The sequence below is a fragment of the Puntigrus tetrazona genome, chromosome 8, assembly GCF_018831695.1.
Source record: "Puntigrus tetrazona isolate hp1 chromosome 8, ASM1883169v1, whole genome shotgun sequence".
NCBI lineage: Eukaryota > Metazoa > Chordata > Actinopteri > Cypriniformes > Cyprinidae > Puntigrus > Puntigrus tetrazona.
The window spans coordinates 3,478,334-3,550,422 of NC_056706.1; the positions used below are offsets into that span (position 1 = coordinate 3,478,334).

The 72,089-nt window shown below is 36.8% G+C and overlaps 1 protein-coding gene across 2 annotated transcripts; it reads left to right on the forward strand.

Moving 5' to 3' along the window:
• Nucleotides 1-19,090: 19,090 nt before the first annotated feature.
• lrrtm4l2 (leucine rich repeat transmembrane neuronal 4 like 2) lies at nt 19,091-47,611 on the forward strand. 2 transcript variants are annotated; one of them, XM_043247953.1, is made up of 3 exons: nt 19,091-19,528; nt 25,440-27,101; nt 41,756-47,611. In XM_043247953.1, exons 1-2 carry the CDS (start codon nt 19,525-19,527, stop codon nt 27,056-27,058), a joined length of 1,623 nt encoding a protein of 540 aa, XP_043103888.1. In that variant the 5' UTR covers nt 19,091-19,524; the 3' UTR covers nt 27,059-27,101; nt 41,756-47,611. The 2 variants fall into 2 exon arrangements, with proteins under 2 accessions (XP_043103888.1, XP_043103887.1); XM_043247952.1 differs by having other exon boundaries at nt 25,440-27,052.
• Nucleotides 47,612-72,089: the final 24,478 nt, after the last annotated feature.

Here is a 72,089-nt window from a genome sequence, read left to right on the forward strand (position 1 = left end):
GGACGCCGTTTCTGAAGCTTGGTGCTGACTCGACTGTTAAGTGGTAACAGCTAATCACGTTAATTTCTGGTGTTGCGTGAACGTAACTGGCTAGGTCATTTTACATAAGACGATCTGATTGGCCAGTGCCTGCATTGGCGCTTCTGCTGCAAGCAACGGACCCAGTGAATTAAGGACTTTAGAATGTTGCTGTGCAGTTGTTAGAGCATTGTGGTGGGTTGCTAGGGTGTTGCTATGCAGTTTTTAGAAATAAAGATTTTAGAATGTTATTATGGAGCTTTAGGGTGTTGATGTTGATTGCTAGGATGTTGCTTTGTGTTTGTTTGCAAAGGTATTTTAGAATGAAGGACTTTAGAATGTTGCTATACAGTTGTTAGGTTATTGTGGGTGATTGCCAAGGTGTTGCTATGCAGTTTTTAGAAATAAAGATTTTAGAATGTTATTATGGAGCTTTAGGGTGTTGATGTTGATTGCTAGGATGTTGCTTTGTGTTTGTTTGCAAAGGTATTTTAGAATGAAGGACTTTAGAATGTTGCTATACAGTTGTTAGGTCATTGTGGGTGATTGCCAAGGTGTTGCTATGCAGTTTTTAGAATGAAAGATTTTAGAATGTTATTATGGAGCTTTAGGGTGTTGTTGTTGGTTGCTAGTAATGTTGCTTTGTGTTCGTTTCCTAAGGTATTTTACAATGAAATACTTTAGTATGTTGCTATGCAGTTATTAGGTCATTGTGGGCGATTGCCAGGGTGTTGCTATGCAGTTTTATATGTGGTTGCTGAAGTATTTTAGAAGGAAGGACTTTAGAATCTTGCTGTGCAGTTGTTAGGTCATTGTGGGTGGTTGCCAAGGCATTGTTATGCTTTTTAGAATTAAGAATTTTAGAATGTTGATATGCAGTTGTTATGGTTTTGGGTGGTTTTTAGAGTGTTACTATAAAGTGTAAGTGTAAAATATAATAAATAAATAAATAACTTTTGTCTCCAGATATTTTATACATTTCAGATAAATGGAATGAAGGCCATACTGTATGTGTAAAGCAAAAAAAAATAAAATAAAGAGAGAAAACGAGCTGACAATATTTTTTTAATCACATGACCAATGCTATTTTCATCTTCTGATTCATCTTCTTCTAAAGACTTTAAGCTCAGCTAATCAGTGAATCACTCTATATCAATTCATAATTTCTCATTAAACACCCCAGTGTGTTGGATGGCATCATCCTTCAGTGAAATTCATTTAGAATATGATCTACAGCTTACAACACAAGGGAACGAGGCTTTTCTTGGAAATGAAATAAGTACTTGCATGAGTAATCAAGAACGGACATGCCAGTATTAAAACCCCACAGATTTAGATTGAAGGAGGGACCTGAGCTATATATATGGAGAACAGAATATCACATAGACCTGAGAATGGACTTTGACTTCAGCTAATGAGCAACCTCCAGACCACCCTAGCAACTGCATAGCAACACACTAAAAAGCTCTCAGAAGCAGGTATGTAAGCATTGCTGCAGCAGCCACCCACAGTACACAAGCACAGGTAAGCACAGCTATTCTGCGCAAAAAAATGCAAAGTTGGACTTATGGCAGTTTACTACAACTCTAACATCTTCCACAGCTAAAAAATAGTTGAAAGCATTTAGCAGTGCATAAAAAAATTGCATTGTGTCAACCATCTGCTTGAACATAAACTAATTTCTGCTGAAATCATAGGAAATGTTCATCTGATTCTGATCTAAGCCATCCAAAATATGACATATATTTTTTGCAATTTCAACCTTTACAATTTTTTAATTACACCATAAGTTTTGAGGTCAATAAGATGATGACTTTATTCAGCATTCAGCTAATCAAAAGTAACAATAACGGCATATATAATGTTGTAAGGTCATTTTGAACTGTCTGTTCCTTAAAAGGATCCTAAAAACATGTCTCATTGTTTCCCCTTAAACATGAAGTGGATTTCATTTTAAGCACAATTGTTTTAAAAACATTTAGGTTCCAATGTACTGCATGTTTTTCACATTGTATCATTTCCACAGATGTTTAAAATTACCAGTACCTTTTAATGTTTCTCTGTGTTCCTCTTTTTTCTTCTAGTGTGGATTTACATCTGCTGCTAGAATAAGTACAGTATAAGTGGCTTTAAGGATTTTAGAATGTTGCTGAGCAGTTGCCAGGGTGTTGCTATGTGCTTACTAAGGCTATGCAATTTTAGGGTTTTGTGGGTGATTGTCGTGGGATTTCTATGTTGTTGCTGTGGTTCTTTAGAATGCTTTTAAGGTGTTGTGGGTGGTTGCTAGGGTGTTGCTATGGGGGTATATAAGATTTTAGAATTAAGGATTTTAGAATGTTGTTATGCAGTTCTTATGATATTGTGGGTGATTGCCAGGGTTTTGCTATATGTTTTAGAATTAAGGTTTTTAGAATGTTGCAGTTGCTAGGGTGTTGCTGGGGTGATTGCTTAGGGTTAAAATGGGGATGGAAAAGGTTTTAGAATTAAGGTTTGTAAATAGAATTAAGGGTGATGCAAGTCAAACAAGTCATCATTGTCTACGATTTTCTGTTTTTCAGTTGTTCTGTATAAGTGACTTAATGATGTTGGGGACCAGAACAGCAGAAATCTAGTCCAGTAAGTAACCACCTAGCATCACCCTAGCAACTACAGCAACGTGATAAAAACAAAAACACTTGCACTGCATCATGCTGGCACCTTCTGTACAGACAGACATCACTTGCTCTTAGATTATCTGGATTATTCTTTAACATTTACGGCGTCTTGTGTAATGCATCGGCGCAACATTACTGATTTTGCACATTTGAGAAAATAAAAGAACCATCAACGGTATACCTGTTTACTTCAGTTCGTTTAAACTTTAAAAGGTTTCTCTGATCAGAAAGTAAATCATTCTGCAGCTTCTATAATGGGTTTTACAGCCATGCACTGAATGTGAAAATACACCGCCTGTGAGAGACTCTGGGTACGAGGAGAAACACTGAGCTTGTTCACATTGGCTAACAAACGCATCTATTCATTACATCAGCATGCAGAAGGGCTCCGATACGGCCCAGATTCTGCTCAGATACTCACACACAAGAACTGCACACGCAAAGATGGTGCGTTTTACTGTCTACATTTACTGGAGACTGTTAATGAGGTCACATCATGTAGAACCAGATTTTCTCTCGTTTTTTGAGATAAAAGTTTTTGGTTTTATGAACATAACGCATCAAAACTTTCACCCCGGTCCATAAAGAGCATTTATTAAAAAGCATTAAGCTGCAAAAACAGCTTTTGGCATCTTGTCCCCTCTCTGTCTTTTTGAGCACATTTTGTTAATAGTGATCCAATTTGGACTCTAATGTACTCTGGATTGCATCCAGTTGCTATTTCCACCCTTATGGTTTTGGAATTACACTATTGTTCAAAAGACTGTGTCAGTGAGTTGTTTTTTTTTTCTTCAGCAAGGAGTTGGTTCTTGACCACATCCTAATTTACTTTGGAGAAAAGGCCAAGACCAAAGCTGTTTTTAACACTGATCATGATAAGGTTTCTTGATCAGCATATCAGTACATTAGAATTATTTCTGGAGGATCACTGAAGACTGGGGTAATGATGCTGACCATTCAGCCTTCCATCACTGGAATAAATTACATTTTAATATATATTCAAAGAGTTCTCTGAAATTGCTAAAATATTTTACAATATTTTACTGTATTTTTGGATGATGATCAAATAAATGCAGCCTTGGTAAGCATAGTAAAACTTTTTTAAAATTAAAATACCTAAGGAATACGACTGGGAGTGGTAAGACCTTAGTAAGTTACTGTGGTAAGTTAGGTAGTTGAATGCATGTTTGTTTGTATATCAGGTGTGATGTTTTTTTTTTTTTGTGTTAAGATACATGCATTCAATGTATCGTGTGACACCAAGCCAAATTCAAAGTTTTGGGGTTTTTTTTTGGCTTTTATTTATTCTTTTATTATTGAGACAGGACAGTGGAGAGATGGGAACTGAATTCGGGATGCCATGAGTGCAATTGTTATGACATTGCAATTGAGTGCAACTGTATATGACTAACCATGAGAATATCTGTACTGACCAATAAAAGTTATTAATGCATGTCAAAATATATATGTACCAACATCATTTACACCTTTAAGAATATACACAGCACTAATTAAGTGAAATTAGAACATATTTCAGTGCTGACTGTTGTCAAGCATTTCATTTTACATGCAAAGAAAACATTTTTGCAGGCCTTTTTTGTTTTTGGCACATAAAAAAACAACCTGAAAACAACCTTGAAAACAGCAAAAGTGAAGAAATGCATGACATGACCCTTTAAAAGACAACGCCACTTCATTAATCTCCCTGACTCTGGCATGATTGGGAATTTCTGGCACGTTGTGCCACCCATAGAAGGCTTAAGCGATGCCACAGGGCACAGCTCCTATTGAGACTCAAAATTAAAACACCGGCCTCCCTCCGCCTGTGGATTTACGAGGAAAATTTCAAAGCTCAGTAACTGTGTGCAAATGGCCAAACTCTCAAACTATTCTGCTTTATAGCATCATTTTAGCAGTGCTTGTGCAGTGTGACCGTACAACCAGTCCTGCTCCTTCAGCTCAGCTTTATCATTAATTCATTACCTGACCTTTCAGAGGTGTAGTTAGCTGCTTCGGGACCCTTCTAGATGGCTACACGCTACTTTCTTGAATTTAGGCCAGTGTTTTCATAAAGTAAAGTACACTACAGTATGTCACGATGATGCAGAGGTAGGATGTGGTGGCTCAATCTAAAAGATAACTGGAGCTCAAGCTGTGTACACAATCCTTATTAGTATTAAGAAATAAAATTGATAACAAATTCATAAATTATTTTATTTTTAACTGAAAGTTGTTGTTGTTAATTATCCAACAATTACCTCTTTAAATATGCAATATTACAAATATAAAAGTTGTTATGTACAAATAAATAAAAAGTTTTATTCACATGCATTATCGTAATTATTTAATAAAAGACAAAACATTACTATTTAAAAAAAATTAAATATTCTAAATATTTTAACAACCAGACACTTTACTTTAAGGCTCTACAATCTCATGAATAATTTTAACCACAGTTAATAAATTATACACTATGGATTTTAAATCTATTACAACATTAAATGTGACTGTATTACAACTCACATTTTGTATTATTCATCATGCATAAAGGCTTTAATAAAGTGTTACGTAACGTGTGTTTGTTTTTATGTTTGTTAGTTTTGTTGTTTTATTTCTTTCTTTCTTTCTTTCTTTTTGCAACACAGCACTATAGGCCATTCATTAGTGACGTCTTAGCCCCAGTCTGAAAATCTTTTGTGGGTTATCGCCTCACCAAGGCTTACATTAACACTGTAGATATCCACTGATACACAACAGTGAAAATCACATTGCAATCTGCGGGATAATGCCACGATCCAGTGCGCTGTCGTCTTATGTATAACTCCATGAAAAAAAGCTGTTCATAAATCCACGAGAAACACATAACACATGTCCGAGAGACCGCGACGCATGATGATGTGGTATTACTTACAAAGACGCAGAGCACCACGTGCATTAACCTTCTCTTAAAGGTCAAAACGACAGAGTCAAGATGAAACCGCTAGACGAACATCTAACCTGGAAAATAATAACCAAAGTAAGTCCACAAAGGCATTACAGGTTTGAGTTCAATTCCCATACCTCCAATTTCTGAACTTCTTGAGCCGTTATTTGCTTTCAGTGGAGATTTTGAGGGAGCGGGAGAAAGCGAACGTCTCATATGTGGGCGAGTGGGCGGCAGCAAGCCGTCGAAGAGCCGCAAATACAACAGAACTGTGAAAAGCCTTGAGATCTACACATGCACTTTCTAAAGAAGTCTGACATGTTGCTCCCGATGGTAACATCAAAACAGGAAAAACAAGAGAACTGCACTGGATTCAATCCATCAATGTGATGAACTCTATTGCTGAAGGTGAAGAGTGCAATTTCTGTGCCACAGGCGGCATCAAACGAAATCTAACAACCCTGAAGAGACTTGAGTGGTGTTTGCCCATGTAAAACTGACAACGAAGATGCCAATGCGTTGCTAGGGTGTTCTGGGTGGTTGCTAGGTGAAACGCATGCTGTCTGGTCTCTAGATGTGGCTGCGGAAGTCAGAGTGTTTACACTCTTAAACAATACATGGGGAAAAAATTGAAAATGTGACACACATCACCTTTAAACATGCTTATTTTCAGAGAGCTGGCTTTCACATTTTATTGACCGTTAGCGTTAGCTGGCGGCGGATACGTGTCCTTGAGCATAGCTTCTTCAATGTGAGGAGAGCTCTGCTTCAATTCATCAAACTAAATAAAAGACGGCAAATAGATGAAGAGGATTCGAAAGTCACTGTCAAACAGTCATTTCAGGGCAGTTCAGAAATCAGAAAAAAGCATTTTAGTTGCACTTGGCATGCCGTCGATGGGATGTGCTATTGTTTTGTAGTCATATTTCAAATTATGAACACAATAGCAAGAGCCGCACGCTAGAACAGAACATACTCATTGGTACGAGCCACACAAACAAATACGCCGGAGTATTATTGTACCTTTCATCTCAACACTCATAAAGGACACATCATTGATCAAGTGAGGCTGTCATCCACTCATTTCACAATATCTGCATGATGTTTTCAAAAGGTTCACCTCTACCTGAAAGCGACAAGTGGTACCACAACACAAGGGCATGTTTCAGAAATGCTAGAATCGCTGTGAACGCAATAATGAACCTGTGGTTCATTTTATGCATATTGACAGAGACGTTCGCAGCAATGTTAGCAAATCCCACGTCCTTCTGATTACGTTTTGCCATTTTCAACCTCAACTAAGTATAGACCCACGCAAGCTGTAAAAAGATAATTTATCCCAGTGAAGTGTAAGGAGGTGAATCAAAACCTGTATATGCATTAAGACTGATCTGAGAAGGGATATCCAAAGGAACAAAAGGACTTCAAAAAGAGAGTAAACACCCCACCCCCTCTGTTGTGTTTATGACACCCTCTTCACCTCTGCTCTTCCTGCTTCCCCTCCTTCTGCCCAAAAGACTTGGTTTAAAGTTCCTTAGGAATAAGGCATTATATGTCATGTGTCTTGTGAACCTACTGTTCTTCATGTTTGGTCTCATTTGAAAGGTCTCAGTGCGATTGGTAAATTGGTCTCAATTTCACAGTAATCACTTATATTATGGAAACGATTAAGAACTTGGTAGAACTGTGTTCTGCTGAGAAGGAGGTGTGTCCTCCTTTTGGGTCTCTGAACGTGTTCCACCAGGTGTGACTCTGGAGCACGGGAACCTAAACACCAAAAGGTTTTTATAACTACATTTGGTATGTCTTTGTCTGGTCTGAGTATATAAGGAAAGTGACAAAACACAACAGGGCGCGATTCTGTAGCCGGATCGGCCCATAGTGTGGTGTATGTCCTCATCACTACACTATGTACTTTTTAAAGACCAGGTATACTGACCTTTTAAGTTTGTTTTATTTTGTTTTGTGTTATTTCTGTACTGCTGATCAGTTGTGCAAATGTCTATAAATTATACCAATTTGGAACCTATTCTTGCCTGGCAAAATAAACGTTAATCTTGGTTAACTTATAATATCATTATTCTAGTAGGTTAGTGACTTCTGAGGTTTTCCACATTGTTGGCGTGCTAGGGTGAGTCAGATCAACGATCGATGGATGGAGCCGTCTTGAGATCTTGACTTCTGGCCACCAAACTGGCTTAGCATGCTATTACTTAGGGAACGCATAAAAAATGACTCTTTTTGAGTCTATCGAGGAGATGGCTGCATTAAGGTGAGCGATCTGCGGGGTACCCTCTGACTAAGACCTGGACTAGCCCAGATGTGTCGTGAGTCTGTTCTGGCCAAACAAGGTCTCTAAGCGACCCAGACTCCTAACGAACGATAAGTCGAAACTAGGAAGTATTACAGTTAACTAATGATTCAAATTTAATCACTAGAGGGATCAGCATTTACCTTTTAATAAATATAAATAAAATCACGAAAGATTGGAGTCAGATAAAATTGTGTATAAGGTCAGTACTATAATTGGAAACCCAATAAACCAAATAAATATTAGTGATTTTTGAGGAGACGCAAAGAAAAGACCGAACACACATTGATCTTCGACCAGGGCCTCTGGATTCCATACTACAGGAAAAGGGGGACCCTTACAGAAGTTACAGGTTTACTTCCAGATTTGTGGCAAAAAGGTACAAGTGCTGACACATGAGCGGTATCCTTTCAAAAATGTTCTTATTTACCCCTAAAGTGTGCATATTAGTACTTTTACTACCAAAATTATGCGTCTATGTACCTCTAAGTACCTTTTAAGAAGACAATCTATGACATCAGTGACTCAACTTCAATTTTGCAATTTTATAAAGATACTTTTTGTGTGCGGAAAGAAAACAAAGTACCCAAGAAGACGATCAAGGTAATCAGTGTTGTGTGTGTTCTGAGAGAGAAAGCCCGCACATGAACGTAGTCATGTTTACATTTACGGTAATGCATTGTGCGTTAATTGTTTTCTTTGCACACAAAAAGAAATTCTTGTAGCTTTGCAAAATTGAAGTTCAGCCACTGATTACAGTAGTAAGGGCATATAGAGATGTTTCTGGACCTGGGAGCATTACAGTTGCGTTGAGGGTCAGAGAGCTGTCAGATTCCATCAGAAATATCCTCATTTGTGTTCTAAAAATGAATGAAGGTCTTACAGGTTTGGAATTGCATTTTAGTGATAAAATTTTAATTTTGGGGTGAACTAAACCTTTAATAGCTACAAAATAAAATCTTTATTTTTTTGGTTTGGTTCCAGGTTTAAATATACTCTAAGATTCTTCATTAAACTATTAGATGCCAGTATTGTGTTTTACATAATATAATTTTTTTTTCAAATAAATCCCATGAATTAAGTGAAAATTAACATTCTTGATTTTTTTTATTGCTACTGTTGCTCAACTGAAAACCTCAGCGCTTTGAAAGTTTGTGGTTTTTCCCAGTAAACCAATGTTATGAATGTATTTAAGCTGTTTATGGTTTAGGGTTTATGTGTTCTGGCTTATTGTATCCATATTTTTCTTTTTCTTGCCAATACATGAATAAAAAGGCCAAACAATGTAATTGATATATTGGTTTACAATAAAAGTTTGATCTAAACCACTAACCTTCAGCATTAAATCTCCAGCTCATCCTACATCATTTGTGCCACAGAAATAAAATATGTCTCATGCAGCTTATAATAAAGATGCATGTTATTATTTTCTCGGCAATCAGATATGCACCTTCACCTGATGGATAATAAAACAGCATGCATTTACAGGAGAAACACTAGTCATATCTAGAGATTTGAATATAATGCACACTTGAGATGACCTAGCAACCAACAAGAACACCCTAGCAACCAAGCAGCAATGTGCTGAATCGAGTCTAGGCAACTTACCAACTTTAAAACGACACCTAGCATGGTGGATGCAAGTGTTTGAACTAACATAACCTTTCACTCTTCAAAACTAGACCACAGAAGACATCATTTAAGTCATAAAAACACTTTGTTAAAATGGAACGTCTCAATGTAATATTAAAGTTATATTAGGTACGGGGATGAGTCAAGAGAGGTATATGATGAGATGTGGAGTGGTCGATGAGTCAGTACTGAGAGTTCGAGGTATGAGATGGTGAAAGAAAGACTTTGAATAAGGTGCATTTCAAGGTTGAAGTGGGACTGACAGACTTCCATTTGAGATTAAGAGAAAAACCTGAGGGGGAAAGAACAATGTCACAGTACTGATGGACTTAGACGACATTCTCCTCTACATTTGAGAAACCTGTTTGATGTGTGTTTTTTACAGATGAGTTACAAAACTTTAAACTTGTGCAAAATAGTTGAATGCCTCGAGACAAACTGGGTTTTATGATGGGATTACATTCTAAAATGCAATAGTAATGTTGCAATGCTACAATAATACAACCAAGCAAACTAACTCAAAGCTATTCTTTAAATCAAATCACAAAAAATACTTCAAGTGTGACTTTTAATAAACTGTAGATGTTCAGTTAAAGTGTTGAGTAGAATTAGGGATGTTGAATATGTGCTTTAAATAAACAACCAAAGAGACAAGGACTTTTCAAAATTCTAGTTTTTTCCAGTATATAACAGAAATGAAACATTTGGACTCTATATAATAAGTTATTTTGAAAAAATAATAATAATTATATAATTATATATATATAATTATATATGTATATATGTGTGTGTATAGAATATATATATATATATATATATATATATATATATATATATATATATATATATATATATATATATATATATATATATATGTATATATGTGTGTGTGTGTGTGTGTAAATATGTTTAACTATGATCAAATTTGTCAGTATACCAAAGTCTGCAATCAAAAATCAGAGATCTCTATTTTTCCGAGGCCAAATGATGTATGAAATGAGCTACAATATCCACATTAATTCTACAGCACCACACTCTGTACGTGAATCAAAAAGAGTCTACTTTTATTTTTCTTAAAGACTCTTGGGAAATGGCATTTTACAAAACAGAGAACTCAATTACATCTCCTGAGTTATGCAAGAGCAACCCCCAAGCAATAAAATTTTCCTTTTGGGTGAATGGTTTGAATGTCTTCCACTTTGAGCAGTTTTTTCTTTTTCTTAGTCTTTTTTCAAGAGGACAGCGGAACAAATTATTTATTTTCTGTGACAGCACAATATGCTTAAGGTGTCACAATAAACTAAGCAATATGTCTTTCCTTTGGGACTGAGCCCAGAGCGCTGTCTGAAGTGAGAAATACGACGTTTTCTTCTCATTTACATAGTTCGGCATTTCAGAGTTTATTCAGTTGAATTGAAATTGTTATTTATATACATTTACATGGATTTATTCCACATCAGTGCCGTATAACATGGCGGTGTGGTCATAATTGGAAGAAAACGTCACGAATGTTGGCATGAAGGTCTCCAGTCTCACACGGACTAAATAAATCAACCGAGGAACATTTAAAGCACGTTTATCACGCCATTAGAAACGTATTGTATTGTAATTCCAAATAACTTAAAATTGCAGTACAAACAATTTGACTTCAATAGAGGTTGATTAGAGTTCATAGGTTTGCCATGACTTTCTGCCACTTTGGGACAAAAGCTAGTTCATTTCAAAAAAAGCTCGGCCCATTACACAGTCAGAGGGCTGTCTGGCTGATAAATTGCATATTGTCATTTTCTGACCAGTGTTTCCCATTCACTGCCACGCAAGAGACTATCGATTAGGTAAATGTTTTAAGGGTTTCATGATGCGAACTGCAAACGAGAACAAAAGCAAATTCGGAACAGGGCGTCTCTGATTCTTGTCCTTTCAAAGCAAACCACGGGAGAAAAACTTGCAAAACGCTCACAAGTGCCACATGAGGTCCTCCATCGATCCAAAAGACTCATTCCTGAGGTTCTATTCTCTCTCTCTCGCCTCATGCCTGCCAGGAACTAAAAGCTTTCTCATCTCACGCTCGTTCCAGACTCGTGGCCCTCTTCTTCCCTCTTTTCCTGCAGCGGCGGCCCGGCGGCTCTCCTGCCTTCTGAACCATTTCTTAATTACTTTCAGATGAGACCTGACAGAGAGCGCTCGCTCTGATTAACTGGACGCAGCGAAAGCTAATTCCTCCAGCAGCATTCATAAAGTCCAAGAGGGGTGTTTTGAAGCATTGCAATGATATCATTCTCCATTTCTGCATTTCTTTCCGCCATCTTGCAAGCTCGCTATGTGCTCTCAGTGGGTCATTTTATGGCAAATCAGAGAAGTTTAAGCGCTCACAGTCGGTGAAATAAAAATATGCCTGCGGTCTATGCTGGAAGAGACTTTCTAAACATGCTTTAGCACTAGGGAAACAACCTCATGAGCACGCTCACGCAGTGATTTAAGTCTGTTCATAAAGTCTAGCCGAGAAACAAACTATTCAAACAATTGACCCTTCGCAAAAACCCATCCCCCTCAGTTACTGTTGCTATGTCAGACAAGCCATGGTGCTTTTACGACACACTTGTTCTCACACAGTGAAAAATACATTGCAGAACGATGAGGAAATAGAATGAGACATTTAGTGTGTTTTGACTGCAAAAATATGTCATTACACAAAATGTTTCAATTTTGACTCCACCGACATTATTCTCCTATCTGTTTTTTTTTTTTTGTTTTGTTTTTTTTTACTGACAAACTGGCTAATTCTGACTTCATTATGATTCGTCAGATCACCTGTCAATCACACTCTTGTAGTTGTAGTGAGCTACTGTGGCACAAGTTGCCTAAAAATGCCACACAAAATGAAAATTCTTTGTGAATTGTTTGGATTTTTTTTTCCACAGATGCACAGAAAGTCATAGAAAATTTTTGGGCGACCCAATATTTGCACAGCATTTATTCATCTAGTTTCTATTCAGGTACTAATGCATTTAACATTAAGTTGATGAAAAAATGTAAAGAAAATATACTGCACATAGGTCTTTTCACAGCTAAGTTGTCAAGAAGGAAAACTAAAATACAGTAATGTACATTGCTTTCATAATTATTTCACATTAGCACTTTGTACAAGTCCTTATGCCTTCATGTCTGCTAATTTTTTCCCCATAACTTCATAAGCTGTTCAGTTCGATAAAAGGCAAAAGGCATGCATGCAATGAAGACAGCAGAGAGCGCAGACAGAGCTTTCAGTGAGTGAAAAGCATGGCTTTCTTAAAAATTGTAAAAATTTGAAGGGTCCTTAAAATGTTTTAGTTGCATTAAGGACATAAAAAGTCTTAAATGGTACAAGAAAGACTTATTTTGGTTTCAGGAGGTCATAAATTTGAGGACAAGAATTGAGTAAGAAAAGAATTGCAATATAATCATACTAATATAATTTATTGTGTGCTGCTGTTACTGAGGAATCTCTTGTTGACAGAGAATGAATTTGCTACTTAATAAACCCGTCTGCTGCTTTTGTTCAGACCAATGTGAAAATTAACCAATGATTTTTTTATGCATGATAAAAAATGTAAACAATTAAAACAATAACATATTTATATGATATTTAACTAATATAATTGATAATGATTGTTTAAATTAATATAATAATCCATATTTTTCTGAAATATGAAAAGCAATTTTATAAGCAATTTTAGTTGAATATCCCTGCTTTAAACAATGATAAACTCCTGTACGGTTTCTGCTAGTGTGTATTGCTTTGATTCGAAGTACCTCGTGAGCATTTTGAAACCATAAGGAACCGATGTCAAACACTGATCGTTCTATACGCAAACAAAGCCAAAAACTAGATATTTAGGCAATATAGAAATCCTGGCCAGGATGCATCCTGGGAAAATGGCTCTTATGGTCACCATATGCTGGCGACAGATTCAGCATCTGTCATTCACGTTAACTTTAACCAACAACATAAAGATCAAATCAAGGCATAGAAAGCACTGATAGGAAGACTTCTGTCAGGGCAGCACCGTATTCAGTTTTTGACAGGATTGAAAATGGGGCTGTTACGGATAGAAGTACAGTGTGTTCAATGGACTGTACTGTAGTTTAACAACTTAACGACTGTTCATCTGAAGAAACAGCAATCTGCAATGAAAAAAAAAGTTCAGCTGACAAAAACAGTTTTGAAAGTTGTAAAAATCTGTAAGTCAATCCCAAAAAAAAAAGCACCATTACCGAGTGAAATGATCACATGATACCTTTCATGCATTCTGTCAGCATTCACAATATTGTTTTTGACGGTAAAAGGTCAATACACACACACATCCCTGCCCTATACGCAGATGTGCATAAAACACACACAAAACCTTAGACTATGACATGAAGACGCTTGATAAAGCAGAATAAAGTATGTATAAATGCCATGCCTTTCTCCGAGGATACCTCATTCCTGAATCCAAGAGCTTTTTAAGGCACAACAGATTATTAATTTATGTTCACTCTATAGAGACACGCTGAACAATGTTTAAGTGGTTTATCGAACAGGGGGAAAACAGTTGGACGTGTTAACACTCCAGTAAATACCAAGGGTGCATGAATAAAGTCTGTCGCCACAGGTAATAAGAACTAAATGCTTCTAGAATCAATTCTCAGTGTCAGTCATTGTCAAAAAAAAAAAGTATAACCATAAAACCCTAAGAAACCGTGCACTGACAGCAGTAATTATGCAAGCGAACAGATTTTTAGTGGTTAACTGGCACTAAGCTCATTTAAGTAATTACCCAGAGGTCAGAGCAGACAGTCTTGCATAAGCCAGGACAAGTAGTTTGAAATTCAGTCTTGTATTTTCCAGTGCTAATGTGATCAGAAGCACCAGGATAAAAGTTAAAGCTTATAGTCTGAGTGCTCTCTTTTAGATTACAATATCAGCTTAACATGTTATAGGTGGAGCTCTTTTCTGCCTTTTCTTTGGACACCAAAAGAGCCATAAAGACTAAAAACTGCATGAAAGCAGCTTAGCTGTTTAAACGGTGCTGGACAAAACTTCACCGAGAAGAAACTGATATCAAAAAGACTGCTTCTAAATGCCATGCTTCATGATAAACGACCGGATAAATTCTTAAAAACCCTTTAAGTGCGGTGGCACATTTTCAGTGACTCAATAATAATAAAACGAGCTATCTTTAGGCACTTCTGGCTTTATAACCTTTAAGCCGCATTCCAAATATTGATGCTGTTTTCATTTTGAAACTCAGGAAGCGCCGTTGTGCTAAAAAAACTTTGACTTTTCCTTCCTAAAGAATCCTCTGGGAGCCCACGGAGCTGCACACAGACCTCTGTGTGCTCGAGCTGTTGATATGAGATGTATTTTTCACACACCTTGACATTTAAAAATTGCATTCTTCGGGAATTCAGCAGCAAGGCATTGTGTACTGTTAATTTTGTGATACATGTGCATTTAATGCGAGGTTAGGACGAAAAAACTAAACGCTCGAACACTGCATATTATTCAGTATTTATTTCATGCATATATTTACAGTATGTGCGTAATTATTGAAATTCTGGTTATTTATTTTTCCTCAAACATATTTTTACCAAACTGCCTCAATATTAATAATTACCGTTAATTTATAAGTGACACATAAATGTTAACAAGGACTGTACTCAAGTGTGCATAATTATTAAGCAGGTTTTCTTTTACAGGTAAAATATGCAAAAAATAGAGAGAGAGAGAGAGAAATTAACTCACACAGAAAATAATTAAATATCCATTTAGATAAAAAATCTCGCTTTCACAGACAAGGCTTAAGACTAGTCCTAGACTAAAATGTTAATTTGAGCCATTTCAACTGAAAAAAACTTGCACTGACTGCTTTTAAAACATGTGAGTGCCTTTATTTTGTCTTAAGATGCACACCAGTAATGCTTTTTTTCTGAGGTATTTTTATAAAAATTACTTCAATTGAACTATGGCCTAATCCTGGCTTAGGCTAAGCCCCGGGCCATAAAATATCAAATAATTAATGAAGAATTATGTGTGAAACCACCAGGAGCCCTTTAGTTTCCATTTTCCAGAACTACAACCTACCTGGATTCTCTAGAAGACAAGATGTCAGGTTCTCTGGGACTTTGCTGAGATAAAGTATCCTGAAACATGAATATTTCATGGGCGTTTTTTTTTTTTTTTCCTAGTGTGATTTAAATATCTTTTTTGGCACGATTACCCGTAAACCTGCTTAATTATGCACACCTGAGCATAACGACCTTTTCATTTCCAGCCCTTGTTAACAATTATAAATCAATTATAAATTATTACCAGAATATTAATTATTTATGCACTATATATATATTACAGAATAGTCTTTAAATCCAAAGGCATTTGCCTTTAAACCAACCCCTCGGCAAAAGTACGAGCTTCACACAAGATATGCAGTAATTTATTCCTCAAATCGCAGTTTTGCTATTATTTTTTTAAACAACTTGATGAAAAAGGACATAAAAAAAAGAGCAATTACGTTTAAGGAGGCCCCGAGTCATACTTAGAATATATGTCAATATTGTAACAGCATACAATTTATTTATATTTTGTATCTTTGTAAATACATTCATTACAAATTTGTCAACTAATTCTCAGAGTTACACACTGTTAGTAGAATCGCTAAAGTTGGCGAAATAATATATTGCCCAATAACATAACAAAATGTTCAATTGGAAGACCGGGAAAGAGAAAATATTAAAGGATCGGTTCACTCAAAGCTTTTGAGGAAGCCATTCCAGGCTTTTATTCCATTTACTGGACTTTAACGGGGACCAGCAGGGTTGAAGGTCCAAAGTGACGTTTCAGTCCAGCTTCAAAGGACCATACATGATCCCAACAGAGGAATAAGGGTCTTATCTAGCAAAAGCGATTTTGCTAAATTAAATAAAGAACATTTTATATGCTTTTTAAACCACTAATGCTCGTCTTGCGCTAGCTCTGTGCGGTGGGGACCATTTAAAATTTGCTAAATGTTGATTAATACATATTTATACGCCTTTATATACGTGGTTTATTGTTAAAAGGAATAGTCCACCAAAAAAACAGACAAACGCACAAACTCGAGAGAAAACGAACAAACAGCGCACTAATGATGATGATTATGTAATTTTCCCCAACGCTCTTCCTGAACTTTAAAGAACCCCTCTCACGGTCGATTAGAAAGCAAGCAATCCTTCAAATCTAACAGCTGAGGACATAATACTGTAAATTCACAGGTTATGCAACCGACATTTAATCATAAACATCATTATCTCAGAGACTGCACAGAGGTAATTCAATGTTTAATGAAGAAACACGAGGGGCTGAGAATGAGTGTTCTGGATTAAATATACAACGCCCCTGTTCAGCCGGGACAAAGACATCACCGTAATCACGTGAGTCATGCTAATATGCCCTTTAAACGTCACTTTAAGCACATATAGCTGTGTATCAGAGCTGATGCCGGTCCAAAATGATGGCGCTGTTAATCTGTGATTAGCTGGTGAGTCAACAGCAACTCCTGACTTTGGCTGATGATGAGAGAATTACAACATAATTACATTTGACATCAATTAAAGATCACGAGAGCATCGCCTACTGTCTGCCAACAACTTTAATTTATTCAAAGGGTGATTTCAATGAAGCATTAAATAGTCAAAACAGTCCTCAGGGCACATCAAATCGTTACAAAGCGATTTCACTTTAGCGTCGATGAATGATGGTTTCCTTCCTAAAGTTCTGCAGGGCAAATCATACTGTCGCATAAAACTTTCTGATATTTATAGTGCCCTCCATGGAATCAATGAGAAATGGGTGTTTATTCTGCGCAGACTGATTTCGCTGAAGGTAAGATCTGTCATCATTTACACCTCCTCGTTCCGAACCCAAACTTTCAAAAGCAGAAGACTCTTTTCCATACTCAAAAAAAAAAAAAAAAAAAAAAAAAAAAGCGGCAGGGGCGAACTCTCAAGCTTTAAAAGTGACAAATGCGCCATGAAAGTATCGTAAAGTGGTCCACGCAACTATTGCAAGTTTTCAGTAAAATATCATAAAGACCTAAAGGTCTGATACAAATAGCTCAAGAGCCAAGATCTCATTCTGCCAATATCATCTCTTTACATAAAACCTTAATAATGGCCTTCTGTCGGCTTTACAGACGGCAGCAGAAGAGATGTAAGGAACTGTAAGATCAAATCATTAGACCTCATTTACATGTCAATCAGTGTGTCCTCTTTGATATTTGATGTATCACTGCCTGATTCGGCGATTGAGGGATCAGACATTTAACTACCCGTTGAAAATGGTTTAGCAAACAATTTCTTTTTTCTTGCAGTGATATCTTTTTTTATTGAAACAAGTAGTCGGGAAACGAAGCAGTGCATCTAAGAGCTTGTTCTTGTTTCAAATAATCAATTTGTCACGGTCTGGCCAAACTGCATTCGCTGGTTGGTTTCAGGTGGACGTTGCAGAGTGCGTATCCTTATCAGAACTTATAAGATCAATGATCATATTCAGAAAATAAGACTGAGCGTAAAAAAATGAGTAGCAGTTTTGTAATGCTAATACAACTACTCTCTCCGTAATATTGCTTTCTAGGGAGAATCAGGAGTGTTATTATGAATTACGGACTGAAAATGCTTATACATAGTACGCCAGACAAAAACTTGCGGCACCCATTGATACGCAGAAATGGTCTTTGGCTTATATATAGCTTGTACGTGCATTTGATATGAAGTTTTCACGTAAACATGATACCCATCTACCCCACAACTCGAATCCTACACATTGCGCAGCATATACATGCCAACATAAATTTTTACCACAAGGGGACCAATACATATATATGGTCACGAGATCGAGCAAACACACAGCTTTTCGCTTCACAAAGCATTAGCTGGTGCACTAAGTGGTGTTGAATTATTCGTGCATCGTTGTGATGTTTTTAACAGCTGTTTGGATTCTCATTCTGACGGCACCCATTCACTGCAGAGGATCCAGCGGAGAGCAAGTGATGCAATGCTAAGTTTCCCCAAACGTGTTTTCATCTATAAACTCATCTACATTTTGGCTTGCCTGAGGGTAAATACATTTTACCCAACAGATTCTTATTGACTAAAACTGTATCTTCTGCTATGAAATAATTACAAAAAAACGTGTTAATATATACCTATAGCATTTTTCATAATAAATTGCCATTTTTTTCCTTTAAGAAGACAGAACAAAATCGCAACGACAACTTTTAAATCAAAGTTGTGAATACAAATTAAATTAGCCTCCATTTTGTGATTAGTAGGCCTATTGTGATACACGTGAAAATGTATGATTGATATTTTGCCCAATATAAAAGAGCGAGATGTGAAAACATAGGTTACATCTTTAGTCACTTTAAACTGTCTGCAGGTAAACAACAGAAATATTTGATGAATCAACACTTGTTTGGAGTTGAATTGAGAACCTGCAGCCTATCAGCTGCCAGCGCAGATCTTCAGTCATTAAAGCACAGCCACCCCCAGACGCGTGACGCGTGATCGCTGCCGTCCACCCGCGACGCTCCTGAATCGCTCGCAGCGCAAGGCTGTAGCCGGCGGATGCAACACGTCCCTCAGACTGACCGGTGCTGAAGCTGCGCGCGTCCCGAGGATCCCAGCATCCCCGCGTCCTTTCACAGCTACAGTATGGATCGTGATGCCTTTTACCGTCTGATCAAACTTCGCTCCGTTTTGTTTTGTCGCTTTAACCGTCACGCTCGCGTCCTCTCGCGATTTAATATCGGTGGGAATCGGTAACCTGACACGACAACTCGTTTTTGCGGTAGTTATGCTTGTCGGTCTGACTCTCGAGCAACTGCGCGACGCTTTTATTTAGTTGCACTTCGGCATCGCCAAAAAGCGCAGAGGGATTTCTGGAGCGAACCGCCTTCTGGACACTCAGCTGGAGCAGAACCAGTGCCATGGGTAAGAATATGAAGCGAAGAAACATTTCTGTCTGTTTGTTGAATCGACGTATTAATCGCGTTCGAGTGCGTAATGGCACGACATTCGGAGCGCACGCAAACCATTCGACTCGAATCATCTGTTGCGAATGCGTTAATTGTGTGGTTTTTACGCGCTTGTTTATTATGAATGTGTGCGTGCGCGTTTGTTCTGCGTGTATTTCGATGGGCAATCGGTTTCTACATTCCTGATTTCAGTGGTGTTCTTTTCCACCTTCCTGGGCATTCATCACAAGACGCACGAATTTACTCAAACGCCTTGTAATTTAGAGAAACGCAGAGCTGAAACGGAAAAGCGTTAATGCTTCTGGACTTTTGAATATTAGCCTTTTTGTACAAACAGAGCTTTATCGTGTGGTTTTAAAGATGTTAATATATGAATCAACAAACGTATTGGCAAAAGCGTCTGTTTTTCTCGTGTTCGTCCTCAAAACCGACAGTTCTGTAGTTTTCTCGTTATTATGGACACAGATAAATAATCTTTTTCCTAGTGAAAAAATGATGCGCTGTTGCCCACAGTAACGCGTGCGGCAGTAGATGTGCGTTTCCTTCTGGATCCATAAGGCTTGCTGCATTTATTTTATCACCATTTTAGGAAAATGTCAACCTTTTTGCTTTTACCGATTAATTTTAAGAACCCGTCACACACTGAAGTAAAAATTAGACTATATATTGTGAGCAAAAACGCTAGTCTCAAATCTGCATGCATAATAATAACTGAAACAATGACAACAATCTTACTTCAGATTTTTCTGCATGGCACACCTCAAGATATTAACTTCCCAAAAGTATTCCCTGTCCACAACCCCATTAAATGCTATTAAGCTCTTTACGAATCGTATGGAAAGAGTTTTTTTTTTACAATGTTGTAATTGGTCTCTCACTGGCAATTCAGTGGAAAATGACAGACCTTGTGTGCCTTTGCATACGAAGCTGCACTCAGCAGTTGCTTGGGTTCACAATGTAACATTTCCTTGTGCTTCCCTCTGAAATCCACAAGCACCTCAATCATCATTTGACTCGGTGGCCACGTTATAATCAATTAAGGCTGTGTAGAGAGCCTCCGTCTGTGCATACTGCTGATTCTTTGTGCTGCTTCTGAACAAGGTACAAATAGACATCAGTCCTGCGGTTTCGTACGCTCTATAGACCACTGACTACTGTATTGTGCGCAGAACTAAAGTTGAAGCAGTGATGCCAAAATTAACTTCTAACATTAGTTCTACAAATGATTCCAAGTATGGGGTTTGAGCTTAGCACGACAGCTATACTTCAGATTATCAATAAAATCCTGCTTAAAAGCAAGTTGTATGGCCAAGGTATGATGAGAGGGAGCCAAACCTGCCAAATGTTGGAAGATTTCCAAGCGCCTATAAAAGGAGCATGTGAGGTCCTCCTACAGAAACTGCACCTGAAAACCAGAGAATTCCCATACTTGGCATAATGCATGGAGCTGCAGCTCATCCTATGATAAAAATCTTTAACAAATACTCCATTTTGAGTCTCGGAGCTAAGCAGTGTTAAATGAAGTATGTTGACATGAATAATTTATTTACAAACCACAGATATGGTAATGCGAGCGAACACTTAATGTATGCCAAAGTAACTACGAGAAAACACCAGCTGATAACTGTACGCTCTATCAAGATTAATCTAATTTAATATTATTATCAAAATGCATTAACTTGAGGACTCCAGGGCAAAGGAGGGCTTTGCCCATATGGCACCAATCCAACCGCATTAGGAATATTTTGATATTTAAGTCATGCACATCAAAGTAGCTGTAATATAGTTAGCCATGACTGGTTGTTTTACCAAGACTATAAGTAGCCAAAGCAGTCTATTCATTTGAAAAACATTTAAAATTTAAAATGCTTTATTTTCCTGCTTTTATTATTAATATAACTACTACTACTACTACTACTAGAGATTAATTTATGAATGATTCTAAATACTTGAATCAAAAATAAAGTAGTCGACAATAAGTAAATAAACTCTTTTACTTTCCTTTTGACTTTCCTTTCCATCAGACTTTATTGCAAACATTTGTTTTAAGTTACTGTTCACTCTCAGACAAAAACGGGTACACAAGCTGTCACTGGGACTGTACCTTTTCAAAAGGTAAGTCTTATTTACCCCTAAAGGGTGCAGAATATGTACCTTTTTTTTTTGCATTTGTACTTTTTGAAAGCTACTGCTCCAGTGACAGCTTTTGTAAATTTTATTTTTCTGAATATATAACACAGCCCAGGTAATTATAAAATACCCAATGACAGCAAGTAATGGTGGATTTTAAATCGTTTTTTGTTTTGTTTTTTTCAACTGGGATAAGTATGCTTTGGAGTGAAGCTGACCTCCATGCCTCCGTGTCCCAGTCTTCAAAAGCCTCCTCAAAAGTGAGAGTTTTAGGAGGGGAGTAGTCCTTCAAACCCACTGCAAACTTGAATTTAAAACGCCCACTTTAAACCCTAAAATCAAGTTCCATCCTTTTGTGGCATTGGCTATGCTGTTTCGCTAAACGAATCACACTACACAAACTGTAGCGTTGCTGAAAAAGAGCAAGTTCGAATTGCAATCGAGATATATTTTCCATAAGCATGTGTACTCTCTGGGATTTGAACCAATGACCTTGGCGTCGACTGCAACATTTGAGCTATAGTAATTGCACAGAGAACAGATGGGGTTGAATGCTTGTTAATTTCAGCTTTACCACTGACAAAAATAATGAAATTCTCAGAACCACAATGTGTTTTCACCCTTTCCTCAGGCAAGGTTTAGTTTGCTCTCCCCTATGGCTCTTGACAAGGCTTGTATTTCAATCAGATCCATTTTCCTTATGATCGAAGGACACACAATAGACTCGAATTAGGATTAGCTAAGCCCTTAAACATTAAACTCTGAGGACACTGTGAAAAAGGCATTACAAAAGCGCAGCTAACTCCTTGCGAGGAGAGTCCATTGGGAAAGGAGGTCCCCGTGGACAGTCAGCCTGAAAAAAGGAGACTTTAATAGACCTCATTGGAAAGTGTTGGGAACTCATTCTGTGGACTGGGAATTGATGCTCGAGTGAAAGTTAATCTACCACAAAGCATGACATCACACAACATCCTTCAAAGTTTAAACTAGGGCTGTCATTCGACGTGAATTAATTGCATGGTATGCCGTTTAATTAATCATTTGCAAATTTATTTATCAATATTAGCTAAGAAAAATCTCCCAAATGAAGATAATGCATTCATTAAAAGTTATTTTTATGTAATGAAGTGCACTAAATGAATTTGGCAGCTCTAATTTGAACACAAATGCTTACTTTAGAGAAACTCTTGACCTTTCTCCATCTGGTGCACTTCTAGCAACGTTGGTTAGTTGTTCTTTGAATAAAAAGACAGGCCCTTCTGCTAGCAACAAAGATCTAAATACTCTTGTGTACCTGAAGAACTGGATAAATGCGGTCTGTCTGCCACATTTTGCTTTATTTGGTTTGTTACTCTGCTACATTATTTCTCAAACCCTCATCGCATTCATCTTGTTTCTTAATCATCTCCTGCTGAGTCTGGCCTGGGTATTACTCTCCATGTCAGGGTAATGGAACACTGCAGCATTCATTTGAAATATCAACTTGTCTTTTTGCCAAGGGAGATGGCAGCCCTCGTTCTCTCAGCCTCTGTCCTCGTCCTGATGTCGAAGGGCCTGTTAATGGCCTTCTGAACCACAGAAACATGGACATGAGTGTCTCAAATGTCAATTAGTTTTCTTTGGGCTCCACAAAAAAGTGGTGGTGACACAGTTGAAACGTTCACAGTTTTACAGTAAATTATACATGCCATCTTGTGCGTCCATCAGATCACAACTATGGCATCTTTAGTGAGACATTGCGATAAAAGACAGGGAAAAGTAAAAAATAAAGCAATGTTTGCAACCCGTTTTTACTTCTATAATGTTATACATTTCAGAACCAATGATACTTTTTTCAGGATTTCAATTTTATTTATTATTTTTATTTTTATTATTCGAAAAGATTTTTATCTTGGATAAATGTAGTTCTTTTCACATTTTTTATTCATCAAGAACCCTGAAAAAAGTTTTAAAAAACATCCAACATTGATGTACAAATCATCATAATAAATATTTGATTTCTAATGGATCACTGAATAGTGATTAAAAAAAAATTGAAATTATAATGATATTTTACAAAATTATAGTTTTTTTAAATAAATGCTTCCTTCATCATCAGGAGAGATTTCTTAAAAAAAAAAATTAAACATCTTACTGATCCCAGACTTCGGAACAGCAGTGTATACACCTGAGGTGAGACCAGGATTGTCTTCATTTAAAAAGATCCTTTTTCATTTCATTTGGAGTTCAAGTAACTTAACTCAAGAAAATCAAAAATCAACATATACTGTAGCATGCAGATAGTCAGGAAAGCACAACAAAGCTTCAAAAAAAAAAAAACCCTCACCCACCACTACGAACACATCAGGCAGCTATGCTTTTAAAAACATCCTTATCTGCTCTTGATTTTAAACAGTTAAGTGAGAGGAAAACATTAAGCGAATAAGCTCTGCAAATCTTTAGCCTCTAATGACTCTCAAAGGTTTAATTTGCTCATTGATTTCTGTAACAGCCAGACGTGGAGATTGATTGCTAAGGTTCACATGCAGCCTTTCTTTTTTATTTTTGGGTGAAGTTTTTTCCTGTTGTACCAGTTTAATAACAAGCAGTAGAAAAGTAGAGTAGCCCACTGTTCTCGAAACACCCTCGAGGAAAACCCATCCAAATCTCAGTGGGAACGCTGCGCTTATCGAATTTTTTGTCCCCAATTAAAAGAATGTGCAGTATTAATGGGTCATATAATTACTTATAAAATGTTGTCTTATTTCTATATAAAAGCTGGTAGGGAATGCAGCCAGCTCGCTTGCTTGCGAAGTCTCATGTGGGAAGAATTACCACATTCTTAAGGGTCTTTATCCATTAAGACCACGTTGCTAATGATCTCTGCTGCTAAGGGAAGCAACGTGGTCTCAATGCCATCTCTTTGCTCCAATAACTAGTCAGCAGGAGATGGGTGACTGGCCTTTTAGCCACAGGATGAAGCATATTTACTGCCCCAATAGGACACTATTATATAAAATTGATGACTGTGTAAACCGTTTGGTATGCCCCATTGCTGTTGCACATCTCGTCTTGTTAAAGCATCAACGCAAAGCTGCAGAACAGTGGGGAACTTATTTGTCATGTGTTACTTGCTAATGATACAAGCAAACTTTGAGACAGATGACCCTGATGTTGCCTTTCTCTTGTACTTAATTTAGCGCGAAGCCTAAGATGCATTCAGCGTTCGACTGCTTCGCACTAACGTAGATTGTGAAATGCTATTTTTAATCTGCATCATTAGTTAAATCTTTTGTGGGGGTGTACGGGAAACTGCAAACTGCGCATATGTTAGACGTATGCTGATTAGCTCCGCTCTGATAAGTGGATCTCATTGATTTCCATTCATTTAAAACACCCTCTTCGCTTCCCACTCTTTGCTTCCATTTTGGCTAAAACCAGGGTACGTTAAAAGGTGTAGCGTTAAATGATGGATAATTCCGCTCGAATTCTCATATTCAATTAGAGGGTCCCCGGTGCATTTTTTTTTTTTTGATTTCATGCATTACATCTTAATAGCTTGAAAACACTCGGCACACTCTACAGGATGTTCCCCATCCATCACAGTCATGAATCGTTTTCCTTGATGATAAAGATGAGGCTGTGCATAATGGATGAGCGCACCCACTCTGTCACTTGCAAACCTGTGCTCTCTTGGGTGAATACTAAAACTGACCTCAAATGTTGTCTGTCTGTGTTCTTTCTGTGTCTCTCCGCAGGGCCCTTACTCTGGGAAGGGCGCCTGTCATGTTTTCTTCTCCATGCTTCTGTTCTCCTGCTGCTCAGCAAGGGGGAGCGGATGTGCCCTGTGAGCTGCCGCTGCGAAGGCAAGATTGTTTACTGCGAGTCTGGCGCCTTTCAAGACGTCCCGGAGAACATCTCTCTAGGGTGCCAGGGTCTATCCCTGCGGTACAACAGCCTCTTGTTGTTGATACCTTACCAGTTTGCCCACCTCAACCAGCTGGTCTGGCTCTACCTGGACCACAATTCAGTCAGCATAGTGGACAGACTGGCTTTCCAGGGACTTCGCAGGTTAAAGGAACTAATCCTAAGCTCTAACAAGATTGCACAGCTGCAAAATGGCACCTTTGAGACTGTCCCAAATCTGCGCAACCTCGACCTGTCCTACAACCAGCTGCAGGATCTGATGCCGGGACATTTTCACGGACTACGCAAGCTTCAGAATCTTCACCTGCGCTCAAACAACATCAAAAGCATCCCTGTTCGTACTTTTATGGAATGTCGAAGCCTGGAGTTTCTAGATTTGGGTTACAATCGCCTACGGACTATAACTCGCACGACCTTTCTTGGACTGCTCAGGCTGACAGAACTTCACCTTGAACACAATCAGTTTTCCAGGATTAACTTTTTCCTATTTCCACGCCTCTTGAATCTGCAGGCTCTTTATCTGCAATGGAATCGCATACGGTCGGTAGTGCAAGGTTCACCTTGGACTTGGCACACTTTACAAAAATTGGATCTATCGGGCAACGAGATTCAAGTTTTGGATCCGGCTATTTTTAGGTGTCTGCCCAACTTGCATACGCTCAATCTGGAGTCTAACAAGATAAGCAACGTGTCCCAGGAAGTTGTTTCATCGTGGATCTCCATTAGTACTATCAACCTGGCAGGAAACATATGGGACTGTAGCTTTAGTATCTGCCCTCTGGTGTCTTGGCTGAGAAACTTCAGGGGAACTAGAGATGCCAGCATTATTTGCAGCACTCCCAAAACCCTTCAGGGAGAAAGAGTTATGGACGCAGTGAGGAACAACTCTGTGTGCGAGGAGATATTCACTGTGGAACCGACCACGGAATTAACTCTTCTTTTGACTACAACTACGACAACTCTTTATGTAACAAAGCCACCCACAACCACCACTACAACCCCACGCACCACAACTAGACAGCTTTCTCAAGTTACCCATGTACAAAGAGTCACCCCAAAAGTGTTATTCCCTGTTCAGGCCAACAACGAATTCCTACCACCCCTACCAGTGACACCTAGCAGCCTGCCCTTCACCCCTGAACCCGAGTTTGAGCATATGACTTTCCACAAGATCATCGCTGGCAGCGTTGCCCTATTTCTCTCTGTGTCTTTAATCCTATTAGTGATTTATGTGTCGTGGCGACGCTACCCTAACAGCATGAGGCAACTCCAGCAGCACTCCATTCGACGCAAGCGCAGGAAAAAGACTCGAGAGCCTGAGCACAACATCAACTCTCAACTGCAAGAGTATTACCTAAGCTACAACCATGCCAATGCCGAGACCATGGACTCTTTGGTTAACGGGGCGTGCACCTGCACCATCTCGGGCTCCAGAGAGTGCGAGGTATGACCTACCGCTAAAAAAACGCATTCTCTGCACCGGGGAGTCAGAGGTAAACTTTTTCAAGAGCATGACTGCCCGCAAACCTTCTCTCCTTCTTCCTGTCGCTCCTTTGAATCACATCTTTCAAATGCTCACATTTAATTGCATGACTAGAGGAATGGTTCACTTAAAAGCAAAGATTCTTTTTAGTCACTCTCCAAGTCTTTTCAAACCTGCGGTTAATTGTTTTCCTTAGTCCTCTGAGGAAGAAATGTGAAGAATCTTCACACAAAGTCTTAGATAAAACAATAGTTCAGTGACCACGTCAATCAAGCTGTAAAAAGGACAGCCCCTTCCCCTCGTAATATTAGGATAAATGTAATTTGACTATATTGCACAAGTTTTATTAACCTTTAAGGATTTGAATGAATTAAACTTTTAATAACCCTTTTACGATATATGGAACAAATAACATTTAAACAAGCATTTAACAAACATTTTTTTTGAAAGAGTAAATAATGACAAAATTGACCATTTTGGCCAGTGTTTGAATTGAGAGGGGGCTCTTTTTAACCCTCATGTAAGATTTTGAACAGTCCTTTATGATCAACATAGCACAGGATGTTAGTCTCTAATATGAAAACTATAAAACTTTAAAGGATTGTGGCCTCTCAGTGAAAATCAATCGTGTCTCAGTGTGGCAGGTAATGGAGCAGCTCCCTGTAGTATACTTTTCTACCCACCGCTCATGACAAAGACTCCAAAAGAAGCCAATATATCAAGGTCAATCAAGTTGATAAAATAAATTAAAATCACATGACCTTCACCACCAAATGCAAAAATCATACTACTAGACATCACCTGAGCCTCTAAATAAGTAAATAGAAGAACAAATAACAATAATCCACTTTTGCTGCTGTATGGTTTTAAATGAACTTTCCATTTGACTTGAAGTGGCCAGAGACATGGCACACTAGGGAATGCATGTGTTCAACAGGATACAGGTTTAAATTCCGCTACCTTGGTTTACACTGATAAGTAATGTGTAAAAGTTGTAAACAAGTTCATCCTTTGACCCACGGTAGTATTTTATTTGATTTTACAACCCGTAAGTGCTTTTCAACCAGCTCTGTAATTTTCTTTTGATGGTCTCCCTCAATTAAACCTAATTCATAGCTAACAATCCTAGCAGAGTAGTGTCATCTGTAGTTGTCTTACAGAAACGAAGCCTTCTTGACACGAAACAGCACTCACGGTGACATTATTGTGAGTCATTATTATAAGCCTTGTTTTTATCATGGATCGAGAAGGAACGGCGTTCAGTAATTATGGACTTAAATTATGGAGCTTTATTTTACAAAGCATTGTTTTGTTTAGTTTTTTTTATTTTTCTAGACGCATTACGCGGCATGGCTACATGCCCTTTACCAGTACCAGCTGTTGGAAAATAATGTACATATTCATGTTTTTCATCACCTTCAATTATTGCCTAGTCTTTTAACTCCTGCTTGGGGCTGCTACATCGTTCATTTGATCACATCTTTGGGACTCTGTGTTATAATAGGTCATCATGTATTCAGTTTTGACATTTAATGAGCGGGGTACTCATTTATGTGTCTTATTATTTATCCTTCTTTCTCGTGTTTGTGTCAAATCGACTCTATTATCATTTTGGGTAATGCAAAATAATTAAAAGCACCCATACAAAAGCTTTTACAAAGATAACCAGATAATGCGTGACATTTTTGATGGGGAAGATGCACGCCTTAATTGCACCCAATTTGACTTTATGTCCCACCCCAAAAGAAACGCACAGCAATATGTCACGTCGGATGAGATGTGAGGTTGCAAGCATCTATCAAATCCGCACTGTATTTTTCAGGCAGAAAAACTTTTTTGCATGCGTCGCATCAGGCTTCAACTGATGGGCCATATTAAAAGGGTCACAGAAAGCTAATTTATTAAATTAATAAGTTAACTGACTTAATTTAACATGCATTTAACGTGATTAGTTATTTTAAAATGTGATGCAATTTATCATGCCCCGTAAAATGTATGTTAACTTTGCAATAAGGTATTTTCTAACCATCATGGAAATTCAAGCCTGAAGTATCCATTCATGTGTTTGTGAATGTGCTAAAATCATTTAAAAAAAACAAATGTAAATGTGAAATACAACGCAGCAGCAAATGTATGAAGACCAATAAATAATGCAAATGCATGGATCCTACATAAATAACAGATTTCATTGTAAAGTTAATATAAATGCAGCTCAGTTATACACTTTATTTTATTATCACTGAATATCAGCCTGCACGTATTTTAACAATATATGGACTTCTAAAGCTACCTTTTGCCTAATAAATGTTTTGAAATGCTAATTTTCATTTGATGACTTCCCAACAGATATTTACTATCAATTCTGATTAATTTGATGGATTAATTGACATAATTGGTTTGGTTTAATTTAATCAATTAGCAGGCATAAACATTGATTTACAGTCATAATAAAATGCAACTAACCACATAATCACACATAGTTAGTACAGGGCAATAAACAGGCTCATTAAAAAGAAGGGGTGGGGATTCCCGTCCAATCAAAACTATGGTAATTTCATCCGAATATTACAAATTAAACAGATGCCAATATGGGAATACGCATGAAAGCACACACACGCACAAAACTACACAAGGTAAACGTCTGCTGAGAGAAATAAAACCATTGCATTTCAAAAGACATTTACACTAACCAAAACAGTGAATCATCCTATCCCTATCCCATTCTTGATGTCCAATGCAGCGAAACCAGCCGAGAGCCACTGCCTTAACGCGTGTCACCATAATGATGAAAGCGATGCTACTGGCTTGTCTCCAACTGCTGATGTGTGACATTCAGAGAATGTCACATTTTACTGTGCCTGATAGTTTCATAAAGATGTCAATCATCTTCCCACCATTATCGAAAGCTTCCAAATTATAGAAATATACAGTGTGGCATATGCTCATATGCATCCCGCTGAAGGCATTCAGAGCTTAAATTGTCCCTCAGGGACCAATAAATGACATGATTCATCTCTCCATCCACTCATAGGAAAAAAAAAAAATGGTCTAAAACACGTTTGATATTTTAGGGAGGCATGAGTATTTTAGAACCAGTACTGTAGTTGTTATGAAACTGATTTGTAACACCATAAGCAGAATGCATTTTGCATTTGCATAAACATAATTTTTGCATGCTGTTCATGTGCTAATTTTTCAGTCGATCTCCCGTACAGTTGACAGTTCCCAATTCAAAACCAGCTGTCGTCGTCTTATGATTTGATTCATTGGGACAACCTGGTGGAGCATGCATTTGAATTTGAAAAGCACTGTATGTCAAGCTCTGCTTTAACCTGTACTTTAGCACTGTGACTAACTTCTCCAATCTTCCGGTGACCCTAATAATCAAGATTGTTTTTCTAGCCTATCAGTGGCTCTTCCACCTCGGCTTCACACTTCTAATCTCAGCATGAAATTGCTCATTTTTTTTCATCCCTGCTGAAGGTTTCTAAGTGGATTCTTGCTGCTTGTTTGCTTCTGCCGCTGATAAGGATACTTTGCCTCCAGAACCATGAAGGAAAAGGTTTTTAGACTGAATGCAGATTTCTACACAGTAAACTGCAGGTCCGATTTCAAGCAAGGTTTGCAGTAGGTTGCAGTGGCAACAGTTTGGACAGGACCCTTTTTTATTCTAACATGACAATGCCTCTGGTGTGAAATTAAATGCAGTCCTTGAGCCGAAAACTCATCACTAAACTCCAATGATTTCTACATACGGGTGCAGTCATTTAAGACACTTCCAAAACTGTTGCAACAGATATAGAAATCCATTTTTAAAGACACGAATTATGTTTCCATCTTTGCTGCCACAGTTTTGGAAGGGCCTTTTCCTGTTTTACAGAAGTTCCAATACTTTTGTCCATATAGTGAATGAGCTTTTGGCTCAAGGGCTGCATTTAAAGCCACAGCAGAGGTGTTCAGCTGGGATGAGTTTATGCAGACCAGTCAAGTTCTTCCACGCTGACTCAATCAGTCATTTATTTTTTAATCTTGCCTTATACACAGAGGCATTGTCATGTTAGAATAGGAAAGGGTCCTGTCCAAACTGTTGATATAAAATTAGAAGCACACAATTCCCTAGAATATCATTATATGCTTAAACATAAAGATTTGTACCAAAGTAGTTAAACCTGTTCACTGGAAGTGGGTGACCCCAATACTTTTGGCAATATAGTGTGTTTGTGTTCTGTGTATATTTGTTATGTATATGTAAAGACATTATTTTTGCATGCATAAAATTATTCAATTGTATATTACTATACTATCATATTGTTATATCTGTATATTTTTATTCAGCATTAATATGCAAAAATATGCGTCTTTATTTACAAATAAAATGTAATTTAATAATTAATTCCATCTAAAATACTGGCGAATATCGATCAAAATGAAGCAGGTCTTCTTTGATTGTGATTTTGTCTCAGGCTGATCGTTTAGACAACAACAGTATCATTTAAGTGATAACTCCATCACTTCCCGTAGCAAAGCAGGCCTGACGATAATTACTTTAAATTTGCACCCCAAATTAAAATGCGCGCGGCTCTTCCCAGGAGTAAACCAAGGACGCTGTTTACACAGGCGTCACGTTTATTAGCAATCTTAAAACAACAGGCTAAATGGATGAGATAAAAAGGAGAGGTGTATTAATAGACAGCAGTTGGCGCATTTTTCAGAGCCTGCGGCATTTTCCGAGGGAGAAAAGGAATGCGTTTTTTTGGTGTCAGGAGCCCGCAGACTGACAGATCAGAGTCGAGATGTTACTATCACATGTATGTGCATTACATGTGAAGCGGGCTCCACTGCGAGGCAAAGAGGGATTTGTTTAACGGGCATCAATTTAAATGAACAAAAAGTGTTTCTGTATCGCATGTCACGTTTAAAAAGCCATTACTGTAAAATCTGCAGTCAGGATCGGTGACTCATAACTGTCACATAAAACGTGCGGCATTCTGAGGAATATTAAGTGTCTTCGAGTGAGAAAGTCGCGTCCTGAAGAAAGCCGCATCACCTCAGAGTATCGCGTATTGCGTGTCAGAAGAATAAAACATAAAGCTGATAATTCTACGCTGCGTTTCCGAGAGTCTCCTCGTGTTTACTTAAAGTCCTGACTTGGTTAATATTAGGAAATCTAACACGAAGCCCAAAAATACAGTAAACACTGGGATTCTGTAAAAGATAAAATAGTGTTTTCTATTCAAATAGAATTAAAATGTAATCCGTTCCAGTGATCGTATATGAATTTTCACCATCATTACAGTTTTTAGTGTCACGTGATGCTCAAGAAACAGTTCTCATCATTACTTCTGGTGAACAGAAAGTAGGAAAGAACAGCATTTATTTGAACTAGTTTTGTAATAATTAAAAAAAACAAGGTCTGTCTAGGAACCACAAAAACTGATCGTTAAAAAAAAAAACTACAAAGCACGGTTGGTTTTGTTTATATGTGCTGATTAGGGGTGTTTTATCTGAAATAGTTCACACCACGATAATAGACCAATCATTTAAACACTGTAATTGCACGCTCTGTGAATGCTTGCAAAGAAAACACAGACGTTTGCAGAACCGTCTGCAGACTTCGCAATTAGAATTTTTATCTGTCTAAAAGTAGTAAGTAGTGATTATTTCACAGACATAACCCAGAAAAGAGCACTTCTGCTTTGAGGATATCTAGTTCACTTGCCGACAAACGTCTCAAATAAAACTCGGAGCATCTTTCAAACGTGTGATGCGGCTTATCTGGAAAACTTTACCGATACGTGTTTATTGCATCTTTTTCTTTCAGAGTAACACTGAAGAAAAAATATATACTTTCATGCTTATACTTGTGGCCTGCTTTCAAGTACATCAAAACATGAAAAAATTAAATTGAAAACAAAAGCAAGTAGATTACTTGAAAAGCTACGACTATAGTGCTACAGTTCACCCAAGAATTAATATCAAATCATCATTTACTCACCCTTTTGTTGTTTTTTTCATTTTACTGCGTCTCCCAACACAACTAGCTCTTTGTTATAATAAAGTCATGCATTTTACTACTATATTCAAATATTAAATACAATTTTGGCATTGTTTAATGTGGAGCTTCGCAACGAAGCATGCAAAACCTCTGCTTTAATAGAGAATAAACATAGGCCTAATTACGTAATCGTCAAGTAAGCATTATAACTTTATTATTATGAAACAATCATTGAGTGTAATTAAAGTGTTTGCGTACAAATCAGTTCGTTTTAACCATCAATATTATGAGAATGCATCACCAACCGACTCTGATGTAGCTATATGGCTATGTTTTAAAGCATTAGTAGAAAGATTTTTTTTCATATTGATTTCTCACATCTTGTGTGTTTTTCCTCGGCGAGTCGGAGTGAATTGCAGTGCTAATAGAGTCTCATGAGCGTGCGGTCTTGTCCAGAGACCAGCAGCCAAGGTCGGGATTTTTTGGCTGTCATAAAAACTTGACAGATTTAATCAAACATGAATTAAATACTGAAGATTGCATAAAATACTCAATACAAATACTTGAACTGAGGCGCTGCAATCTGTCACTCTACGTTAAACAACACCGAAACGGTATTTATTGCTTGGATATTATAATAAAATAGACAGAATTTGAAATATGAGGCTTTGTTTCACATCAAAAGTAGCAATACAGTTAAATAATACAGTAAATTTCTGTTTGTGTTTCAACGCTTGAAATATACAACACGTGCAGCAAGGGATCTGTGATAGGTGTACTTCTGCATCATTTATTTATTTTTCTTTATTTTATTTTGCTTGATGCGAGGTGCTTGAAACAAAACCTGTCCAACTTGCTATTCACAATTAGCCCCAGTTGCATATTTTCCAAAGTTTTCATTTCAGGGGGTGGGGGGAGATCCCACAGACTAAAAGACAACATGAGGTGGAAAAATTAGCCTGATTTTTGTGCAACTTGGTAACACTGCCTGATTGCAATCCATGGCCATTAAATATGGATCAGCGTAGGATCGTTCTATTAAAAAAAAAAAAAGAAAGAAGGGCATATGGTATAGAAGGCAGGGTGCATAAATGATAACTTAATGTCATAGTTAACCCCCCCCAAAAAAAATAAACAAACAAACAACGCTTCATAAAGTATAGTTAGTGTCGAGAAATGCTTGTATTTCTACACTGGCCAAAGAAGCAAACCAACCCTGTGATGTTTTCCAAGATGACAGCAACCTTGCTCCAAAAGTTATTACAGAACATGTTTTCTTCATTAATATAGTTACACTAATAATGTTTGTTATATATTTTTTATTATTAAAGGGGAAATCACCTTACTTAATTACATAAACTTCACTGACTGCTTCGCTTCCTTAAGACTTGATTACTAAAAATAAATAAAGAAATAAATAATAATAATAATAATAATAATAATAATAATAATAATAATAATAATATTATGCATTTTTATTTTTAAAAATCTTCCTAGAAAGCACCAAAATGAAATTTCTGGATGTCATTTTCAAAAAAAAAAAAAAAAACAATTGATTTTTTTAAAACTTACATAATATAAAGTAATTTCTTCAAGATTTTTTAATTTAACACAATTTTAATGATACTAAATTAAAAAAAAACTATGAAAAAACAACGCTATAAAATAACCACACTTTTACTAATTAATAGTTACCATTAGTTGACTGCTAAGAATGAACAATCGATTATTAATTCATTTATTCATCCCGTTTAATGTTAATTGAATTATTAAATCAACAGTTGTGCTTGTTGGCAGTTACATGAACTAACAGTGAACAGCTGTATTATCATTAACTAACATTAAGAAAGATTAATACATACTACAATAAGTGTATTGTTCATTGTTCGTTCATGTTAGTTAACACATTAACTAATATAACCTTAATGTAAAGTGTTTCCTTAATATTAAATAGCGATGCATTATTTTGATTAATTATCTAATTAATCTAACAGAAGATGTAACTTTTTAAAAACGAATTGTCCAAATAATGTATAATCTCAGAGTGCAAATATTATCAGAGTCATAGTGTCAGATGTACTACAGCATGTTACAGAACACTTTCTTCTTCCGTTTTCATGCAGTTAAAGATATCCTCTTAGTGCCCTATCTGCTGAAAGAGGCTGCCCTCTCGAGCTGTGGCGTATGCGCATATGCACACACACACACACACTCACACACACACGCACTCACACAGTGTGACAGCAGAGGTGTAGAGCTGAAGGGACGTTTGAGCTCAGGGGGTCAGAGGAAGTCCTCCCTTATTAGAGAAATCCATTGGCACAATCGCTTCATAACTGCCCTTGCGGTCTCCTCTTCCTCTCTCTCTCAACGCTTTATAAGGAGTGAGAGAGGAAATTAAAGTGAGGAGAGAAGCACAGAGCAGAATCCATCTTGGATTAAAGGTGCAGATTAAAAACAAACTGTGCGGCAGGATGTTAATGCTATTTATATCACACTGTGATGAGAATTCATCAAAGAAAGGAAGAATTTTCCTGAACCCTGGACCTAGTGGTTAATTAAACAGAAAGGTAATTCTGCTATTTGCGGTTCTTCTTCTTTGGTTTTCTTTCTTCTGTTAGACACAAATGGAAAACCTGATTTTGAAGGTCCATTCGACAAAAACGGGGACGGATGCTAATCAGAAAAAGGCTAAAACAGCATAAAGCCGACATTATAATTCCCAATACACTGCATTTTCAAGTCATTTGTAGTAAATAGCTTTCTCAATAGCACGCATGGCGCTTTTACTTTATTTGAGTCCAGCAGGCCTAAAGTGTCTACAATAACTTTAATTGCAGGAAAAAGCCAAGCTAGAACAAAGTGCTTTTTCGTTCCACAGACAAAATAAGGATTTTAAGACCACATTTGCCAAAATGCGCCGTATACAATAGCACACCGTGTTCAATACTGTTACTGTGAAACATCACATGTTGAGAAAACTCAAAAACTCAACTATCAACTTAAATTTTGCCTCTGCTTCCATCAAATAATGAAATTAAAGTTTCATTAAACTCAACAATAACAATGCTATTTATTGGGAATTTAAAGATTATGGGAAAACTAAGATTATGTGATAAGGATGACAGACTTTCTTGTTTTTTCTTAGAATGTAATTTATGCAAAGAAAAATATTACAATAGAATCTCTTACAATAGAAATCCTGTAATAGTAACAACATAAATACATTAAATACAATCAAAAACTCAACATAGAGATGAAACGGCTGTTAATTCTGAATAATAAATGCGTTATCGTAAGTGTCCATGGGTCAACCAAAAATGCTAATTATTCGAGTGCATTGAACTCAGTATGTTCAGAAACATACCACCAAACTTGACAATAAAGTTCTTGACATTCAATAGTGTATGTTGTAACGGGCTAAAAATCGGTTTGATGTATTGACAGCGTTTTATACACTCACACTAACTTATACGCTTATACACTAACTTATCCTAGCATGTTCTTGCAACTTCACATACTATGTTAATCAGTGGGTACATGCACTAAATACTGCACCGCATGCAGCTCGCTAGTATTCCCTTCCACACAGAGGCAACTTTCAAATCCAAGCAGCATTGAAGAAACAGAATCAGAGTCTAATCAGCAAGTAAAAGAGAAGTCTTTCCTGCAGAGAGCTTTGAATATACATCTTAAAAAGGTCAAAATTCTCCCTCGGTTATCAGCACGCCTGCAATTGTGGAACTTATTTAACTTGATTTTGGTTATTCACAGCTAACAAGCTGTTCCACTTTTTACCCTCTTTCATAATGTACAAAGGGGCACTTAAAAGCGCAGTTAAACTTTTTCTTGAAATTTCCCCTCTGAGAATGTCACAGTAGCCTGAAGATATCGCCGTCCCTCCCCGCAGATGCTTGTCTATTTTTTTTCATCCAATCGCCAACATTTGACATATAAAAGTCGCTCTCCTGCTAGTAATGGAGACAATTATACAGATCCGAACCCCTACGACCCCTCTGGGTGTGCATTTGCATACTGCCTTCACAGCCGTCAAAAAGGATATTGTTGCATGACCTACATGCTCATTTCACTCCGCAGTTTTACCCACTTCCATGTTACCTGATGGGAGTACGAGTGAATGCTTTGGGTGGGCGTGTAAATACTTTGTGCACATATACGCAATCACCTCTGGGATCTGATTCCAATTGGAATAATGTAAAAATAAACTAGGCACAAATGAGGTCTGATTGCACATGCATTTTTGTCTTGCCACATTCTGTTATCGGAATTCCTCTGCCATCCTTTCCCAAAGGAAAGTAAAAGGATGTCTGTCATTACACATCTCTTTACATGTTCAACATCTGTCGGGCTCTATAGACTTTAAAAAGCATGTATGTGACTCGTGTGATGTATATATTCCAAGTCTTCTAAAACCACACAATGCTGCGATCATATGGCTTCATCGTTGGATCCGGGAACAAACACAGGCTAGAATACTTTTAAGGTGTTTTCTTTTGCACAGTTGACACTTGAGATATAGTGAATATAGAGTTATTTGAGCATTATGAATTGTCACTGTGTAGCCATGAAGATTCTTCAAAAAATACACTCGTATTTTTTGTGCATCTGTGCATTTTTTTTAATTACGCGTGCAAACTATGAATTACAATTTTTGGATGAGCCTACTGTATGCAAATATGTACATTTCTAATGTGTCCAAATACCTGTTCTACACAGCTTCATTGCATTCTGTCATCTTATTGACAATTCATACTTACCTAGTAAGTAAAAGGCATTTTAGTAGTATATACTAGGTTTACTTGTTTACCCATACATTCTTTTTTAGATTTTTTTTTAAAATATAAGAATCAAATATGATAAATCAGACTTGTTTGCCCACACAATAACATATAAAACAAAATAGTGTATGATCATTTAAGTATTTAAATATCAAGACATTTTAATGAGTGACAACTGATATATGCATTTATGCATATATGACATATGCATTTTAGCACAAGTAGTCTGCTATGCTGTTATAAAGTAGTCATTTAAATATTAGTAATTGCACCAAATTGTATTTTGTTGCTTAGTTTGGGCTTCTCAGTGAAATTATATGGTTTTTCCTTTTTGAGTATAAGCTTCATATATTGTAGAAGCCATATGAAATATGATACACAATAAAAAAAAACATATCTTAGATTTTCTCCTCAGTAACAATGAGATTAAAATAAAGCTCAAAACATTTGCCCGAAGATCTGTCTAGGCTTTACTTGATTTTATTCCCCTCTGTGATAAAGTTGCAAGACTAATGTAAGTATAAAGCGCTTCTCTAAAACACTGTGGCAGAAATCACAACTGAATTTGGCCACTATAACCAGAATCACAAACACAGAACACAGAATACAAAAATCTCTCTCCTCTAGTCAAGAGGATCTCAAGAATGTGCTCAGATTTTGTGCCCTAGAAAAATCTGCAATCAAAAGTCAGAGTTCTCACAATAAATTTAAACATTTCTCACGAGAGCGAGTGAGCTAAGCTGCTATCTGCATTCAGTAATGCTACTGTATTTCAGCTGTTGAGAATTTGGGTTTTAGCAGAAACATCTGAGGCATATTGACATATAAAAATATTCAATAAGACTCCTGAGCTATGAAAGTAAAACAACCTTTCGTTTTTGTTTCTCGCTACCGCTCCAGCCATCTGCCACATTATATGAAATGTGTTCCAACCTGGCGAAACGTTGATGTTGACGTTTTTATTTGTCATCATAACAATTTATGTGGCCCATCAGTTAATTTGCATCACTGCATGACTCATGATTCTATTGTACAGGCGGAGAGGTGGAGTGGCCATCAAGATTTATATGCTCGCACATTTATGTGTCGCATTCCTTGGCTCGTTTCTCTTAGAGCTGATGTCCTTTATTCGCAATCCACAGCAATTCGAGCCTGATAAATCAAGTCCAAGTTTGCATACAAACACAACCAAAAGTTAACACGCATGAGTGCAGACGTGTGCTGAAAGGGTAGTTAGGTGCGGATTTATAATGATCCAGAGGCTGCATTATGGTAATAAGTGTTATGTTGTACAGAAATGAGCACCTCTGATGGACAGGCTCATTTAGAGTCTCTGAGGAAGACTAATCAATGATAAGGTGAGCGCTATCCATTCTCCGTCTGGAAAACTCTACTGCAGGACTGATGAGGTGCAAATTAAAAAGCCATTAGAGAAGCATCTCCCACCGCGGTGAAGAGTACTCAGGTTAGCGGTTATCTGAGGTCTGAGTGATTTATAACAATCGAGAAATCTCAAAACTCGAGATCAAAAGAAAACACAACTGGAGTCAAAAGTTTAGCGATAAACGCGTATACTGCCGTGCTGCAGCTGTGCTTTTAAGGGCAATTAGAATTTAAATCTGGCTCTCCAAGTTTTGATCCCCTATTATCATCTTCATTACGTCCTATCTTTAAAAGAACGATAGCTATAACTAGCTAGCTAGTATGGTAGCTAAACATAGCTAAATAAATAGCTAAAAATATACAGAAGGGCAGCTAGCTAGATTGATAGCTAGAACAGAATGAGAGCTACAATGACAGCTAGAACTATAGTTAGATAGCTAGAAAAACAGCAAGCCAGAACAATAGCTAAGTAAAGCGAGAGCTAGAAGAATTGCTAGGCTGATAGCTAGAACAATGATTGATTGCTAGCTGTTAGCAACAAGAGGAAGAATGATAGCTGACTAGAATGATATAGATAGCTAGACAACAATAAATAGAATGGTATACAGACAGAAAGACAGTCAGATAGATAGATAGATAGATAGATAGATAGATAGATAGATAGATAGATAGATAGATAGATAGATAGATAGATAGATAGATCTGGATGTTCTCTAAAATGTATGTGTGACTGTTGTTTTTGCATAAACATGACCTTGAGGGATTCTGTTAAAGGTTTAATTTGTAATTTCGGTGTTGAGTTGTTGTTTTCTAGCAGTACATACTGTTCATTTAGATTAAAACTAGAAGGATTTGCTACTAAACTATATCTTGCATTGAGTTTAATACACACCCACACAGTATTTAATTTTTTTTTTTTTTGTTATTGCACTGCAAGCTTGCAGTGTGAATAGAATGTGATGAGAATGACAGACTGGGCATAGCGGGTTATACAAATACATCTTTCTTTTGCCTTCAAAAACATATGCAACAAATATACAGTACATCCAGTGCCAATAATGAATCTTTTGATCTGGTTCTTTTTTATTTAATCAGCCAACTAACTTTAATACTAAATGAACGTTCATTCGACATACTGATTCCAGTATTTTTATTACATATATACAATAATTACCATTCCTAGTCACCACTTTAATCTGGGTTGATAAACGCCAGTATACTTGACTTGCTGGCTGTAAAAACAAAACCTCCCATCTTCCTTTTTAATGCCAATTTGCACAAAGTGTAGAAGAATATTGCACCAGTATATACAGTTTGCATCTAATTTTAAAAAAAAGCAGCAACACATAGCATCCCTTTCAGACAAAGTGCAAATAGACATGCCACTCACACAGTGAAAATTGAAGTGGAAAGCTAAGCAATGGTAGGTGGAGGAAAACAGCTTTTTCAGTAACTCAAGGTCAGTTATTTGCACTTAGTGTGAATAGACAATCCCTTTTCTAATTTGCTTGATCATGTCAACATATTCCGCTCATTATGCATGTATGTTTCCTGCCTACAGCCATTTCTAGTGTTATAATATTAACTAAACAGGCAATTCAAAGTCATGCCCTAGTTATATTCGCCTTACAAGAAGTACGCCTTCCTCTCTACGTTCAGTTACGACAAAATGAATCCTACTTCGTCCACTTTGCGAGACATGAAATATGATTTATTCATAAGCTCAATAATTACGACTCTCTGTGGAGCCCTGCGATTGAGAGATTAGACCCCTACTGTTTTTGTGTCTTCCCAGAGAATGAAGACCATATATTCAACTAACACTGCAAAATAAAAACAGCATGTAAACCCCTCTGTTTGGCACATAATTACACAAAAAATATTGTTGGCTGGATGAAAGGACATTTTTAAGTAGAGAACAAACTGTGTTTGTGTTTCCGAGAAGACGCAGATAATGTAGACGCTTTGCATGCACGCGACAACTCACGTTTAATGCAAACCTGCCATGTATGCGCAGCTTCTTTTCCAGAAGGGATCATTTTAATTTCATCTGTCTTATACATGAAGAGCTTGTTCACAGCACAGGTTACTCTCTACATGAAGATGAGCGAGTGCGAAACATGTTTATGCGCATTAGGTTCATCTCGCAAATGCGCCGTCTAGAAGTTAATTGGAAAATGACATGCTTTTTAAAAATGTTTCTGGCTGCAGGAAGAAAGATACCGAATATATAGTTGTGACAGTTAATTGATTCTTCAACCAGAGTCAAAGACAGCTTAGCTCGATTAAAAGCAGAGCATTGTTTGCACAAGAAACATCATCTTGGGAACGCTATCAAATTAAACACATTTGAGAGCTAATTTGTTTGGATGCATTGAGTCTGGGTGTAAACAACATGCTTAGTGCATTCCAATTGTGCTGGAAAAGTGCCCGATACAATGCTATATTTGTCGTGCAAATCTAATGCATTCTCGCTTGTTTTCACAGAATGCATACACGTATCCCAGACCGCTGCCAGGGGCCTGGATGGGAGACATATCCACAATTCACTGAGGGGCCCGTGAGAAAATGCACCGCTGCCCATAATGATTTGCAGCGGCTCAGATAAAGCCTTTCCTGGATTTTGCTTCAGCTCTGAGAATTTTCCAACACAAAAGGAGAAAGAATTAGGCTGAATGGGCGGCGCACATCCTCAACCCCTCATTTTGGACTCTTTTAAAAGTGGAGCAAGCGGATACGGCATCAATTTGACACCCCGTTCTCGAGTCGAACCGGTTTGGTTTTTTACTTCGACCAACAATAAACATCCCCCGCAATGGGGCTTGCGAGCACGCAAGGCAAATCCATCCGTAATGAACCAGCGAAATGTTTCTCGTCCCTGCCATTGTTGCTGTATGATAGCTACTACCTGCTCTCCCCAAGCAATCGACGCCCACCGTCCAACTTCCCGTCCTGTTCATCCCTTTGTGTTGTGTAGTGATGTGACAGACTATTCATGCCGAACCATCGGAAACGTCTCTCGTGATCAGTGGATGGTAATTGCTCAATTGAGCACAACCCACGAGGATGTTTCTGAGGTCTACATAACAACAGAAGATATTTTTGACTGCTGTGAAAACATCGTGAAGAAAAGCCTGTTTGCTAGGACTGTAACCTCACCAAGCGTTCCCACTGTGATTTGATTTCAACCCTGGCTGAACTCGGACACACCACGGGAGAGCTGAATTGTGGGTATCGTATGTGTGTCGTGAATGTGCTTTTTTGTTCTCTGCTTAAAGCTGGAATTTCCACCTTCCCTGGATTTTTAGGAGTCTTTTCTCTTTGTTGAGACAGAAAAGTTAGCTGACTATTTTTGTATGAGCAACATATCATCCGAATGTGACGAATCAAAGAGAGATCGGCTTCATGTTTTTGAAACACTTGCATCTGGATGCCTTTTTGTTGCTTGACATCTGATCATCACTCCGGACGTTTTCTCTCAGCAACATCTTGATTTTGTGCTGCAAATTCGGCATGGCATAAAACGGTGGTTCTCAACCAGGTCTGTTCTAAGTTCTGATCAGGGTCGTGGATGAGTAATGAAGAGCAGCTAACAATATGATCATTCATATTATATTCAGTTTAGACGGCAAAATAAATGCTTTTGTTTTTGCCGACAAAGATGTGTGCGATCCAACTCTACAGTATTTTGGCACAAATTCATCCACTAGACAGAAAGAGAATCCAAAAATGAAGAGGCTGCATGACATAATCCTCAAAAACTGTGAACAAACTACTAAACATGAGGAAAATATGACCCACACTACATTAAATACGGGTTCACAGGGTTTGTGTTTTATATTGTGAATTTTTGTTTGTTTAGGGCATCCACCTTTAGAAACCAAAATAGCTAGCTTCTGTCACGTTAATAATTTTGCATATCGCTGGGCCTTAGCATTTCTTGGAAATATTACTACATTAATACAGCTTTTTTTACTTTTTGTACTGTAAACAATTTGGGTGTCGTGTCGGGTCACCACTTAATTTCCGATGCAAAATCTGGGTTCTGGGTTGTAAGATCTTCACACTTGGACAACCATAATACCTTCATCCCATTAGATTTTGGTCCTTGATGAGATTCCTACTGACCCCAAACATTATACCGGTAGGGTGTATCCTGGACAGCTAAAAAAAAGCCACAGGTAACAAGTGCATCTGTGCAACAGTAGGACAAAGCAATGTAATAATGTCGCTAAACCCAACCAGTGCATCAATGAATGAGTGCAAACAGACAGAAAGTCCGCGCCCACTGCCATCTGTCCAAAAGCATCCAAAAAAACCCTTGATTGTTGCATAATCATTATAATTACATCCATTGTAATTGATTAACATATATGCAGCTGTGCCAGTAACAAGCTGAGTGAGAACTAAAAAGGCCAAAGCAGAACAAGTGGTTATTGCTATCAGTCAAAGTTATTAGATAAAGAGAGCTGGATTGGAGTTTGGAAGAGTAACTCGCTCTTAAAAACAAAGGTTCTTTTGTTGGTATTGATGGGTCCACTACATAAAAGGTCCTTTATAGCGACATGAGGTTATTCAAATTATTAACATGGTACCACTAAGGGGAAAAATTACCTGAAAGGTTCTTTGGAGAACCCAAATGGTTTTACTATGACATCCCTGCTATTAATTTCCATTTAAAATCTTTATTTTTAAGAGTGTAGAAACGTAACATTTCACAAAAGGTTCTGTATAGTGCAACGCGTTCTTCAAAATAAGAAATAATTAGATAACTAGATACCTTCGCTAAAACTGTGATGCTTGCACAAGCAAAACTGACCAGTAGTGTGCACTGCATGGTTTCAGTACAATGCTTCTGGGTCATTACACCATATCATAAAGGCCTACATGCAAGTCTCTATGATATTTTGATCTCAAGATTAAAGGCTTAGGTCCTCTCTTCGATATCTGAGGGAATCTTTTGCCCGTTTGATCACCTGCCAGGAAGAAATCATAAGTCAGATCACTTAGAAAACGAATAGCACGTCTTTCAACAAGCTGCGTGATTTGTGGTATCTCATGCCCGAAGTACAAACGCTGAGGATGAGCCACAAATGGATGAGTCACGCACTAAAACAGCTCTTAATTCTGAGCAATAGCGAGAGTTAGGCTTGCCTATGCAAACTCCGCTGAGAAGAGATGTAAAACAAACCGCTGAATCGTGTGCCATCATGTGTCCTTTAGTGAGAAATGGCCACCCTTAAAGTCTCATGTTATCAGATCCTCTAAGGGAGAGCCACGTCTGCCAAGAACACACAATCTATCAATGTCACTGCAGGGACGGTCTGACTGCGGGGGTTTCTGTGCAATTTACTTAGTAACATTTCACATCCTCTAGAAGAACAGGCCAAATAACTCACAGATTTCAGATTGGGAGAACAGCTCTCCCCTGATTTATTGATTTTTGTTTCTTTTAGAAATCCTTTAGTCAGAGATATGATAAAAAAAAAAAACGTTTCGGTTGCTTAATCATGCCTCTCTGTTTAAAGCATGATGAAGTTTTTCTTACCTCCCAAGAAACAACTGGTCAGATGAATAAGATTTTCCCATAGTTCTCTGAGGCCTTTCACATGCTGGTATGCTCAATATGCATGCGTATTTCTGGTACCCATCCACTTTTCAGAATGCACAACGACCTTGGGTTTCTAAAGCAAAACTAGGCTGATGGCGAAAACGAAAATGATGCAATTTGCTTCCCTAAGAGGCCTCTATTAGCTGAACATGTTCAAGGCTCTGTACCATTATGATTGAACTGAAGTAGACAGACGGTGAAGGTGTAAATACTGATTTGCATTTTGAGCTCATGTGTGAAAAGGGTCAAGGACAAATTGCCCAGTTTTGCTCTTTCAAGCAGCACTCACATTTTCTACGTTTGAGGACATGCCTTTTGTTTAAAAAATAGGCTTTTCAAAGCATAGTTGTTCTTTATGTTCTCATTAAAAACATAGAAATGCTGTGAAGTTACATTCTGTCTTAACCTTATGAAGCTAGAAAACCAACAGAACCAGAAAACTCCATTTGTTGATGTCTTGAACTTCAATTTATGTATTTTTCTGTTTTCATTGTATCCTTTGATTTTTCCATTAGTGGAAATAAATAAAAAATAAAAAACGAAGCCACAGAAATGAAAAGCAAATCATAAAAGAATAAATCACCCAAAAATGAAAAATTGCTGAAATATTACTCACCCTCAAGCAATCTAATGTGAAGTTAAGTTTTTGTTTTTTTTTCCTCCCTTCTTTTTAATCAGAACAGATTTGGATGAATTTAGCATTACATCACACCACGAGAATCCAAACAGCTGATAAAAAGTAATCCGCAGTCTATCGAATGATTTCTTGTGAAGTAAAAAAAATAAATTAAAAAGTGCATTTGTAAGAAATAGATGTATCAAAATGCTCTTTTTTAACTTTAAATTGTTGATTCCGGCTAAATATGAAGAGAAAAATCAAGCTCAGATCAAACTCCATTTACTAGCGAAAAAAGTCCAAAACAGGACTTATATTGATGTTTTCATCATCTGTTTGGACTTTCATTCAGGCGGCACCCATTCGCTGCAGAGGATGCATTGAAGAACAAGTGATGTAATGCTAAATTTATCCAAATCCTTTCCCGTGACGAATTAAATCGTGGCCTTAGGGTGAGGCCATTTTCTTTGCAAATGTTAATTTTTGTATGAACTACACCTTTAAAACCTGGAGAAAAAAAACACTCTTCAGCATGTCCGGTCCTAATTTCTTGTTAGCGAAAGGAAACAAAATGCGCTCGTCAATTAGTGTCGTCTAGTCTAATTTCCAGGTCATTAATGCGAGTAAATGACATTGACCTTAAATTTATGCTAATTATCCAGGTCAGCTTTTCAATTAAACTTCCCGCTAAATTTGTCATTACAATATGCAAAGAAAAACGCTTACCAAATGAAATAAAAAAAAATAAGCATTTTGGACCCCGATGACAAGCGCATCGGCACGGTGATCTATATGTACATTAACCCCGGAGACAGACGCGGCGGTTAGAGGTTAACGGCACTGACTCGATCTCAGTCTGTGCTCGTGAATGTTTGTATGAAGGATAAACTGCTCCTCCTTCAACTTTAATGCCAGACGCAACAGACTCGCACCTGCTTTCTCACTCATCATCCATGTCATGCGTGCGACTGGAGAGACATTTGAGAGAGGCTTCCGTGGATGTTTCCAAGGTTTAAGACTGGTTAAGCTTCATTGGCGACCTCTGTGACATGATCTCAATCAAAAGGGGGACACTGACTCGTGTATAAATGAAACCACACTGGACGATATAACCAGATCAAAACCTCGGGATATCGAATTGGCTCATGCCAATAGCAGCTGCTGCTTCAAAGAGTTCAATAAAAAGTGGTCCATTTGATGTGTTCCGCTATATTCCTAGCCTCCTGAAGCTTTTGAATTCAATACGTTATATTTGCGGCTTCATACAGGACTTTGAAAGTCGACACATAATAGACGAGTTGTAATTCACCTGTGGGAAAAATGAATAACAAAAACACATTTTAACATTCCAAGGAAGAAAAAAAACTAATTGCTTGTGAGGTTCTTCATTCGTAAGTCGCTTTGAATAAAAGACTTAGAATAATCTTGCCCACCGGTAAATGCATAATTAATGTATAAATAGCAGCGGTAATGACCCTGGTTAACACAAATTAGTACAAGCTCAACGCGAGACCAGTTTGATCGCGTTTACGTTGACGTGCTTACAATAGAAGTCAAGGATTTTTATATCGGATATAAAATTGTAAAGAAAAGGCCAGTAAGTGATTTCATCACGCTGTTTCGCGTAAACACCAATTACGTTCAGGTTTTGATCACTTTCCTTTCAAAACATTTTTTCTTGTTTAATGACTACCGCTGAAAGAACCGTAAGGTAAAAGCACCTCGTGCTTGTTTTTACATCCTGAAGTGGAATCGATTTTCACCGTGTCACAGATGTCGTCTCTATAGCTTTATTTAGATTGAACCGGAATTTCTTCATTAAGACTTCATTATGATGATGCATCAATCACACTGTGACACACACTGCTTCTGTATGTTCATCTTTCTCTGTGATCACAGTCCACCTGGCTGTGCCTTGCGGCGTGCATTTCATAAAAAATATCAGCTAAAATGAAAAAAAAAAAAACACAACGCTTGCCATGCTCACATGTACAGACTTGTGAAATCCTGGACCAGAGATTAAAGATATGTTGATATTTGTATTTTTATCTGTATCCTCGGTATGTGTGTGACTCCGTTTCTTTAGAAAAATAAAAGAAGTACTTTCATAAAATCATCCTGAAAGACTGTGGTTTGTCTGGATGGATGGATGGATGGATGGATGGATGGATGGATGGGTGGATGGAATGGATGGATGGATGGAATGGGTGGATGGATGGATGGATGGATGGATGGATGGAATGGGTGGATGGAATGGATGGATGGATGGATGGATGGATGGATGGATGGATGGATGGAATGGGTGGATGGAATGGGTGGATGGATGGATGGATGGATGGATGGGTGGATGGAATGGATTGGATTGGAATGGAAATTGTTCTCATTTATAAATAATAAAATAATTCAGCCTATCTGTACACGACTTTAAATTACTTAAAATAGAGCCCACTTAGCAGAAAACTAAAAAAGGTCTGCTAAATGACTACTTTCAATGAAAAGTAGAAAAAAAGAAATTCTATTAAATCAAGGCATGGTCCCTGAAATGCTGTATTAATATGCAGGCCTATTATAAAACTTTAATCAGAATGACTGGCATCCAATCAGTCCTATTCTGTATTTCATAATAGCATGGGACAGAATCAATTGTTTCTCTCCACTTCCTCTGCAGGGGTGAGATCCCCGTCTGCTGTGCTCCCTGTCGGTCTCTCCTCTGACGGTGAGGCTGGAGTTACGGGTGCAATGGTGTGTGAATAATGGATTGCCAAGCTGTCGTTGTCACTGGCTCGCGTCCTTAAGAGAGGACACTAATGCGCTTTTAATTACGAGTGTCATTATAGAGACACATGAGTGACACAGCTGCAGTCATACCAACATCTTCCTCTTAATCTGCAGGGCTTGCTGTTTAGTTTCTTAGAGGTATTAGCAGTAATGAAGTCGTGCATCGCGCTGATTTCTGCTGCGCGCGAATGGTCGTTTAGCTGGAGGTACGTGACTCACAACGCGCACTTAAAGGGAACTTTTAAGACACAATGATGTCTTGATAGAGGATGTATTGAATCCATTTCCAAATGATCACAAGTCATTAGATGGTTACCTGTGCAGATTTTGAAATTACTAGTAAAAAGTCTGGAATTTATTTATTATAATGGCAGCTTATATTATAAAGGCAGCGGCATATATATCTCATTACTATTGCTTTCTATTTAAATATATTGTAAAATGTAATTTATTCCTTTGATGCAAGGCTGAATTTTCAGCATCATTACTCCAGTCTTGAGTGTCACGTGATGCTCCAGAATATATATATATATATGTGTGTGTGTGTGTGTGTGTGTGTATTTATTTGATTATTTAAAATAAAACTTGATTTATTTGAAATCTTTTTGGATATTTTGGACCATTTTAGAATGAATCCTGAACTGGAGTGATGATACCGAAAATTCAGTTTTGAAAAACATACTTATTTTAATTTGCAATGATATTTTACATTATTACAATTTTTACTGAATTTTGATTAAATTTGATAAATTCAGGCTTAGTGAATATCACTTGAACATTTTTTTTTTTTTTTTTTTTTTTACATTTCTAAATATTTAATTATTCTAAACATTGTTGGATATTTTATCCACAGTTGAGTTCACTTAGATGATCCTGAATTTATCTTAAGAATACTAAAGAATAATTTTTAGTATATTAAGTCGACAAAAATAGACCACTTTAAGAGCTATTAAAGAGTAAATAAGTTATAAAAAAAAATATATATATATATATATATATATATATATATATATATATATATATATATATATATATATATATATAAAGTCACATAATTTGCTAGTAAAGAAAAATGAGGAGAAATTTAACAGAGAGGAATCACCTTTTCTTTACATTGTTGCAGCAAGAAGTATTCAACTCACGTTGATGAAATGATTGGCCTGTGATTTTGCTGTGCAGACAAATTGTTTTTACAGTGCACATCTGAAGTGAAGGGTGGAATTAAAGCGTCGTGTATTAGTTAAATACCTCCCACGCTTCATCTGAGATGATGGGCCCTGCTCTGCTGATTCATTTAATTTTGTTGCAGAAAGATTTCATTTGTACAAGCACCTCGCATGAAGTGTCACTCATTTAATCGTGCTCTTGCTTCCAGATATCGTCATACAAGAGACCCGACGCAGCGTAAACATGATGTGAAACTCTTGGGGATTTAACTACAATGAAACAAGTGTCATGAAATGAAGTTGCAGAGATGAATTATGTAAACGCGGTTAAATGTGGCTCTTATTTTCATCCCATAGGGGACAACGGGAATAAAAGTGGTCTCTGTTTGCAAGTGAAATTCACCTAAAGAATAGATTTTACTAGTGGTTATGGAAATGCATTTCCGTTTGCATGAGAAGATCTGCAGTATGCAGCTCAGAAAACAAAGATATTTGGCTCTCTTTTGGAGTTTTATATTCCAGTCGTATTTCATAAATAATATTCTGGTCACCACATGCTATAACATATGCATACTGAATACTACACGATGTACGCTGAATACTGACGACCACTGTATTGGAAATGGTACGTTGTCAAATGGCTTCATTATGATGCATGTGCAGTTCATTTGATGAATGTGTTCTTATCCAATTTTGTTTGCAAACGTCTTACCTGTACCTTAGTAGTTTTGTCTTTTACCGGTAAAAATAACAAAAGTAACTTTTTAAATCAAAATGCATGTATTTAAAGAGTTGAATGACTCTAATATAAATTAAGTAAATAAACAAAAAAATATTACGTTACTTATTTTTACTCAATTGGCACTTTTTTTTTATTTACTTAATATTGATTCACTTTTCAGACAACAAGACTCAGTTCTCTGGTGCTGTTGATTGCAGATTTTTGTACGTTTTATATTTTTATTAAATTTATTTATTTTACTGCGTTTTGTTTTTATTTGCTTTATCAAAATGGTATTTTTGCACTTGCCATGCAATATACACACATCATGGACATTATTTTAAAAAAGTTAAAAGGTCCGACATCGGAAAATAAACGAGAAATTCCATTACAAAAACATTTTAAATATTTCTAAATGCTCATTTTTCTTGAGATATCAAAATCAAATTTGGCACACAACATCTTTACATTTATAGTCATTTTTACAGAGTTCTAGAGTAACCAACATGTTTTGGAAACTATGCATTTCATATGAAAGTTTAATTGCAATTTTTCCAAATAATAAACTTAAACTTCTTCAACTTATCGATGTCACTCTAAATAGCAACTAAATCTTAACTCAAACGATGAAGGATTTTGAGAAGTCTGACAGTAAACGGCGTTGAGTCGAGTGTAAAGTTAACCCTTTATTAAAACATTCATTAGAAATTCAGAAAACGTAACCCAAATGTAATTACATTACTTGAATAAACTCTCTGAAATCTTATTACCTTTCCAAAGTAATCTTCCCAACATCGAGTAAAAACTAAACCTTTTTTTTTTTTTTACACAATCTGTTTGTTTATCACTGGAAATGCATTGTGGGATACAGCATTCTCTACAGCGCGTTTTAGAAACATAACGCACACTGCAGAAATGATTTCGACATCGCCAATCTATTTTGACAAAAATAAGATAAATAGAAGCTTTGAAAAAAAGCATTAAGCATATCAGCATGCAAATGCAGTCTCTCCGCGCGCCCAAGCACGCAGTTTCCAATTACGCTTATCAAACGCATTGTGTTTATGAAGTACAGTCTTATATGACTAAAAGGCACGGCGTTACAATATTTCTTTGGCAAAATCAAATCTAGCATTTCTGCCGGAACGCATTGCGACCAAATCAAATCAGCGCTCGTTTATCGCAGCGTTATCTGATATCAGGTTTAATAGAGGCCAGAACTTGCTGAATCCACATCACAACGTAATTATCCGCCTCTCGTCTGACAGCTCTCCCTCCTTTAATTGACGTGCAGCGAAATCTGCGCTTCCAGTGTCCTGAAGGAAAACTCGAGTAATTGCGGCCCAGCTTTTTAAAGCGACGCTTAGCGGGTCTTCCGGTGGATTTCTCTTCTCTTCGCCGCAACGGTTTGAGAGGCATCTCAATCTGTTATGAATTTAGCTCACGTCACGACGAGCGTTCTAATACAACCGCGTTTGCTCATTAGACAGGGGTTAAGCGTAGTTTAAAACCGTTTCGGTGAGTCCTTTTGGTTTATTCGCAACACTAATCACGTTGCCTTACAGCTCGCTCCCAACGGTTGGCAGATTAAAAGTCGACCCAAAGTTCTGTGCGCGCGCCGTAAAGCTCAGCTCGCAGGTGCACATCTTTAACATCCTCGCCGCTGTTCGTCTGTCGCCGCTGTCACCGGCGGCGTCACCCGTGATGGCCTTTTCCAGAAGCTTTTTACGTGTCAAAGATTGTGCCGCAACACAGCGCCGTTTACTTGGCATTACAACAGACAACCTCAGCCGTGACATTTGAGTCATTTTTGTTGGCTTATCGTCCACGTGTTAGTTCTGCCCTGAGATTTATACAGCAATTTTTTTTTTTTTAAAAACAGGCCAACTACAAATCTACATCCATCTTGTTTGTTTACTCCTCCTTTTTATTATCTGAAGACATTTTTTTTATCATTTTCCTCTTAAAAACCTAGCACGCTAGAGTGGCTAAAATGGCAAATTAATTTAATTTTTTTTTTAATTTAATTAAAACTGCATTTTAGAATGAAAACGATTCTGGTTTACACTGCCTTAAAGAATTAGCCTATTTTTATTTGTATGTTTCATACTCGCTTAAAGTGTAGAATATAGAATACGTTATTATGGTTTTAATTCAATGCCTATTAATTATTCAAATCTTAAATTAGGTGGTGAAAAATGACAAATAATTACAACATATTTGATACCGATCAATGCATTTACTTAATTGAAAAATAAAGCAAAACAGTAACTTTAAGAATTATATATCGCAATTATTTGGCATTATTTAAAACAATGAAGCAGTGGTTTCCTATTTTAGCATATTTTCTAAATAAATCATTTTAACATGCCGATTTGTGTTCTATAATTATTTTCCTGATTACCACCAATCTTAAAAACAGTTCATATTTTAATGTTTCAGTTTAACATTTTAGCGTCCGTGGGATTGTTTGATGACTCGAAAGCTTTAAAAGAAAAATAAATAGCATTTATTCGAAATAAAAATCTTCTGCGCCGTCACTTTCGTGTCCTTGGTTAAAATGACACATTTTCGCAAAGAAAATGTAGATGGCATTTTAATGCCTTCGGGACTAACGTTTGCTTTGGAGCTCGAATAAAACCACAGTTCATCCAGACTTCCCACAACCCCATCTGCATCTCCCGATAAAAGGATGCTTGAGCTACACAGCACTTCATTGTCTCCGAACCTTTCCCTAAAACCCTAAAATATTGTTATGCTAAATGGCCAGTAGCATGCCAAACCTTCGTAGTGTTGTGTAGGCTAAGTGAGAAGCACAGACGTTCGGTGTTGCAGCGTTTCCCCTCGCCGTCCTTAGAGTTTGTGACAATTACAATGCGACCCTAAGGAAATCTCTCTGTGGGAATGTGCGCTGACGACAATCTGCCCACAGAAGGCTTACAGCCGAACGGAGGGGAAAAACACTCAAATTAGCCCGACTCTAGAATTAGCTGAATTTGACCTTTTTTTCTGGCTAAGCAGACAGGTTTCACGGCTGCCCGGCCAATGAGCTCCCTGGTGACAAGCAAAAGAGCACTTTGTGTCAGTAAGGGACAAATAGTGCTCCCGTGATATGCAGCTAAAACCTGTCAATTTGTGAAGGTGTTCGCGACTTGTGGATTCGGCTTCAGAGGAAAAAAAGGTGACATGGGATTCTGCCGCAGCCTTACAATCCTCCTCGGCTGGCAGCGCTTTCGCATGTGAATCACCGTGTGCTGTTAAACCGCCGGCGCTGCGCTCGTGATATGTACACAATGTGGCGAAGAACAAACCGCTTCGGTTCATCAAGGTGCGCGTCGTGTGAGCAAGCAATGAGTAACCGCGACATCTACCAACTGTTCCCTTTGACATGGACACAAACTGGCATTATTAAGACGGGCACGATCGTGTTAAAATGATAGAAATGATCGTTTTAAAGAAAACACGATTTACAGAAAATAAATTAATTGGCTATTAAGGAAGGACGCATCAAAAGTGACTTTTGCATTGTTACGGTTCCATTTTATATTAGATGTCCCTAATGCGTTACGTAGTAACTAAATGTGTATGTAGTATGTAACCACAGTTTAAGTAGCTACAGCTCTAATGTTTGTGTAACAACCCACTTAATGGTATGTGTATAAGTACAAATGTGTAACGGGACACTTTTTGCAAATGAAAGCACAAAGGAGTTACAGGACTAACAGCTCTTTTTGGCAAAGAAAGGGTTACACTTTATATAGACTAAACAATGGGGAGCTAGCATGTAATTACTCTGATGTTACACAGAAGCAGCCAGTAAGTTAGGTTTTACATATAAATTGTGGTAGGTGTCCAGAATGTTACAGTTTCTATTAAGTGGACAGTTGGTGTTACAATGATGTGTTACAACTACATATCCCTAAACCTACCCGTTGGATCAAATTGTTCCAATTATTTTCATACTTACTGTTGTCACAAAATGTAGTTACACACTTCCTGTTACACGAAGGAAGTGTTGCTATGTCCTGTTACAAATTTGTAGTTACACATACCGTTGTTACGCGTGTAGTTACTTCAATGTTACGACAGTAGATACTATGTACTTACACTGTGGTTACATACTACGTACACATCTAGTTACTATGTAATTAGAGACACTTAATGTGAAACGGAACATACATCTTTAGGGTTAAAAATAAAGGAAAGCAAGATATTAGAAGGATTTCTGAAGGATCATGTGACAATAAAAAGTGGAGTAATGATGATGGAAATTCAGCTTTGATCACAAGAATAAATTACATTTTAAAATCTATTAAAATAGAAAATGCAATTATATTTCAGATCGATGTATAGTACTATTTCATGTAGAATATGATTAATATGTGATTTAAAGGAAAGTTCAGAATTGAGCCATTCGCCAAGATAAAAAATGTAAAAATTAAAAGTATCAACTTCATGCATCTTTACATAATATAACACAAAAAGTGAGGTTTTGTCTAGAACCAAAAATCATAACATAAGACTAATTTATTATCCAAAAGCCATTCCCGTAAATCATAAAATCAAGAGACAACTGCATTAGTAAAATGATTTTAACATTTCAGAACAAATTCATGCAGCTTTTAAATGTTTTAAAAATTTCATGGTAGTGTATTTTTCAAAACATCTTTCATCCCATAAAAACAAACCGCTTCCTAGAAAAAAGTGTGAATGGTTTTCTCTGATTGCAGCCTGATTAAGATGTTTAATTAAAGACATTGTGTAAATGAACTGTTTGCATCCGCAGGCAAAACCACATCGAAAGGATATTTATGGATTAACTTTGCTTTCCTTACAGATGTTTTATTGCTTTTTTTCTTCCGCGTGAAAGATGATTGTAATTGCAGTGTTGTGAATTACAGGTTCCTGGACTTGATGCAAATGCTTCATTTCATTCATATTTTGACTATTCTATTCAGCTTTCTCTCACTCTCTCTCCATTTATCATGCTATTCAATTTTCATGCATCCCGTCTCGAAACCCTAACGATGAAGCATGTAATTTCTATGCCACTTGTAACATCATGTCAGACTGCAACAAAAAAAAAAAAAAAGAAAAGAAAAAAGAATGAATATGAATTAGTGAGTTCTGCAAAACTCACTAGCACTATACTGGTATGTTTCCTAACATATATTGGTAACACTTTATTTTAAGCTGTCCATAATACAGATTAATTACCTAGTAAGTAATTAGTAGTAGCTAAAAAAAAGAAAAGAAAATGTACTTACAGTATAACTTCTACTTATGCAGATGTAATAGCCTGCTATTGTTACGCATTTGTAACTACGCAGCTGCTTACGTAAGATATGTATACAACCTAATTATAAATTCAAGTACACAGACATAAGCTGCTCAAAAATAAAGTGTGCCAAGAATGTACTTAAGTGTACTTCACTACCTTATTACACAGGCATAAGATAGTTAAAATAAAGCGTATCGATATTATCGATATACTTAAGCGTAATTATCTGTGTAACAGACTCGGTATGTTACATATGTGTAACAATATCTGCCTGTTACATAGAATGTACCAAGAATGTACTTAAGTGTACTTCACTACCTGATTTAACCCATTAGTACACAGCCTATATACATGTAATATCTTCTTAGACAGGCATAAGATACTTAAAGCGTATCGATATTATCGATATACTTAAGCATAATTATCTGTGTAACAGACTCGGCATGTTACATATGTGTAACAATATCTGCCTGTTACATAATTATAAACTGTAATTACAGGCAGTTATATAACTCAGTTACATGATAAGTGCATTTTATTTCATGTAAGTACAATGGCTACTGCTAAGTACCCAATTAGGCCATTATTCTGTATTATGACGCTTTAAATAAAGTGTTACCAATATATTCCTAAAATACATTTATTAACTGTAATTGAGTGCGTTGTTACGGAGTCGTTGTTCAGGTACAGTTGCTTACTAGTTCTTCTCTACATCAATGTAAATCACATGCAAAAGTGCAAAGCATGAGCAATAATAAGCTTCTATCGATGCCTGCCTTAGCGCCACTAATGATCGCCTGATAAACAAGACAGACGAATTCCAAACACACGCCATCGCCTGAATCAATGTCACCGCTCAAACAAACAGATCAAGGATTCGAAAGAGAAAAAGAAAGTCAAACCACCACTGGATTGTACTTCTAGTCAAGGCTAAATGGTAAAGTAAAAGTGGATTAATTATTTATACGTCAAAACAAAATCACCGAGCTTCTCGCTAATATGCATTCAAAGCACATTCATCACGCTAATAATCGTCGATAGATTGCAGTGGCACAAGGCCGCGTATGAATATCAATATAATAGTCATTAGCGGAAATCTAATGTTTTTGCCTTATTAGCAGGCTTGCAACTCGTTGCACTTTCTTCGGGGTCTCCAAGGCCTCTGCTCTTCCAGAAACGCTGTGCATTTCGTAAGTGGACAGTATGGATTACAATAATATTACAGTGAGCGATGCAAGATCCCTTCAGCTTTTCATCTGGCATGCAGCAGATACTCAAATGCACACTTGATGACTCACTTGCATTGTCTGGGTCTCTGGATACAAGCCTTTTTGCCAACTTTGTGGGACAGTCAGGAGAGATGACTGCAATTTTAAAGCAATTGTTCCCTGATCTCGCTCCCTGCAATCTAAACCACAAAAGCCACACTGTCAGCAGCCGCTTCAGACTTTTTCACAGACATCTGCCACAGACTATCTTGATGCGTGTGTATAAACAGTAAAATCAACGTGAGTGAAATGAGGTCAGATTTTTTTTTTTTTTTTTGCCATCTGACTTGGACAACTGACTGAAGACGAACAATATCCATCATGATATTCTGCTGATATCACTTTTGATGTTAAAGTATAGCATGACAGTTAATGGTTGCATAACATCAGTGGTGATTTAATTATTGCGAATTGAAATGATTATTTCTAAAATTAACTGTTTTAAGTCATTTTCTCTGTTCATCTTCTAACATCATGCAAAGTACTTGTAATAAATATATATTATATAATATAATAATATATATAAATATCAATTAAAAATGATATAGTATGCATGTATAATATTATATATAATTATTAATAATAAACAACAATTATACATAATAATGCTTAAAGCAGCTGCATAATATTTTTGTGGAACCTCTGACATACCAGCATTCAAACGTTAGAATGGGTAAGATTTTAATCGATCATACAAACCAACAAACATAAGTAAAAGGAAGGATACATTACATTAAAAATTACAATAAAAGTAATTTATATTGTCACAAATTTATACTGTTCCACTTTGTTTGTATCTATTTGTATAGTTACTTTGTATTTATTATTTATTATCTATTATAATAACACAAAATTATAAAAAATAATAAAACAATTAATAAAATAAATAATAATAATAATAATAATAATAATAATAATAATTCAAAATGTGAAGGAGGAGCAATTTAAGACAGTTTCTTAAGGATCATGGATGTAGCTTTTCATCACAGTAATAAATTACATTTGAAGAAATATTATATTAAAAGACAGTTCTTCTTAACCTCTAGTAATATTTTACAAGATAACAATTTTTACTGTATTTTTAATGTCATAAATTCAGCTGTGGTGAATATAGGAGACAAAAAAATACTAAATAGCTTGACAAGTAGAGTAAAGTAATACTGGTGGAGATAAAAAAATTAAAATTATATAATATTATTATAATATTATTATAATAGTATATAATATTAATTTTGGAAATCTACTGACCTAACCTAAAATATATCTACAATATAGTCTCTATATTACTTAATTTGAAAAGTCAGTTACTTCTAACGTGTAATATCAACAGCACAGATCTGCAAAATCTGTAAAAAGATCAGAATTATGTGTTCGGTCTTCTGTATGCAAACTCTCACTCGGAGACGCCCCGATGCGGTTTTGCATTGTGAATGCTTCAGAGCGGCCCTTACTCACTAGCCGAGCATACAAACGTGTCACATCCGTCCCCGACACAGTCCAGCACCGAGCAGCGTGAACATATTCGCCAATAACGTACACGACTAGCACCGCAAGCCTTCCGATAGAGCTGCAGGAAAGCGAGGAGCTGTTGACCGTCAAAAAAGGAGAAGAGATGAAGGCCGAGAGCATATCAAGAACTCTTTGCGAGACACTTTAGCCATTAAGCGTCGGGAGTCTCTTGATGTACTTCTTCCACACAATGCAGACTCGCAGCGCCTGATCTGATTATGAGAGAAATACAGCCACCGAGGGAGAGAAGACTAGCGCAGCGCATATAATTTATTCACTTTCTATTAGATTTGAACTTTCTATTATATTTTAATAGACAGCAGACGAATCCAAATGGCATTGAAGGGCTCCGCCGGCGCTGGAGGAGGACGTCGAGCAACTAAACGCTTACGTTGAGGACCCTGTTAGCGAAGTGGACTTACAACGGTCACGTCAGGAAAGCCATTTGGCCGTTTACAATCACACGACCCTGCAAGGCACGTCCTCAGCTACTCGTTTTGAAAGCTAATTTATTTCAAATGTTATCTGAGATTGGAAAAACCCTCAAGGACTGTCGAAAAAAAGAATTCCTAAAAAAGTGGGTTTTTTTTTTTTTTTAATCAAACGGCACATGTATGTAGAAAAAGTTGAAAAAGTTCAATTTGAATTAAAAACACAGAGGCTATTATTTGACAGACATCAGGTGTCATTCACTAATAACTGGATTATTTCACATTTGTATGCACAGAAAAACTTCTTCCGAGCTTACAAGAGTGTATAGAGTTGGAAAAACTTTGATTAATTTTCTCCACGAGGAAAACCTTTTTATAATGATAACCATTATACCTTTAAAGGCAGACCCGCTGTGAGTTATGAGCTTGTGTTAACTGATATATGCTTTTGTTGAAGCCATACGTTCAAATTATTTCATTTTTAAAGCAGTCACACTTACCAGCCAATTTTGTGACATTACCCATAATGCTGGAAACTTATATATCTGTTTATATATGCATATTTATATATTGTTTCTGTAGACGCAACTTTAGTTTTATATCTGTTTATCTTTTTTAATGCATTGTCATTTGCAGCGCTTTGTGTCATTTTTCTTCTCACTAAAGACAATAACTATATTGCCTGATTTTAAAATGTTTTATTCGGAAATGAAGCATTCGATTAAAAACAAAAGACTAAATAATGACATGTCACTAAAAAGTTTAAATTTAGAATAAATGCTGTGAATATTGTGAACAGAAACCGAAATGTTAACATCATCAAAATGCTATTTAAATATAAAGAATTATAAACTTATTTTGATGGTATTTAACAATTAATTAGATTCTATAGCAGATGAGAGCAGCTTACTGAAAATTTAGCTTTGCATCCCGAAAATAAATTCCATGTAAAAATATATTAAAATAGAAAATTATTTTATTAAATTGTAATAATATTTATTTAATTTTTATTTAATAGTTTTTACTGTTTTTCGATCAAATAAAGGCAGTTTTGGTGAGCAAGAGAGACTTCTTTTAAAAGCATCAAAATGCATTTTAATGATCTTCTACATTTCCCATGGTGCACGCTTAAAAATGATATGCTTTATGGCTAAGTATGTGTCTCCTGAGTGATCGGAATACATCGCTATACATCTCCAATGTGTCTTGGAGGGCATTTTCACTCGGTCTTTTCATGATCTGACAGCTAACCGTTCAGTAAAAAAACCCAATGAAGTGAGCGAGTGTAAAGACCCCCTGATTTCCAAACTGTTTACTGGCAGGCTCATTTCACAGACGAGCTGTGTTCTTCGCGGGTCACGGCTGAAAGTAACCGCACACCTTTAAAGATGTTTGTCAGAACGAAACCCTGTTTTAGACTAAACCAGGAGCCCATACGCCGTATTCTGGATTTCGGGACTAATGGAAGCTGCAGCCGATTTTTTATCTTTATTTTTATTTTTTTTGCAGATGGCTCACAGCGGGTCCACACACATAGAGTATTGTTCTGAACAGTGTGAGCCCTTGTTAGAAAATACAGATTCAGCCGCACATACACTTCTGATTTACACTGGAAAGCATGGCCGTAAATGATGCATTCTTTGAGGGAAAAAAAATCGTCTAGCTTTGTATAAAAAGTCTATAGCTTCAGTCCAACTTTAGTCTAGATTTATGCCCATAGACAGAAAAAGCCCTGCTCGTGTGACATGATCTATCTTCTGCAAGAACATGCAAGACAGGCATATTGTGAGAAAAAAAATAACGTGATTACTAATAATTCATTTTTATATTTATATTATAGGTTATATTAAAAATAAATAAATATATATATATATATATATATATATATATATATATATATATATATATATATATATATATATATATATATTACATAAATTATATATTCATCAGTTTCATAATATATTTTCTTATTTAAAATGAATTAAAAATAATTGTAAACTATATAAACTGTGCATTTATATATAGAGGGAGATTTAATATTGCTATGTTTAATTAATTATATAAATATGTAAAATAAAACTATTTAAACACAAGTGTAGAAATATATAACAACATTATAATTCATGTGTGTGTGTGTGTGTTTACAAATATTATGCATTAAAAATTAAATGTAAAAACATCATTTATATTCATGTATTTAAAATAGATGCATGCATTATGCAATGCTGCATTATTAAAATTAAATTTAAATGATATATATACTGTGCGTGTGTGTACACTAAACATCAAATATATATCACAACATTATAATTCATAATAGTAGAATTCATAATGTATAATTATAATACTGTAATATATGTAATTACATACTAATTAATTCATATATAATTTGTTAGCGCATATGAAACACGTTATTCTTCAGAATGTTGACTGTAAGCAGAAATATTATTAGATATATTGTTTTACTGCAATAAATCGCATTTGGCCAGTCATACAGCCCACCATTAACTGTAGGCCATCCAGCATCAGGACGCCCACCACGAGCTGCGCAGTGACCCCCGCGACCTCCAGCGAACCCGCTGTCAGTGCACACACTTCTTTAGCTCGGTGCAAAAGTATATTTTCTAACACTCACCAGCACTTTTCATCACATCTATCTTAGTAAGTGAGTCACACAAGCACTTGGACCGAATCAGCAGAGCGGCGAGGGCCATAAATATGCAGAAAAATAATCATCATAAATCCCACCACACCGAGGCTTGTCGGATTTTAATATTACTTGTCTTTTGGCCTGAAACTAAACCAGGCCATTCAAGTGAAAAGTAATCCATTTGGAGGAAAACCTTGTGTTGTGGCACAACTCTTTAAATTGCCTCACCAACAAATCGTCCTTACCAGCGCATCTAAAGGAGGCGCCCTCGTCGACCTTATAAATTACGTTTTCACTCGGCTTACTTAAAAACAGGATTAAGACTGACACACATTCTTCTGGGTTAAGCTTGCTGTAATCTCTGCTGATTAGATAGAAAAGACTGCCGCGTCCAAACTTCTTGAAGATCTCGTGAGGAAAACCAATTCAGTGGCATTCGGCTCGTGCCGCTGCACAGCTCGAATTAGACTTATTACACAGCCCATTTCATCCAGCGTACGCTTCGGCTTACCCAGTACAGGCTCAGCGGTTACTCTCGACGTCCTCTTTAATGACACAACGATGTGGCACAAAGGGAAACTGAAATGAATACAGGATTACCATGGTTGTATTAAACAATCGAACTAAACTGTAACGCTAAAATCAATAATAAATGTTGGAAATGCATAATTTAGCATACAATTTCTTAAAATAATAATAATAATAATAATAATAATAATAATAAAAAAGAACAATTTAAAATAGGAAATTCTAGATCACTAAAATAAAATAGAAAATAGAGAAGAAAGAAAGAAGAAAGAAGAAAGAGAGAGAGAGAGAGAGAGAGAGAGAGAGAGACAGAGAAAACATTTATTATATGTTTGTGTTTAAACAAACTAAATAAAATAAAAAGAAATTAAATCTAAAAAATCTAAAAAGGTGATTGAGTTATATTTACAAATATACAAAAAGAAAGAAAGAAAGAAAGAAAGAAAGAAAGCAAGAAAAAAAAGAAAAGAAAAAAAAAAAAATATTATTTACAAATATACAAGAAGTTTACAATAAAAGTTTACAGTTTACAAAAATAAAAAGAAATTAAATCTAAAAAATATAAAAAGGTGATTGAGTTATATTTACAAATATACAAACAGAAAGAAAAGAAAAGGAAAAAAAAGATCATCTTGAAAAACAAAATTACAAATGTATATGCTAAAAATACATACAAGTTCAAACTAAAATATTTTACAGACTATTAAAAAGAAAACAATCATGTCATTTAATATACAAACAAACAATTTAAAAAAAACAATGCATTAAAGATAATAATCATTTATAATGAGGTAATTTACAAAAATAAATAAAACACATTTTAATAATTTAATGTAAAAAAAAATCAAGATCATTTAATATTCACATCAAATCAATTATTATACCATTTTTTAACTAAATTCCATGACGCAGTCGAGTGGCATTCACACTAACACTGACTTCACTCGCTGTATAATGATAGTCATTACTAGAAGCCCTAATGTTATATTGCTGCATGTGTTGAGACAAATAGGCTAAAATCAAAGAACTTCATCTGGCCAAAACTCAAAGGAGACAGATCATATGAGTATCGGTGCTATCACTTCACATCTGCAGTCCAACTTTTCTCATCTATGCTGCGTCGCTGGACAGTGTCAGTAAGAAACCCCTACTACAACAAGCCTGCATTATGATGAACAACGACAACAGAATCATTCTTCCTGAGAAACTCAGTGTCAAGGGAGTTTTGCATTAGTCGTCTCCTTTTTTCAAGTCATGCCAATCGCTAAGCGCAACCTTAGCAACAGCTAAATTTATAATGCATTCAGACGGAATGGAGCAAAATCAAAACAGCATCTTAAGGAGGCTTTTCATTAGTAGCCTTCAAACTAAACAAAAGCATTCGATATTTCTTATGATTCATGCAACTTCGCTTGTTATTCTCGCGCAACGGCATGAGACTCTTTGCTGTGAGCCCGCCTCTCCGTGATCCAGAAAACAATAGTTGTGCAACTTGGAATTATATTTTGGAAAGAAGTAATCGTTCTAGAGAAAGAGCCTTTGATTATTTGCCTGTTCCAACAACTTGCAGCACAAATCTTTTTTTTTTTTTTTTTTTTTTTCGACGGATTGGCCCAAAACAACAGCTGGACTGCTGGACGGCATTTCTGAGACGCTAACTCATCTTAGATAAGCAAACCTAATCTTAAAATAATCGCTTTCAGAAGGAAACCAGTCATGAGGAAAAGAAAGCTGTAGCTGTGGTGCTTTTAGCCACCGTATTAAATGATGTGAAACCAAGAGTCTGTTCAACCTTCATCGATAGATGATTCGGCCTCGGCGCCAACAGAAGCTTCGAAATGAAATCAATAGCCCTATTCAGGCGGTGAATGCTGGGTAAACGCCACCCGAATCAAACTATGTTTATGTTTAAGCTTGCAAAACTTCAGAAGAAGAGGTTTTTATCAGCGAACACATTTGAGAAACACAATTTTGCACAAATATAAGTGTCCACTGGACATATCTGTAGTGTGTGTGTGTGTGAGAGAGAGCGCTTCTGTATAATTACATGGTTATTACAAGATAACCTTTTTTCAAAATGCTTCTAAATCATACAGTGACTTTTGTTTTTTGTTATTTAATTACTTGAATTTTTTTTAGCTATTTTACTTAGCTATTTTGAACTAATGCGTTTGTGATCAAATAAATGCATCCTCGGTGAGCAGATAACGAACATTTGAACATTATGCAAACATTTATTCATCGTTTTTTTGCTATATGCAGTATCATAAATTACGAAAGCATAAACTACGAAAGCATCTCGAACACACAAAAAAAATTACATATACACTTACAAAAACGGAAGTAATAGAGAATAACGGAATACTTTTTTTATTATTTATGTATGATATAATATCCGTATATTGTCCGAATAAAATTCAAGGAATTAGTACATAAATCAAAACCTTTACCTTTCGATAGATATGAATGATTGAGTCCCGAGTGATCAATTTCGCATCTCGTGTCATATCTATTTTCAACATGAAAGCTGACTTCAAGCTTTAGCATTCAAAGTTTGATACATATGGATTAATTTATCATAAATGCATTTATTCCACACGGGTTACGGTGTACAAAATGTATCTACGGTGACCACCAAAATAAACATAATTAAGAGAACGATTGCCATTCGAACAGTGTTATGTATTATGTATTAGATTCTCATAAGCGCCCAGGGCAGGTTTATTACACAGTCGTAACATGACTCAAAACAAAGCAGCGTCAGTATCATATAGATAGTCGACTTGTCTGTGAATTATAGTCACTGTGAATGAAAAGAGCGCGGTCAACGCAGTTGGTTTGATTATGCAGATGAGAGGCAGGAATCGTCTCGGTACTCAGAAAGCTCAGCGGCGGGTCACCAGTGAGCTGTCAGCGCTTCCATATTGGGCCGTCAGTAGAGCGTTCCCTTGAAATGTTTTCTAACAGACTGTCAAACAGCAAAGCTATTCTCATCAATCTAGACAGCCAAGCACAACAGATGAAAATGCTCGTCACAGAGGAAGTGTGGAGGGGGTGCGCTATATTGTTGTAAAGGAAATGGGATGTTTGTAAAAGGAAAGATGGGAAAAATCGGTGATGCTCATGAATTTTGATCTGTGAAGAAATTAGAACGGCGCTTTTTTGGGGGCTTTTTCCTAATAGGTTCGAGCGACGCTAAAGAAACCAGAGCGGTTTACGTGAGATGCTTTCACACACACACGGCCTTTGGCATAAATTTAAGAGCATTGTTGTATTTAGATGTCGTGTAGCAACATGGGCTTTGTCAGATACTTCAGAAGTTACCCTCCCAGAACGTTTTGCATTGTAATAAAGCCACTAGGTTAACCCTATAAATCCTGCTATTTTAAAACACAGTTTGAATAAAAAAACATGCTGTTTATGTAGGCCTAAGACTTTTAGCGTGAAAACTGTAAATATGGATTTAGTTTCTTCTTTCTGTGAAAACTTTACTGATTTTTATACAATAAATATGATGAGCACTTACTGGGATAAAGTAGGTTTATTGAATATCCATACATAATTCTTTAGAAAATATCAGAAGTATCAGATATGGTCATCGGGATTTTTGAAGTGTATTTCTCTCAATCATCATTGTATTGCTTTGCATTAAATATGTTTTGAAACTACAGTTTTGTTTATCAGACATAATATTGGGGGATATCTGCAAAGAATTTGCATTTGTGTATTCTTTCTTTTTTTCTTTACCGCCTTAATGGTTTGACATTTTTTTATTAAAAAATAATAATAACAAATCAGAAAAAAACAGCTTTGCGATACGCACTTCAAAAGTCCTGAATCAAGCGATTTGTGAACCCACTCGAAAGTCCTGATCTGAATCAAATGATTTGTGAACCCGCTCGAAAGTCCTGATCTGAATCAAATGATTTGTGAACTCGCAAACCAATTTCTGATCTGAATCAAATGATTTGTGAACCCGCTCCAAGGTCCTGATCTGAATCAAATGACTTGTGAACTCGCTCCAAGGTCCTGATCTGAATCAAATGACTTGTGAACTCGCTCCAAGGTCCTGATCTGAATCAAATGACTTGTGAACTCGCTCCAAAGTCCTGATCTGAATCAAATGACTTGTGAACTCGCTCCAAAGTCCTGATCTGAATCAAATGATTTGTGAACTCGCAAACCAATTTCTGATCTGAATCAAATGATTTGTGAACCCGCTCCAAGGTCCTGATCTGAATCAAATGACTTGTGAACTCGCTCCAAGGTCCTGATCTGAATCAAATGACTTGTGAACTCGCTCCAAGGTCCTGATCTGAATCAAATGACTTGTGAACTCGCTCCAAAGTCCTGATCTGAATCAAATGACTTGTGAACTCGCTCCAAAGTCCTGATCTGAATCAAATGATTTGTGAACTCGCAAACCAATTTCTGATCTGAATCAAATGATTTGTGAACCCGCTCCAAGGTCCTGATCTGAATCAAATGACTTGTGAACTCGCTCCAAGGTCCTGATCTGAATCAAATGACTTGTGAACTCGCTCCAAGGTCCTGATCTGAATCAAGTGATTTGTTAACCCGCTCCAAAGTCCTGATCTGAATCAAGTGATTTGTGAACTCGCAAACCAATTTCTAATCTGAATCAAATGATTTGTGAACCCGCTCCAAGGTCCTGATCTGAATCAAATGACTTGTGAACTCGCTCCAAGGTCCTGATCTGAATCAAATGACTTGTGAACTCGCTCCAAAGTCCTGATCTGAATCAAATGACTTGTGAACTTGCAAACCAATTTCTAATCTGAATCAAATGATTTGTGAACTCGCTCCAAAGTCCTGATCTGAATCAAATGACTTGTGAACTTGCAAACCAATTTCTTATCTGAATCAAATGATTTGTGAACTCGCAAACCAATTTATGATCTGAATCAAATGACTTGTGAACCCACTCCAAAGTCCTGATCTGAATCAAATGATTCACCATATGCTCTCCCAGTAATGCCCAACATAGGAAATCAGATGAAAGCATCCAGTTCTCTCATACCCTTATATAAATGTACATTTGAAGTGGATCAAATCTTTGCATCACAGTAAAAAAAATGTGTTTTTGTCTTAGGACTACTTTGATTAAATTTTTTGAACCACTTCAAATGTTGACTACTGTATATTATAATAAACATTTGAGAAAATGTTGTATATAATTGTCTACGGGAATTTACATTTGAAGTGGACCTTTCTTCAAAAGTTGTCCTAAAACCAAAATGTATTCTTGTCTTGTTTACTAATGTATATATAGTAACAGTCAATGGGAGAAGTAGATGAACACAAAACAGCATAAACTTGAAGAGAGTAAACTTGACCATTCAACTGATTTGTGCGCGACTACACGTTTTAAACACATGCACAAAGAATTTCTATTGGACACCCTGCATTATACTAATTTACCTTCAAAGAAGACTTAATAAATTGATATGCCCAATTATAATCACCTACAGTGAACAGAGGCCAAAGCAACATTAAGCGAGTGTCATCCAAAACAGATGTAGACAGTTAGAGCCACTTTTCAGAAAAGCTCAGTTCCTCTGAGTCGGTCCAGAGCCAGTAAATCAGCTTTATGAAACCGGCACCTGTGCTGGACAAATATGATAAGTATACACTGGCTGAACAGCACTGTGGGGATTAAAACAGTCCACAGGAGGACCAGAAGAGCCAAACGCAAGTGGACGTTTTGACAATAAACCCTCTTCAAATGCAGGATAAGACTAATGAATTACTTCTGAAGAGTCTTTTAAAAATATGCCTGCTTATGTTCTAGCGCTATTCTAATTCTGTGAATTGCGTCCAAGAGAAAATGGCATTTGCATCTACAAATTATAATGTCATCACCATTCCAGACGACTTATAAAGTGTGCAATCTAATTAATTTTGAATTGCACTTGTGTATAGGAAGTGTCATGCAAAATGTCAAGATTTTTAAAGCATTCAAATTGTGCGTGTTATTTTCTCCATTGCATTTTTATCTAAAAGTTCAAGTGATTTTATAGATTCTGCCCTCCCTTGTATTAAATGATATTTTATATATTATATATTATATACAACTACGGCTTACATTTTAGTCTAGGACTAGGCTTAAGCCTCGTCTGTGAAACCGGTGGGAAAAGAGTTAAGAGACTGTGAGCAAAATCAGAATTCTCATTATACAATGGGTGAACATATATAATATAATAGTATTTGACAGGTGCACAGTGACATAAAAGTCATATAAAGACGGAACGCTCTTCGGGCGTACAGCCCATCTTCATCGGCTCATTGATGCGACATCTTCCCTCACAAGAAAAATGTGCACCTGTATTCCCCGTTTCCAGCGCCAATCAAAGCTCAACTTCTTCTCCTGGCCAGTCTTCAGACACTTTCAACCTCCCTGCCGATTCGAAACGGTCATTTATTTCTTTTCACCCATGTTCTGTTGTTTACCAGTGATTTGGACATCTGTCAAGGTGGTGGGTTTGCCACCCCCTCTGGTGTCATTAGTGAGGCCCTTTTTGCCAAATCAACTAAGATAGATGGGGTTATCAGTAGAGCCCTGGCCGCAGATCAAATCCAGTCCTGTTTGGCCGCCGTCCCTCCTTTTTTGCAAGCGAGGACGATTAGCATACGACGAAGGGCGCCAGCACTGACTTTCACAGAGACCAGCGTCTTCAAGCAGATCTAGCAGTAGAGTAAACAGAGGAGGTTGAACTGAAGTCATAAAGGAAGTCTCTTGTGTCTGTGCAAAGAGATAAAAGATAGTTCAAAGCACAGCATTTTCCTAAAATCTTTGATGCATCTTAGATAGTTCAGTCTGGAAATGAAGGCAAGCACCTCAGGCTGAAATGATGAAATTTCAACCCAAGCATCAAAACTCTTTCAGTTGCATTTATCAGAGTCTACACAGATGCCATCAGACCCTAATCAGTGTTCAGTTACACTGAAAATTGCTCAGGTGCCACGCAGCTCCCATTTTGAAACGTTTAAACTACTGGATTCAAATCTGAGCCGACTACATAGACAGCATCCTAACTGAAATGGCTGATTTGAATACTCTTCAAAGGCCTCAAATCTGTGAAATCAAGTTTTCGCTTTAGGTTAAGTGCACGAGCTTGTTGTGTTCGTTGCAATGCATTCCGGCAATGCACACACTCTGGGAGCAATAAAAAAGGCTACCTTAGAGTTTGGCAAAAAAAATGAGGCATCTTAGGGGGGAGCATAATTAAGTCGGCTATCTTTTGGAACAGGCTCCGCAGCAGGAGCGTCTGTGGTGTCTTAAAATGCTGCCTGTGGAGGAAGCTTGCTAGGTTTAGGAACAGAACATTGGTCAAAAGTCACAGTCATTATACTAATGATTTCTGCACCTGGCTTGTGTCCTCTCATTACCAGAAGTCATGCATGGACGAGTAAAAAAAGGCAAGAAAAAAAATTATGAATCAAAGATTTAAATGAACGCACACTATTTCACAATATTACTGTTTTTACTGTATAAATGGCTGTGATTTTAATGGTAAAAAAGCTATGAAAATGCAATGGTAAAAACCTAAGTGGTTATTCCCAGAATTCCCTGCATTGCATTAAAATTTCTGTTTAAATTTGATGGGGTTTTTGCTGTAATAACTAGGCTTCTTCTTTTTTTTCTCATCATGTTTATTAGGGTTGTATGTTACATGTAATATTGTTAAATTAATGTTATGTATTAGAAAGTCTATTAGTCTCAATTAGTCTAAAGTCTCATCAGTCTATTAGAAAGGTTCAAAACAGATTTCAGTACTTTAATTGGTTTGTTTATTAACATTATATCAGTTAATGAAATTACGGTATTTTACTGTAAAATGAACATAATGGTAAAACCTAAAATGCTGTTACTGTATTTTTTACGGTTGAATACCAACAACCACAGCTGCTATTTTTTACCATAAATGTTATGGAACTTCTTTTACAGTGTATAGCATTTTAGATCAAATAAATGCAGGCATGTTGAGCATAAAAAACTTAAATCTTACTGACCCCTAATTTTTGAATGATACTGTATGTTCAGTTAGAAACTCCTGCACTCACTGCATATTATTTTGCAGATTATTTTAGTATGTTGCCAAGCATATTTGTGTTTTGCATGTTTATAGGGAGATAATATTTTTTTCAAGCTGTATGAATTCTAATACAAATGTCAGAAACATTAACATCACAATGATAAAACTGGAGCAGTGCAGAGAATAAAAAAAGCAAGCATACACTGTAAAAAATAAGTGTGATTTTATCTCTAAAGTCTTGTAAAAATGCTTAATAGGTTAATGTTATTTTCCTGTACTATATACAGGGGAAAACTCTAAAACATCTAACCAGATATTTATTGTAATTTTACAGTAAAAAGCTGTTAATTGTACAGTTTTTAGAAGTAAAAGTAAAATGATATTCCCAGAATTCTCTGCATGACCCTCCACATTTGAAAGTATTTTACTTAATCATGTTTTTTTAATAGTTTTTGTTTTCATTTGTGTACATTTGGGTTTTGTGTTACATCTTCAAATTTTATATTGTAAAATTTACAGTTTTTCTGTATTTCTTACAAAATTATTCTGGCAACCACAGCTGCCTTTTTTTTTTTTTTTTTTTTTTTTCAAACTACAGATTAGTTTTTACAGTGTAGCTTAATGGCTTAAATGGGCTTGATTCTTTACCTGAAATATTTTCCTGGGCATCTGTGTTAAGGAGACAAATTTTGTCTTTGGCTTTTGAAGAGTTTGTCATATTGTCAAAACAATACCTGTTCATACAGATCTCCAAAAATTTCACATTCCTGTATGCATCACTACAAATTTCATTTTTCATTGTCTACATGGATAAAACTACGGTATTGCTTTCAAAAATGTGCACTTTGAAGCCATTTTTTTAGGATTGCATTGTTGTCATAGTACACTAGTTAACTGAAATCTACACACAGGAGTAATGCCTAGTATAGCCATTCATTGGAATTAAGATTTTAAACAATATTCAGTGTTTAATAGGAATCCCAGCTTACATTCAAGGTCTTGTGAATTGAATTAATGAGTTTAAGGTAATTGGAGCCGCATTTCAACGACTTAAGTGTTTTGAATGGTAGTGCAAAACAAAAGGAAACCAGCTTTGGTTACAATCTTCTTTCATCTTTTCCTTGACAGTGTGACAAGAGACATTCGAACTGGCCAATCAGCAAACACATCAGATAATAACCCTAGTTAATTAGTTAACCAGTTGGAGACTGCATCATCGGCCACCATTAAAACTCCCTAATGAACAACTGCACAGTAATGCCTAGAATAGCCATGAATCCAAATTAAGATAGGATTTTAAGCTTTTAATTGGAGTCCCAGCTTACATTCAAGGTCTTGTGAATTAAGCCAGATTCAACTAATGAGCTTAAGTTAATTGGAACCGCATCTCAAGAAACCTAAGTGTTTTGAATAGTAGTGCAAAATAGACGAATGCGCGTCTAAAATCTCAAAAATGCAGAAATCACATCAGACGTGCACACATGCCACGCTGCGGCATTCACACAAATCCAGGTGCGCTCTGTGAGGCGTCACTTCTTTTCTTCCTTTTAATGAATGCCTAAGGTTTTTTTTGACTATTCTGACTCAGACTTTCAGAGACCCTACAGGCCAAATTACCAACGTACAGTCACAGCATGATCAAGCGTATATTCCCTGCCGATCGATGCCGCATAATTACGTGTCATCTCCCATTCTGCAGAATTAGCCCTGTCGGCTGATGTCCCCTCTTCCCGTCTGCCTCGCTCTCGTCGTACATTGTTCTGGAGCAGAAGAACATCAAGGTTTGATCAGGTCCGATGCTGGAGCCGCAGCGCTACAGCAAACCTGCTAATAGGCATCCTACCGAGCTGTCATTGCATCCGTCTACGGATGGCAAAGATAAATTACTCTGCTCATTAAGAAACTTGCACCACGGACCAAAACAGAACAGCTGCGGCTGAACGTGGTTGCTCTCTGCGCGAAAGGCGTATCGAAGGAAGCGTCAATCCGTGAAAGTGTGGATTGCAATGGCAAAGCGTTACGATCGCCTGTTAAGGTGACTGCGCTTTTGCCAAAGTTTTTGTTTCGCTTTTCTCATGTTAAAAGTCCAATTCAAGATTTCATTACTCAGAAGAGCGGCTTTCCGACCAGCTGGGGAATTTCTGAAGGAAAGCACAGAGCCACCTTCTCCACTTCAGCACCAAAGGTGCAAACAAACAAAAG

Bases quoted from the DNA above. Each gene is read 5' to 3' on its own strand.
- lrrtm4l2 (XM_043247952.1), top strand. The intron at 27,053-41,755 runs GTATGACCTACC...TTGTTTTCACAG, and splicing joins CGGGCTCCAGAGAGTGCGAG to AATGCATACACGTATCCCAG.